The following is a 64,614-nucleotide window of genomic DNA, read 5'->3' on the forward strand; positions in this document are numbered from 1 at the left end:
GGTAAAAAGATTTTGGTCCGAACCTCGAGTTTTGACCAAGCGGGCCCGGGGTCAATTTTTTGACTTTTTGGAGGAAAAATTGGAAGAATTTAATTTAGGCTATATAATTGATTCCTTTAGCAATATTTGATATTATTAGTCATTTTTGAATAGATACGAGTGGTTTGGATGTGAATTCCAAAGGAAAAGCCGTGATTGAGGATTTAGTGACCTTTGGAGCGAGGTAAGTGTTGTGTCTAACCCTAACTTGAGGGAATTAGGAACCTTCGATTATTTGCTAAGTAAAATTCATGTGAGCGAAGTATATGTGAGGTGACGAGTACCTATGTGCCACCAATTTACTTGTTTTTTCATGTTTCTCTGTTTTCTGATATTATCTCATTCCTATGCCAAATTGCTACGTGTAATACTAGTGTTGTTCAAATTATTGTTCTTATCATTTTTACGGAATTTTCTGGTGATAATTGAGTTTTTTTTTATTTCAAGTTAAGATTGATATTATGGAACCAAATGTTGAAGTAAGGTTTATACTTATTATTCTATCTCCATGTTGTTATTTATGAATTGCATTATGGTAAGGGAGAGTGTTAATGCACGAAGGGTGATGCCGTGCCATATTGTGAGTGTTAAGGCACGAAGGGTGATGTCGTGCCATATTGTGAGTGTTAATGCACGAAGGGTGATGTTGTGCCATGATATGAGAGTAAAAGCACGAAGGGTGATGCCGTGTCGTTTCTATTAATTTTATGGTGAGATTGAGAGTAAAAGCACGAAGGGTGATGTCGTGCATTTTTCTTTACTGTATTCACTATTCCTATTGATTCATGGTATATTGACTGCTCCGGTGATCATTCTGTTGTAGTTTTTTTATCTTGTATTCCCCTCAGTATGTCTCCCCTCCCAACATTTCCGGTTTAGTTCTTCATTCCTGTTATTTGCGTATACATTGTTAAATTGTAAAGGTTGATTGTAGGTGCCTTGCCTTAGCCTCGTCACTACTTTGTCGAGGTTAGGCTCGACACTTACCAGTACATGGGGTCGGTTGTACTGATGCTGCACTATGCACTTTCTGTGCAGATTTTGATACCGGCTCAGGTTGATTGAGATTTGCTATTGGTCTGATGTCCGAAGACTCAAGGTAGATCTGTCGACATTCACAGACCTTGAAGTCCCCGTCTATCTTTTTATGTCCTACTGTTTTCTTTTATTCAGACAATTGTATTTCTTTCAGACTATTACTTATAGTAAATTCTAGAATACTCGTGAATTGTGACTCCAAATCCGGGTGGTAGTAGTTAATACAGATTTATGATATTCCGCACTTGTTATATTTCATTGTAGTTAATTAATGTTAATTACGAAATGGAAATAAGAAATTGATAAATGATTCTCTAACGTTGGCTTGTCTGGCAAGTGAAATGTTAGGCGCCATCACGGTCCCGTCGGTGAAAAATTTCGGGTCGTGACACAATTACATCCAATTAAATCAAGTTCTTCAATTAAATATCTTTCGCATATAATTCTTACGAATAAAACTCTTTTTCAAATATAATTTCCTCAAATAAACATCTTTCGAATATAAAATTATTTCACTAAATCTCTTCAAATATAATTCTTTTTGAATAAAAATCCTTCCAAATAAATATTTTGAATATAATTCTTTTCAATTAAAAAGTTACCATGTGATATCTCATTTAATAATCATAAAAATACGGGTCTCAACCCATTTTCATATTTTTCGTAAACACGGGTCTCAGCCCATTTGCATATTTTCACGGCACTTCGGGCCCATAAATAAATCATCATATTTCCCTGGCATCTCGTATCCACTTTTCATATCACAGCTACACGGACAGTTCACATGCCAAATTATTATCATCATTGTATATAAGATCCGCAGGATCAATTTATTTTCAATAAAATAAGGTAAAAATCTTTAAATCAAGTAAGAAATCAACAAAAAGATAAGTTTATTTTAGAAATCGTTTGAGTGAAGAAAATGACATTTTTATTAAAATAAAGCATCAGATAAACTACTTATTTGGATATAAAATTTATATAATTAAAACATACTAAAATTTTTCTTTCACTTAAAACAACTCAATCATCAAAACAAGTACAACCCAAAAATACAAATCCTCAAAGTCTCGTATGAAAAAGTCAAGGTCAACACAATACATCAAGAAATACAAAACACTTAATATTAAGTGAAATAATACATCACGGAGAACACAAGAATTTACAAATTACGAAAAAACAAAATAACCAAAGGCAAGTACAGCCATAGAGAAATATCAACAAAAGGGCACTCCCGAGGTACCGCCTCGTAGTCCCAAATCATAAATAAATTCACAATCTTTCATTTCCTTATATCACCGCGGGAGCCTTCAAATTAAATTTTTAAAGAAATTATTTTTTTCCCGAAATAGCATCCCGCGTTTTAGCCACCCTTATCACACCGCATGATTTCTAGTAGTTCCCCTACTAGCCACGCATTTCAAGCCACCCTTATCTCACCGCATGCGTTTCAACACCCTGACCTTATATCACCGCATGACTTCTAGTAGTTTTCCTACTAGCCACGCGTTTCAAGCCACACTTATCTCACCGCATGCGTATCAATATCACAATATTTCACAAATCGCACCTCAAGTGCCCAAATATCACATCATAATAATTTCGGATAATAATTCATCGACTTAAAAATTTATTCCAAAAAGTCAACAAAAGTCAACGCAGGGCCCGCCCCTCGGAACCCGACATAATTTTCATGAAATACGAACACCCATTTCGATACAAGTTCAACCATACCAATTTTATCGAATTTCAATAACAACCCGACCTCCAAATCTTAAATTTTTGTTTTTGGAAGATTTTACAAAAATCTTGATTTTCCTCCATTAAAATCCGAATTAAATGATGGATTCAAGCCATAATCATGGAAATTAATCAAAACTCGATAAGAATCACTTAAGCCAAATACCCACGCAAGAAACTCTCCAAAAATTGCCTTCTACAGAGCTCTCAATTTGATTTTTGTGTTATAAACTCAAATCCCCATTTTTGGGACTTTTAATTCTGCCCAGGCATTTTTCTTCTTCGCGAATGCGGCCCCCTCTCGCGTTCGCGTAGCACAAATCAGTCTGCTGCCTCAAGTCTTCTTCGCGAACTCGAGGCTTCACTTGCGAACGCGATGCCTATCTGGCCCTTAGCTTCGCGAACGTGTAACACATTCGCGAACGCGAAGACCAAATGCGCGGGGTCCCAGCTGCCTCTTCTTCCTCTTCACGAACGCGAGCTCCAACACGCGAACGCGATGTCCATCTTTCTACACCTTCGCGAACGCGGAACCTACATCAGGAACATGAAGGCCAAATTCCAACATCACTCTAACTTCCTCTACGCGAACGCGAGAGGACCTACGCGAACGCGTAGAAGGAAACCAGCACTAGCAAAATCTGATGCTTCAGCTATAACACCAAGCCCGATTCTAGTCCGTTAACAATCCGGAATACACCTGAGGCCCCCGGGACCTCAACAAAATACACCAACAAGTCCTAAAATATCATACGAACTTAGTCGAATCCTCAAATCACATCAAACAACATCAAAACGACGAATCGCGCCTCAAATCAAAATTTATGAACTTTGAACTTTCAAATTCTATAGCTTGTGCCGAAACACATTAAATCAATCCGGAATGACTTCGAATTTTTCACACAAGTCATAATTGACATAACGGAGGCATTCAAATTTTCAGAATCGGATTTCGAACCCGATAGCAAAAAGTCAACCCCCCGGTCAAACTTCCCAAAAATTCATCTTTCGCCATTTCAGGCCAAATTCCTTTACATCATCAAAATTCTATTCCGAAGTCGTTTGCTCAAAATTCTATTCTCCGGTCAACTCTTTCCATTTAAGCTTCTAAATAAGGATTGTTCTTTTAATTTAATTCTGAATCTTCAGTAAATCAAACTCGACCACACCCACAGGTCATAATACATATTGCAAAACTACTCGAGATCTTAAGTCACTGAACGAGGCGTTAATTCTTAAAACGACAAGTCGGGTTGTTACATTCTCCACCTCTTAAATAAACGTTCGTCCTCGAACGTGCTAAGAATTATTCTGAGGTTACCAAATCGATGATTTTACTTTTAAACATATACTCACGGTTGATCCTCCGTTACCGCATTTGAGATAAGCCCGACAACACCATCTCATTTGAGATTATTTCTTTTATCCATATTGTATGCTTTAAGATCAATTTCTTACACTCCAATATTTTTAAAAGGCTTGATTTTTCACAACAACGCACGGTATTAGTCTCAACTGGCTATAGCAACTCGTGCCACGCACACATCAATTTTCTTGATAGTGTTGAAGTACTTCAAAAAATTTCTGGGGTGTTACATTCTTCCCCACTTAGGATCATTCACCCTCAAATACATAACATAATTTATCTCTTCTTTCACACATATCAATCTCCCAAATTTTTCTAACTCCCAAATATTTCAGAAATTTCGGCTGAGTCTTCCCTGTAATTGGGCCTAAACACCTGCCAGAGTAATACTAAAATAACTCCTAACAACACATCCACAATCCAACAAAATACCACAATGTATATATCAATAACACTAATCTCAGCATTACAAGCACTACATTATCACAATGATATCAGGACATGAAGCACATCATATGTATGTGTTACGACCCGGCTGGTCGTTTTGAGAATTTGAGCTCCGATCCCCTAATATCTGCTTTCCCCATATTTGTTTCTGCTTTTGAGATTTTGCCGGAGTGTTTGGTTATGGAATTCGGAGAGTTTTGGGACACTTAGTCCCTAATTGTGAGTTTAAGCCTTAGAGTTTGGACCGTAGTCGGAGCTGTGTGAAGATGGATCCGGAGTGAAATTTCGTTGACTTCGTTAGCTCCGTTGAGTGATTTTGGGGTTAGGAGCACATTTAGAATGTGTTTTGGGGGTCTGTAGTAGATTTAGGTTTGAATTGGCGAAAGTCAGTTTTTCGGCGATTTCGGCCGATAGTGGAAATTTTGATATCGAGCTCGGAATGGAATTCCGAAAGTGGTTGTAGGTTTGTAATGTTATTTTTGACTTGTGTGTAAAATTTGAGGTCATTCGGACTAGATTTGATGTGGTTCGGCGTCAGTTGTAGAATTTGGAAAACTTTAAATTCTTAGGCTTGAATCCGTACTTAAGTCATGATTTTGGTGTTGTTTGATGTGGTTTGAAGACTCGACTAAGTTCGTATGGTGTTTTAGGATTAGTTGTCATGTTTGTTTGAGGTCCCGAGGGGCCTCGGGTATGTTTCGGATGTTTAACGGGTGAAAGCTTGGACTTAGAGGAATTTCTGATTTTTTTGCTGGTTCTGGTGTTTTTGCATCTGCGGTGGGAAGTCCGCAGGTGCGGCCACGCAGAAGCGAGGATTGAAGCGCAGATGCGAGAAGTCGAGAGTTCTCCTGGCATCGCAGGTGCGAGGAAGTTCCGCATCTGTGATGCCCGCAAATGCACAAGGCTGTTCGCAAATGCGCAGAAGCGTAAGGGATGTCCGCAGGCACGAGTGCACAGATGCGGCCCTTTAGTCGCAGGTGCAAAGGCAGAGAGAGAAAGTGAGTTGTGCAGATGCGCACGTTTTCCGTACAAGCGCACCCGCAGGTGCGAGCCTAGGTTCCGCAGGTGCGGAAATACCTGGGCAGTGATTAAAACCGAAGGGCTTTGCGATTTTTATCATTTTTGGCTTTGCAATCTCGGGTTAGGGCAATTTTTGAGAGCATTTTCGAGGCATTTATTGAGATTCGGGCCATTTGGAGTCGGACACTCATGGCAAGAATGTGATATCAGGTTGATTTGAGCGGTTCGAGGTAAGTGGCTTGCCTAACCTTGTGTTGGGGACTTTTCCCTTAAGGCGTTTGATATTAATTGATGTGTGGGCGCCATGTACGTGAGATGACGAGTACGTACACGGGCTATTATTGCAAAAATCCTATTTTTCCTTTCTAAATCACAAATTGTTTTACCTTATTAAATTGCACTAATACGTTTAATTGTGAAACTTAGACTAGAGAAACATGCTTACGTGTTTTAACTGCCTAATTGACATTCTGTGCGTCATGTTTAGTTAAGTCCTTATTTTTTTATATGTGTCTAGTATAAACTGTATAACTCGATGTCATACCTGCCATTTTATCTTGCGTTGCATATTTAAATTGGGACTACGGACGTATTCCGGGAGATCCTCTTGTACTGCATATTTACTTTGGGACTACGGACGTATTCCGGGAGATCCCCTTGTACTGCATATTTACTTTGGGACTACAGACGTATTCCAGGAGATCCCCATGTACTGCATATTTACTTTAGGACTACGGATGTATTCTAGGAGATCCCCCAGCACTGCATATTTACTTTGAGACTACGGACGTATTCCGGGCGATCCCCCCTCTGTACTGCATATTCATTTGAAACTACGGGACGGTATCCCAAGAGATTCCCCACTGTGTTTACCTTGTTCTGAGCCGAGGGCTCCCTTAACTGTTAAATTATTTTGAGAATTTCTTTAACTGTGTTACCGTAAAGTTTACTTATATCTTTTACTGTTTAATTTATTATATTTACTCTGGTAGGGCCTTGACCTGACCTCGTCACTACTCGACCGAGGTTAGGCTTGGCACTTACTAGGTACCATTGTGGTGTACTCATGCCCTTTCCTGTACATGTTTTCGTGTGCAGATTCAGGTACGAGCTATCAGCCTTGGGGTTAGTGCGTGCTGCTGATTCTAGGAGACTTCAAGGTACTTCTGCTTGCGTCCACAGATCTTCGGAGTCCCCTTCTACTCCCTCGCCTAGAGACTTTCTTTATTATCTTCAGACTTTGTATAGAGCTACATAGATTATAGCAGCTTGTGACTTAGTGATATTCCAGGTCTTGGGAAATTATTTTGTATATGGCGAGTGGTACTACTCTTGGCTATTTAAAAATATGTTGTTTATCTTTAAAATGTTGTGTTTTCTTTATATTTTCCGCAATATTAGGCTTACCTAGTCCTAAAGACTAGGTGCCATCACGACACCTTACGGAGGGTTAATTTAGGTCGTGACAAGTTGGTATCAGAGTACTAGGTTCGTAGGAGTCGCGAGTCACAAGCCGGTTTATTAGAGTCCCGCGGTTTGGTGCGAAAACGTCCGTACTTATCTTCGGGAGGCTATGTAACTGTTAAGAACAATCACATTTCTTTGATTTCCTAGTCGTGCGAGTTATTGACACCAAATATTCTAAGATTCTACTCTATTCTTTCTCACAGATGGTGAGGACCCGCAATGGGAGGACCGACGATCAGGCACCCAAGCCCCATGCCAGAGCCTCCAGAGGCCGGGGTCGGGGTAGAGGACGATCACGCGGCGCAGCCCGAGCGCCTGCGAGAGCTGCGTCAGAGGAGCCCCCTGCAGCTCCAGCTGGAGGGCCAGCACCAGAGATCCCTATTACTACTCCAGCCTTCCAGGAGACTTTAGCTCAGTTCTTGAGCATGTTCAGCACTCTGGCTCAGGCTGGACTATTTCCGATATCTCCTGCTACATCTTAGGCCGGGGGAGGGGCACAGACTCCTGCAACCCGCACTCTTGAGCAGAGGGTCCAGGTTGATCAGGGCCCAAAGTATATTCTTATGCCCCCAGTGGCTCCGGTTCAGCATTAGAGTAGGGTAGCTGCTTTTGAGGCAGAGCAACTCAGACTTGAGAGGTACAAGAAGTACCACCCACCAACTTTCAGTGGACTAGCTTCAGATGATGATTTGGGTTTTCTTGAGGAGTGTCATCGTATTCTCCGCACTATGGGCATTGTGGAGACGAGTGGGGTTTCTTTCACTCCTTTCCAGCTGAGGGGAGAAACATATCAGTGGTGGCATGCCTATGAGCTGATTAGTCCGGATGAGGCAGCCTCACTCACTTGGACTTAGTTTTCAGAGATGTTCTTGCGTGAGTATGTTCCTCAGAGTCTCAGGGATACTTGGCGCGCAGAGTTTGAGCAGTTGCGTCAGGGTTTGATGACTGTGTCGGAGTATGCAGTCCGTTTCAGTGAGTTAGCTCGCCATGCACCGGCTCTAGTTGCTACAGTTAGAGAGAGGGTTCGTCGCTTCATTGAGGGACTCCACCCCAGTATTCGGACCAGTATGGCCAGGGAGTTGGAGATAGACATCACTTATTAGCAGGCAGTGAGCATTGCCAGGAGAGTGGATGGCATGTTTGCCCGGGACAGAGAGGAGAGAGAGGCCAAGAGGTATCGAGAGACTGGTCATTATTCAGGAGCTCGTGCACCAGCAGCACGCTATGGTAGGGGTTTTGTGAGTCGCCTTGTTCATTCAGCTCTTTCAGCAGCCAGCGGTGTTCCAGCTCCTCCTAGACCTCAGGAGCCCTATTATGCACCGCCAGTATCCAGTATGCCTCCTACTCGAGGTGCTATTACCGGCCAGTACAACAGGCCAGGCCCGAGTTAGTCCCAGTCGTCGCGTCCTCCGAGAGGTTGTTTTAAGTGTGGTGATACGCGTCACCTGGTTAGAGATTGCCCTAGATCCAGGAGGGGTGCACCTCCACAGACTTATCAGCCTCCACGTGCTCCGCCGGGTCCTCCGTCCATTCTTCCAGCACCAGCTGCTACCCCACCTCCTTAGACAGCTCGAGGTGGAGGTCGGGGAGGTTGAGGTCGCCCTAGAGGGGTAGGCCAGGCCAGATACTATGCTCTTCTAGCCCATTCAAAGGCCGTTGCTTCAGATTCAGTTATCACAGGTATCGTCCCTGTGTGTCATAGGGAAGTATCAGTGTTATTTGACCCAGGCTCTACGTATTCATATGTGTCTTCTTATTTTGCTCCACATTTGGCGATATCTTGGGATTCTTTGAGTTTCCATGTTTATGTATATAATCCCGTGAGAGATTCTCTCGTTGTGGACCGCGTATATCGGTTGTGTTTGATTGCTCTTAGTGGTTTTGAGACCAGAGTCGATTTGTTATTACTGAGTATGGTAGATTTTGATGTTATCTTGGGCATGGACTGGTTGTCGCCTCATTATGCTATTCTTGATTTTCACGCTAAGACTGTGACGTTGGCTATGCCAGGCTTGCCGAGATTAGAGTGGAGAGGTACCATAGAGTATACTCCCCGCAAGGCCATTTCATTTCTTAAGGCTCAGCGAATGGTTGACAAGGGGTGTGATGCGTATTTGGCCTATGTGAGAGATGTCAGTAATGTTACCTCTACAGTCGAGCAGCCCGACAGAGATATTAATTTTGGCATTGATTTGTGTCGGGCACTTAGCCCATCTCTATTCCTCCATATCGTATGGCTCTTCCTGAATTAAAGGAGTTGAAGGAGTTGCTTGATAAGCGCTTCATTTGGCCCAGTGTGCACCTTGGGGTGCTCCGATCTTATTTGTGAGGAAGAAGGATGGTTCTATGCATATGTGTATTGATTAACGGTAGTTGAACAAAGTTACAGTGAAGAACATGTATCCATTGCCTCGTATTGATGATTTATTTGATCAATTACAGGTTTCCAGGGTGTTTTCCAAGATTGACTTGCGTTCTGGCTATCATCAGTTAAAGATTCGGGAGCCGGATATCCCGAAGACTGCTTTCAGGACCAGATATGCTCACTATGAGTTTCTTGTCATGTCATTTAGGCTGACCAATGCCCCAGCAGCCTTTATGTATTTGATGCACAGTGTGTTCCGGCCTTATCTTGATTCCTTTGTCATTGTGTTTATTGACGACATCCTGGTATATTCCCGATCTCGGGAAGATCATGAGCAGCACCTGAGGACCGTGCTTCAGACTTTGAGGGAGAAGAAAATGTATGCAAAATTTCTTAAGTGTGAATTCTGGCTTGATTCAGTGGCATTCTTTGGCCACATAGTGTCTTGTGATGGGATCAAGGTAGATCCGAAGAAGGTGGAGGCAGTGCAGAGTTGGCCTAGACTGTCCTCCGCTACGGAGATCCGGAGTTTTCTTGGTTTGACGGGGTATTAGCGTCGCTTTGTAGAGGGATTTTCATCCATTGCAGCACCTATGACCAGGCTGATCCAGAAGGGTGCTCCGTTCAGGTGGACCGAGGAGTGTGAGGAGAGCTTTCAGAAGCTCAACACAGCTTTGACTACAACCCCAGTATTAGTATTGCCTACAGGTTCGGGGTCCTACACTATCTATTGTGATGCCTCGAGGATTGGCCTTGGAGCGATATTGATGCAGGACGGTAGGGTGATTGCCTACGCGTCTAGACAGTTGAAGGTGCATGAGAAGAATTATCCGGTTCATGATCTCGAGTTAGCAGCTATTGTTCACGCCCTGAAGATCTGGCGTCATTATTTGTACGGTGTTCCCTGTGAGATTTACACTGACCACCGAAGTTTGCAGTACTTGTCCAGGCAGAAGGACCTTAATTTACGTCAGCGGAGTTGGTTGGAATAACTTAAAGACTATGATATCACTATATTGTACCACCCGGGGAAGGCCAATGTAGTGGCCGACGCCTTGAGTCACCGGGCAGAGAGTTTGGGGAGTTTGGCATATCTTCTGGCAGCTGAGAGGCCCTTAGCCTTGGATGTTCAGGCCTTAGCCAGCCAGTTGGTGAGATTGGATATTTCAGAACCTAGCCGGGTATTAGCTTGTGTGGTTGCTCAGTCTTCTCTTTATGACTGTATCAGAGAGCGCCAGTATGATGATCCTCATCTTCTATTTCTTTAGGACAGGTTTCGGCGAGGTGATTTCAGAGATGTGACTATTGGTGATGACGATGTGATGAGGATGCAGGGCCAGATCTGTGTGCCCAATATAGATGGGCTTCGGGAGTTGATTCTTGAGGAGGCCCATAGCTCGCGGTACTCCATTCACCCCGGTGCCGCGAAGATGTACCAGGATTTGAGACAGCACTATTGTTGGAGGAGGATGAAGAAGGATATAGTTGGGTTTGTGGCCAAGTTTCTCAACTGTCAGCAGGTCAAATATGAGCACCAGAGGCCTGGTGGATTACTTCAGAGGTTAGAGATCCTAGAATGGAAGTGAGAGCAGATCACCATGGACTTTGTAGTTAGACTTCCATGGACTTTGAGAAGGTTCGATGCTATTTGGGTCGTGACAAAATGAAAAAGTCAAGGTCAACACAAATCATCAAGAAATACAAAACACTTAATATTAAGTGAAATAATACATCACGGAGAACACAAGAATTTATAAATTACGGAAAAACAAAATAGCCAAAGGCAAGTACAACCATAGAGAAATATCAACAAAAGGGCACTCCCAAGGTACCGCCTCGTAGTCCCAAATCATAAATAAATTCACAATCTTTCATTTCCTTATATCACCGCGGGAGCCTTCACATTAAGTTTTTAAAGAAATTATTTTTTTCCCGAAATAGCATCCCGCGTTTTAGCCACCCTTATCACACCGCATGACTTTTAGTAGTTCCCCTACTAGCCACATGTTTCAAGCTACCCTTATCTCACCGCATGCATTTCAACACCCTGGCCTTATATCACCGCATGACTTCTAGTAGTTCCCCTACTAGCCACGCATTTCAAGCCACCCTTATCTCACCTCATGCGTATCAATATCACAATATTTCACAAATCGCACCTCAAGTGCCCAAATATCACAGCATAATACAACTTGCACCTCAAGTGCCCAAATATTACAACATATCATAAATTGCACATGAAGTGCTCAAATATTACAACATATTACATATTGCACATCAAGTGCTCAAATATTACAACATATCACAAATTACACATCAAGTGCTCAAATATTACAACATATTATTTTTCCACAATAAGGAGCCACGACTCGATCATAATGTGCACAACATCTTAACAAAATGTTTGGGAGTGAACAACTCAACCGAATAATATTTCACAATTTGGCACTTTGCCTCAATATGATTCACGGCCTTTATAATTCAATACCAAATTTTCAACAATATGAACTAAAAAGTAATTCATCTTATTAACTAAATTTTCCATTTAAATTATCTGTAGGTAAAATCAATAATGAAAGTGTTTTCCATAGAAATGGCAACTCAAACAAACACAAAGTTCTCATAAAAGTCAAGTGGCAATCACACCAAATTATCATATAAAAACAACCTCGGCAAATAAGGAATGAGACATTACAAATAAGGGATTTAATAAGTTACAACAATTTTCTAACTTAATACTTAAGGGCGTCTACGAATTTCAACCGATATAATTTGCACATATAAACCAAGTACGTACTCGTCACCTCGCGAACATGGTTTTCAATTACACAATATGGCACATAAGACTCGATGCCTAAGGGGTAATTCTCCCACTCGAGGTTAGGCAAGACACTTACCTTTTTGAAGTTATGTCGAAATTCCAAAATCGCTTTCTTGCTTGAATTGACCTCCGGACAGCTCAAAACTATCCAAATTAATTGCATAACTTCATTAAAATTCATCGAAAATAATTCCGGATAATAATACGTCGAATTAAAAATTTATTCCAAAAAAGTCAATAAACGTCAATGCGGGGTTCGCCCCTCGGAACTCGATATAATTTTCATAAATTCCGAACACCCATTCCGATACGAGTTCAATCATACCAATTTTATCGAATTCCAATAACAACTCGACCTCCAAATCTTAAATTTTTGTTTTTGGAAGATTTTACAAATATCTTGATTTTTCTCCATTAAAATCCGAATTAAATGATGGATTCAAGGCATAATCTTGGAAATTAATCAAAACTGGATAAGAATCACTTATTCCAAACACCCACGCAAGAATCTCTCCAAATATCGCCTTCTACCGAGCTCCCAATTTGATTTTTGTGTTATGAACTCAAACCCCCTTTTTGGGACTTTTAATTGTGCCCAGGCATTTTTCTTCTTCGCGAACGCGGCCCCCCTCTCGGGTTCGCGTAGCACAAATCAGTCTGCTGCCTCAAGTCTTCTTCATGAATGCAAGGCTTCACTCGCGTACACGAAGCCTATCTGGCCCTTAACTTCGTGAACGCGTAACACATTTGCGAATGCGAAGACCAAATGCGTGGGGTCCCAGCTGCCTCTTCTTCCTCTTCGCGAACGCGAGCTCCAACACGCGAATACGATGCCCATCTTTCTACACCTTCGTGAACGCGGAACCTACATTGCGAACGCGAAGGCCAAATTCCAACATCACTCAAACTTCCTCTCCGCGAATGCGTGAGGACCTACGTGAACGCGTAGAAGGAAACCAGCACTAGCAAAATCTGATGCTTCAGCTATAACACCAAGTCCGATTCTAGTCCGTTAACAATCCGGAATACACCCGAGGCCCCCGGGACCTCAACAAAATACATCAACAAGTCCTAAAACATCATACAAACTTAGTTGAATCCTCAAATCACATCAAAACGACGAATCGCGCTTCAAATCAAAATTTATGAATTTTGAACTTTCAAATTCTATATCTTGGGCCGAAACACATCAAATCAATCCATCGCCATTTCAGGCCAAATTCCTTTACAGACCTCCAAATAAATTTCCGGACATGATCCTAAGACCAAAATTACCATACGAAACTATTGAATCATCAAAATTTTATTCCGGAGTCGTTTACTCAAAAGTCAACTCTCCGGTCAATTCTTTCCATTTAAGCTTCTAAATAAGGATTGTTCTTTTAATTTAATTCCGAAAATTTAGTAAATCAAACTCGACCATACCTGCGGGTCATAATACATATTGTGAAGCTACTCGAGACCTTAAGTCACCGAATGAGGCATTAATTCTTAAAATGACAAGTCAGATCTTTACAATAATGCATAATATATATTTTTAAAATTTAATTTCAAAACATTAATTATTACCTAACCTAACTAACTTTGTCCTAAACTGCCAAGTGGCTTACTGTTAGGTTGCCACTTAGCTTAATGTGGAGGCTTTTTCCCTCCTTTTAATAATTTAGATAACTTTTAATATATTATCTTCATATCGAGCTTGACTACCACTTGACTTCACTTTCAAGCTTGTTTAATTCTTTAATTGTCTAAATTTATCAATAATATATTGAGTTATGTGTCACACCTCCTTTTTCCCGAGGGGATAGGGAGTTTTTCCAATTAAAGTGACATTGTTCAAAATGGAATTATTTATTTAATTAGAGCCGCCACTTGGAATAATTATTATGGTGTCATAAGTCGCCGGTTTATTTTAAATCCCAAATCGAGAAAATTGACTCTATTTATGATCTGCGAATACAGAAGACCGGGTAAGGAATTCTGTTAACCCGGGAGAAGGTGTGAGGCACTTCCAAATTCCGTGATTTTAGCACAGTCGCTTTTAATCATACCTGGCTTAGTTAATTATTTAATTTCGTATTTTTAGAACCTATGTGCATTTTAACTTATAACGCTTTTAATTATGGCGTTATGAATTTATCTTTGAAATGGATCGCATGTGTGTAAATCTACTTTATTTAGTGTGCTAAAATCATGTCACGCGTACGTGTACATAATTAATCGCACTTTATTGATTATTAAGATTATTTTTGCCAAAGTCGTGTAACGACTCGGCCGTTCGTTTTGAGTATTACAATCATGTTTCCATACGTACTACTCAATTTATGCTTTACGGTTGTTATGTGACTCGCTGGGGTGTTTGGTTCGGGTCCGGTGAGGTTTTGAAATGAATTGTAACACTTAGTTTCAAGGTTTAAAGCTTAAGTTAAAATAGTGACCGGATGTTGACTTATGTGAAAACGACCCCGGAATGGAGTTTTGATAATTCCAATAGCTCCGTATGGTAATTTTTGGACTTAGGAGCATCTCCGAAAAATTATTTGGAAGTCCGTAGTGGAATTTGGCTTGAAATGTCGAAAATTGAATTTTTTGAAAGTTTGACCAGGGAGTTGACTTTTTTATATCGGGGGTCGGAATCTAATTCTGAAAATATGTATAGGTCCGTTATGTCATTTATGACTTGTGTGCAAAATTTGAGGCTAATCGGACGTGATTTGATAGGTTTTGGCATTGAGTGTAGAAGATGGAATTTCTTAGTTTTATTATGCTTGAATTGGGGTATGATTCGTGGTTCTAGCATTGTTTGATGTAATTTGAAGTTTCGACTAAGTCCGTATGATGATTTAGTACTTGTTGGTATGATTTGACAGGTCCCGAGGGGCTTGGGTGTATTTTTGGATCATTGGTTGAGAGACTAGTAAAGTTAAGAAATTTAGGAGTTTGACCATGGTCAATATCGGGTCAAGACGACCTCTTTTCAGTGTTTTGAGTGCGCGAGCAGGTCTGTAGCATGTTTTATGATTGAAATTCATATATGATTTGTGTTCGGGAGGTTCCGGATGAGTTTAGTTGAGTCTTGCGGATCGGTACGGAGACGTCTGTACTTATCTTCGAGAGGCTACAGAGCTAGTAGGAAAATCTCCACTCCTTTCATTCCTTATCGTATGGCATTTATTTACCTTGAAACATATATCTTATGTTCTTTTGCATCCACTCGTGTATGAAATTGCGCACTCGGTATCAACTATGCGCCAACGGTTCGTGATACTACAAAGGGGTTATAAGGGAGCCAGGGTTGCTCAACCATTGTTACCACGTGTCGTCCAGATCGAGGATGCGGAAGTATTGAGAGATCATTCAGTTGTGCACATGGGGGTGTAACAGGTTCTAATACCTGGTTGATAAGTACGATCTTAAGAAGGTTTAATTACTTGCCCAATCGTCATAATCGTGGTAGGGTCACGAGGTGGATGTAGATCTGAAGATAGTTGGTGGTATTAGAGACTATGTGGTTCGTATGGGATTTCTATTTAGCGAAGGGTACATACTAGCAGCCAAGACACAGGAGGAAGCGAGTTTAACTATCACGAGGATGACATGCGCCAAATAAATAGCTTGAGGTGTATTATGACAGGTGTCGTACGAGCGATGAAGGTTGGTATTGTGGATCATCGGAATGTGTCCTATGGCTTCGCGCCAAGTGAAGGGAGTCCACTATCAACTATCAGATTGCGGGGTCATGTGTTATACCAGTTTTGGCCTGAGATGTATTTATGTGGTATTGAAAGGTTCTCCGAAACTTGTATATGATTAAGAGCTCAGATTTGTATGGGATGATGCCAGGACTTGCAGTATTCCCGTGTCCTTAATAATTCTACATTTTAGTATCAACGGGGTCATGAAAATAATTTCAGAATATTCGAAGTGCTCCAGTAAGTTTTTTTAATGCACCACCGGCATAAGGTTTCTATAATGGTTATTCCAGTTATCTGGCATAGACTCAGTATGAGCAGTCGAACCTACAGAGGGTTTGTTATTAGTGTGGTGATACTAGGCACATCATGAGAGATTGTCCCAGACTTGGGAGAGGCAGATTTCATCAGAATACTCAGGCTACAAGCTCTATTCCAGTTACTAGACCGCATGCACAGTCAGTTAGGGGTAGAGGACATGCGGGTAGAGGGCGCCCTAGAGGGAGAGGCCCAACCCATTGACATAATTGATATGGTATGGTTGGGGCTTCTATACCAGATGATGTCGTTACAGTTACGATCCTGATTTGTTATACAGGAATATTTTCCTTAGTTTGATTCGGTTCTGAGTATCGAGGCGAGTCCTCCTATTATACTCCACTTATAGGTGAGCTTCGTAATTCCGAAATCTATTTATGTGTTTATCCCTGTTGGGAGATTTGATGGTGTTAGCTCATGTCTATCATGTTTATTTTGTACACCATTGAGGACTATAAGTCCAAAAGTGACTTTATAATACTCTCTACAATGGGTTTTGATGTGATTTCGGAATAATTGGTTTTATTTTTATGAATTATATGCCCTATTGGAATGGGGGTTCATTATGTGTTGAGAAAATTGTTTACGACATTTATTGAAAAGAAGAAAGAAATGAAATTAAAAATTTCAGTTGGAACAATGTGCAAAATACTTGTGATTTGGAGTTGAGGATGAGATCCTCGCATTTTTATATGATGTGAAATAATCTCCACTGAGATGATATTTTCGGACTCCTGTTAAATTTGCGGTGACGTAGAATCACCCGCGAGTATGTGTGAAATAATGCACTAAGTAATTTAATGTCATCAGAATAATTCTTGGCACGTTCGAGGACGAACATATGTTTAAGAGGGGGAGAATGTAACGACCTGACCGTTCGTTTTGAGTATTACAATCATATTTCCACACTTACTGCTCGATTTATGATTTACAGTTGTTATGTGACCCACCGGGGTGATTGGTTCGGGTCCGGTAAGGTTTTGGAATGAATTGAAATACTTAGTTTTAAGGTTTAAAACTTAAGTTAAAATAGTGACCGGACATCGACTTATGTGTAAACGAACCCGAAATAGAATTTTGATGATTCCAATAGCTCTGTATGATGATTCTGGACTTAGGAGCGTGTCCGGAAAATTATTTGAAAGTTCGTAGTGGAATTTGGCTTGAAATGGCAAAATTAAATTTTTGAGAATTTTGACCGGGGAGTTGACTTTTTGATATCGGGGTCGGAATTTAGTTTTGAAAATTTGTTTAGGTCCATTATGTCATTTATGACTTGTGTGCAAAATTTGAGGTCAATCGAACGTGATTTGATAGGTTTCGGCATTGAATGTATAAGTTGGAATTTCTTAGTTTCATTAAGCTTAAATTGGGGTATGATTCGTGATTCTAGCATTGTTTGATGTAATTTGAAGTTTAGACTAAGTTCGTATAATGATTTAGGACTTGTTGGTATGATTTAACGGGTCCCGAGGAGGCTTGGGTGTATTTTTGGATCATTGGTTGAGAGACTAGTAAAGTTAAGAAATTTGGGAGTTTGGACATAGTCAATATCGGGTAAAGACGATCTCTTTTCAGTGTTTTGAGTGCACGAACAGGTCCATAGAATGTTTTATGATTGAAATTCATATATGGTTTGTGTCCAGGAGGTTCCAGATGAGTTTTAGGGTGGTTTCAGATCATTTCGGAGAAGTTTGAGTTTGCTGGTTTCTGGTGAGGTACTGTTCATTCGCAATTGCGAACCATTTATCGCAATTGCGAAAACATTGTTCATTAGCAATTGCGAACCATTTATCGCAATTGCGAACAATTTGTCGCAAATTGCAAATACTGTCCGTGGGAGGTACTGTTCATTCGTAAATGCGAAGTTTTTGTCCGCAAATGCGAACCTGGGCAGAAACTTAAGGATTGAAAATCTGTTATTTCTTCATTTTCAATTGGGATTTTTGGAGCTCGATTTTTGGGAGATTTTGAGGATTTCTTCACGACTTCGACTGGGGTAAGTGTTCTATATCCTAAAGTGATTATATTTCATGAATCTATGGTTATATTCATCGTTTAATTCGGATTTAAATGGAAGAAATCAAGATTTTTGAAAAATCTTCCAAAAACAAAAATTTAAGATTTGGAGGACGATTTGTTGTTGGAATTTGATAAAATTGGTATATTTGAACTCATATCGGAATGGGTGATCGAATTTCGTAAACATTATGTCGGGTTCTGAGAGGCGAGCCCCGCGTTGACTTTTGTTGACTTTTTAGAATAAATTTTTAAGCCGGCGTTTTATTATCCAGAATTATTTTCGATAAATTTTAATGAAGTTATACAATTAATTTGGATAGATTTGAGCGGTCCGGAGGTCAATTCAAGCAAGAAGGCGATTTTGGAATATCAGCATAATTTCAAAAAAAGTAAGTATCTTGCCTAACCTTGAGTGGGGGAATTACCCCTTAGGCATTGAGTCTTATGTGGAAATTGTATAATTGAAACCATGTACGCGAGGTGACGAGTACGTACTTGGTTTATACGTGCAAATTATATTGGTTGAAATTCGTAGACGCCTTTATGTATTAAATTGGAAAATTATTGGAAAGTAGTAAATCCTTATTTGTTGAATTTTTTTTTATATGATAATTTGGTGTGATTGCCACTTTGATTTTTATGTGAATTCCGTGTTTTTGTTAAGTTGATATTTTCTGGAGATAATTTCATTATGGATTATTCATTTGCAAATAATTTATTATGTAAGTTTAAAAGGAGGCATTAATCTATTTGCCAAAAATTTGGATTAAAGAAGGCGTTGTTCCTTTATGAATTACTTTCCAGTTCATGTTGTTGCAATTGGTATTGAGTTATAAAGGTCGTAAATGATATTTGAGGCAAAGTGTTAAAATGTGAAATATTATTTTGTTGAGTTGTTCGCTCCCGGACATATTTGTTAGGATTTTCTTGCAAATTATGGTCGAACCATGGGCTCCTTATTGTGGAAGATGATATATTGTTGATTTCTGTGGCAAGTTAAAATATTTGAGCACTTGAGGTGCAATTTGCGATATGTTTTGATATTTGAGCACTCGATGTGTAATTTGTGATATGTTGTAATATTTGAGCACTTGAGGTGCAATTTATGAGATGTTGTGATATTAGCACATGATATTGTTGGGAGGATTGTTCGGGTGTTTGCACGAGGTTTCTGCCGTGCTATTGTTACTATTGATATATTCACATGTGGCGTGACAAGGCGGTCTATATATGTGGGTTTGCGCATGTGGCGAGACAAGGTGGGAATATTATTATGCACATACGGCGTGACAAGGCGGGCTATATATGTGGGTTTGCGCATGTGGGGAGACAAGGTGGGAATATTATTATGCGCGTGCGGCGATACAAGGTGGGCATTTACTTTATTATTGTGCACGTGGCGAGACAAGGTGGGCTATGTCGGGGATTGATTTGTAATGACTTGTGATGGCCTGGGGCATTGTTGTTGTTGAAATTTATTTATGATTTGGGACTACGATGCGGTACCTCGGGAGTGCCCTTTGTTGATATTTTTCTATGGTTGCACTTGCCTTTGTGTAACGACCCGGCCGGTCATTTTGAGTATTACAGTCTCGTTCTCCCATTTACTGCTTAATTTATGCCTTATAGTTGATTTATGACTTATCAGGTTAGTTGGTTTGGGTCCGGAACAATTTCGGAATAAATTGAGACACTTAGTCTCATAATGGAAAGCTTAAGTTGAAAAAGTTATCCGGATGTTAACTTATGAGTAAACGACCTCAGAATTTAATTTTGATGATTCTTATAGCTCCGTATGGTGATTTTGGACTTAGGAGCGTGTCCGAAAAATTATTTGAAGGTCCGTAGTGGAATTAAGCTTGAAATTATTTGAAATCATAGTTGTTCCCCTCAATTAAATAGCAAAAGATGGAGTTTACAAAATACGTAATAATATCTTTAAAAATTTTCAATAAAGTGCAACCCATAATCATCCTAAAACCCGACGTCATAAGTGCATGAGCATTTACTAAGAATGTAAAATAAAATACAACAGTTGTCCGGAATACAAATTAAACAGGAAAAATGTAAGTACTCTGAAGGAGACTCTATTGACTGCGGAGCGTCGTATAGAATGCCGTTCACCTAAGTTCCTGCCATAATCACACCTCTGCGCCCACAAGGAGACTAAACATATGTGTACCTGCACAAAAATGTGCAGCAAGTATAGTATGATTACGTAAATCAACACGTGCCCAGTAAGTATCCCGCCTAACCTCGAAGAAGTAGTGACGAGGGGTCGACTCGGACACTTACTATGGGCTATAATTAATATACCAATGATATGATTAAGCATGGATCACGTAGAATGGCTATAAGCCCGATATCATGAAATAAGTAAACAATTCTTTTGTTAACAAGAAATTTTCCAAATTCATTTTCATCATTTTAACAGTTTATATCTCAGGCCAATGAGGCAATTTCAATTATTATAACTTCCGAAGCAATTAATACAATCATGCGCAAGTCATGCCGAGGTCGTACATCCCGATCCAACAATAAAAATAAACTGTGCACTGCCGAGGGTCGAACGACGTGAACCATAGATGCATCTATTACCCCGCTTGCGAATCATTCATGCGACGCGGTCCCCGCTCGCGAATCATACATGTGACGCGGTCAAATATAAATTTATGGAAATACCCCGCTCGCGAATCATACCTGCGACGCGGCCAAATATAAGTTTAACATTTAAATCATATTTCTTTCTTTATTCTTTTCAAAATAAGGGAAATTCAACTTGAAGCTTTTTAAGGAAAATTACCCCGCTTGCGAATCATACATGCGATGCGGTTACACATAGATTTCTTAAGCTATTATAATATTCCTCAATTCTTTTCGAAATTTCGAAGTTCAAATGAAACCTTTTAAATCTTAAATTTCTTCAAATTTCCATTCTTTCAAGACAATTATCACTCAACCTCAATCTTGCTTCTTCTCAAGGCAAACAGTAACATAAATCGACAGCAATGTCAACAAGGTATGATGTAAACCTAGACTACTCGGACATAGGCATAGCTAGTAGCTACGTACGGACTCTCGTCACCTCGTGCGTACGTAGCCCCCCACAATTAGAAGCATATATTAATTTATTTCACCTATGGGGTTAATTCCCTCTTATAAGGTTAGAAATGAGACTTACCTCGCTCCGAAATTCTATAACCGACTCCAAAGCCTTTCCAACCACTCAAACTGATGCCCAACGCTCCAAACCTAGTCAATAATTATGATAACCCATTAATATATACTCGAATACTCATTATAATCCTATTTACAACAATTCCCAACTCCGCTTGAAAAGTCGATAAAATCACCCTCGGGCCCACGTGCTCGGATTTCGAAAATTTTCGAAGATAATCATTACCCATAACCTTATGAACTTAAACATATAATTTCTATCCAAATTCCATAACCATTTTCGTGGTTAAAAAATCTCATTTTTATAAAAATCTAGGTTTTTCATCTAAACCCTTGATTTTCAAGATTTACCTATTATAATCTATCCATGATCTATGAATTTAACTCAAAGTGTAAAGAACTAACTTACCATCAAGTTGCTAATTGAAATCTCTTCTCAAAATTCTCCACAATCACCCAAAACATGAAGAAAATGGGCTAAGCATACATAACTCCGGACTTAAATGAAGGTTCTGCCTTCTGCGATTTTCGCACATGCGGAGTTACACTCGCACCTGCGGTTCCGCACTTGGGGAAAATTCCTCACAGGTGCACATTTCCCCCTTTTGGCCTTGCACCGCACCTGCGGACAATGGCTCGTTTCTGCGCAAACACAGGTGCGCCTGTCCCTTCGCTCCTGCGCATCCATCCGCTTTTGCGCGCCAATCCTTCGCACCTGCGTGTTCGCAGGTGCGCTAAAATACCTCGCATCTGCGATTGTTGGACAGCTCCTCCCCTTCGCACCTGCGACTGGTGGCTCGCACCTGCGGCTGCCCATGCGCAGGTGCGATCATACCAGAAGCTGGAAGCTTCAGCTCTTCCTCCAATTTCCAAAATTGGTCCGAGCCTTATTCGGTTAACACTCGGGGCCCCTGTGGCCCTGCTCGAACATACCCATAAGTTTGAAATCATAAAATGGACTCGCTCGAACTCCCGGAATGTGTAAAACAATATCAAAACTAAGAATCATATCCCAAACCCAATTGATTCAACTTAGAAATTCAAATTCTTCAAACTTACTCCGAACGCGCCAAAATATACTTATACTACTCGGAGTGATACCAAATTTTGTGTGCAAGTCTTAAATCACTATACGGACCTACTCCAACTTTCAAAATTGGAATCCGACCCCGATATAAAAAAAAAGTCCACTCCCGGTCAAACTTCTCAAAAACCTTCAAATTTCTAACTTTAGCCAAATGACTTCAAAATGACCTACGGACCTCCAAACCACTTCCGGACACGCTACCAACACCGAAATCACTATACGGAGCTATTCCCAGACTCGGAATTCCAAACGGACATCGATAACATCAAAATGCACTTCAACCCAAATTTATGAAATTCTTCCAAAATGCTAACTTCCACAATAGGTGCCGAAATGCTCCCGGGGAATCCAAAACTTGATCTGAATATACCCCCAAGTCCGAAATCATCATACGAACCTGATGGAACCTTCAAATCTCGATTCCAAGGCCGTTTACTATAAAATCCAATCTTAGTCAATTCTTCCAACTAAAAACTTTCGAAATGAGAATTTTCTTTCCAAATCAACTCCGAACTTCCCGAAATTAAATTCCGACCACGCGTACAAGTCATTATACTTGAAGTGAAACTATTCAAGGCCTCAAACCACCGGAAGATGCCCTGGAGCTCAAAACGACCGGTCGGGTTGTTATAGGAAATTTGACCGAATGGTTGACTTTTTGATACCGGGGTCGGAATATAATTTTGGAAATTAGAATAGGTTCGTAATATGAAATGTGACTTGTGTGCAAAATTTGAGGTCAATCGGACGTGATTTGATAGGTTTTGGCATCGGTTGAGGAAGTTGCAGTTTCAAAGTTTATTCGGCTTGAATCCGTGTGTAATTCGTGTTTTTGATGTTATTTCAGATGGTTTGAGGATTCGACTAAGTTCGTATTGGGATATAAGACTTGTTGGTATATTTGGTCGAGGTACCGGGGGCCTCGGGTTGATTTCGGGGGGTTAACAGACCAAAGTTCGAAGTTGAAGAATTTATGAAGATTTGCTGGTTCTGGTGTGATTGCACCTACAGAAAAGGGCTCGCAGGTATGATGGTCACAGAAGCGACAGTACACACGTAGAAGCGATGGTCTTCACAGATGCAGTGCCTGTTGCGCAAAAGCGCGACCTCAGGTGCGGTCCTAGGTATCGCATAAGCGATCATGGCTGGCCAAGTTGTTCTCGCAGAAGCGAGGGTCGCAGGTGCGACCTCTTGACCGCATCTGCGAAAGTGCTGGACAGAACCCTTTAAGTTCAGGGTTTCGCTATTTTTCACCATTTTTGGATTTTCGAGCTCGACTTGGGCGATTTTGGAGAGAAATATTTCCACACAACTTTGGGGCAAGTGTTCTTGACTCCTTTGAGATTATATTTCATGAATTAATCTTCATTTTTTGTGTAAGATTATCGAATCTTCAAGAGAAATCGAAGGAAATTTCTATAATTTCATAAAACAAAATTTTGAGTTTTGAACATCGATTTGGAGTCGGAATTGAGTGAAATTAGTATGGTTGAACTTGTAATTGGATGAGTTGTTGGATTTTGTGAGTTTTGTCGGATTCCGAGATGTGGGCCTCACGGACAATTTTTGAGCTAAATTTCGAATTTTTATGGAAAACTTGCATCTTCTTATGGAATTAATTCCAATAGATTTTATTGACTGAATCGAATTATTTGTGACTAGATTCGAGGCGTTTGGAGGCCAATTCACGAGGCAAAGGCTTAGCGGAATAAGAATTTCACGGTTTGAGGTAAGTAACAGTTATAAATCTGGTCCTGAAGGTATGAAACCCCGGATTTTTGTATCATGTGATTATTTTGGAGGTGACGCACATGCTAGGTGACGGGCGTGTGGGCGTGCACCGAGGCGATTGTGACTTGGTCCGTCCCATGAAACTATAAAGTTGAATAACTTGTTGTTAGTTATATGCTCTCTATGTATTGAAGAAATTTGACTGTAAATCATGTTAGGAATCATGCTTAGGCTATGTGATAGTACTATTGGGACCCGTAGAGGTCGCGTACTTGTTGAATTATTTGTTAATTGCTATCTTGTACTCAGTCATGATTTTACTTGCGTATCATACCTTAGTCTTTCTTGATTTTGTTGATAGACTATGTTATTTTTGTTTGGGATGATCTTTGTGATTTCTGAGAGCCGAGAAACTAGGGAGGTTGAGGACTGAGTAAGACCGAAGGCCTGTCGATGAGGTAAGGATACTATGGCATGCGAGTTGTCCGTGCGAATTATAGCGCTTGGGCTGTAGAAGCCCCTCCGGAGTCTGTACACCCCCAGTGCGCGCGGGTACCCATTGAGTGTGAGTGCTGAGGGCTGGGAGCCCAGTGAGTGATTGTTGTCCTGAGAGGTTGTACTTGCTTTTAATTTGTTATTGCGCTTAGTTTCTATCTGCCATTGTTGTGAAATTTTCTGAAAGATTTTATATCCGGAATACATGAACTTGAACTGTATAGAATTGATTTGACTTAAAATGCTGGATTTGAAAGCATGCCTATTCTTTGCTGGAATTACTGAAAATGAACTATAATTAAGTAGCTCGTCACTATCTTCAGTTCCTTATTTATTATTGTTGCTTGCTGAGTTGGTTGTACTCATACTACATCCTGCACTTCGTGTGCAGATCCAGGTATTCCCGGACATAGCGGGTGTTGATTCTCTCGCACAGTTGATTTTTTGGAGATTCAGAGGTAACTGTCGTGTTTCGCAGACCTTGTCTCTCATTCCCTCTCTTCTTATTTATAGTATTTGGTCTTAGACTATTATGGACCGTATTATCCAGACTTGTATTCATATTAGATGCTCATGTACTCAGTGACACCGAGTTTTGGGAGTGTTTATATATGTATTTATGAATTTTCTTTCGTTGAATTTAATCATTTTATTTTTAAACATAAAAGATATGGGATTTTATTGAGATTGTCGGCTTGCCTAGTAATGAGATAGGCGCCATCACGACAGGTGAGATTTTGGGTCGTGACAAGTTGGTATCAGAGCCCTAGGTAACATAGGTCTCACGAATCATGAGCAGGTTTAGTAGAGTCTTGCGGATCAGTACGGAGACGTCTGCACTTATCTTTGAGAGGCTGCCGAACCCTTAGGAAAATTTCACTTTATTGTGTTCTATCATGCAGGATTGATTCAGCTTGAAACATAACTCTTTGAATTCGTATGCGCATGTGAGCGCTCGGTATCAGTTGTGCATCGCTGATTTGGGATTCTATGAACGAGGTTCAAGATGTGTATTCTGTGTTTTGGTGATGGGCCAGTCTGGAGGACTTGAGGCCAGGTTTAGACCGCAGCTTAGGCTCGGTAGCTTCAGTTGTAACCTGTACATTTGGACTCATATGTCCGATAATGTCCCTGCGAGTGGAATTTATGGCTCGATGAGCGGTGGAATGACTTTGTGATGAGTATGATGTAACTGCAGGATGTGTTGAGACGATTTGAATGTTCTTTTATTCCAGCTCAGTATCTGTATTGTTTTTTATGATTTCAAGACTGTGCACGGGTTGTTACGATGGCTATGCGTTATTATCGCACAATATTGGTGTAATGGTAAGGTGCTCGTTATGTGTTGAGGCGGCGAATGGATCGAAGAGAGGATTTCTTAGTACATGATTAAGGGCTTTACCAATTAATTCCAGTGGAGGAAAGGCAATCAGACTATAAATATCCAAGTTTGGTTGTTAAAGTAACAAGACTTGGTATTTGCGAGCATGGTCGAATTTTCATTGTGATGTTGTGTCGCCATCCTTGTTGAAACGCATTATGGTCCGCCGGTGTTACGATCTTCTTAGATTTCGCCTTCGGGGTAGGGTGTTATGAAATGGTGCATGAGTGGAGGTTGCCAGAGATAGCTGTGTGCAGCGGTTCAGAATTGAATGGGTATTTCTAATGTTGATGGCTTGAGAAAGATGATCTTCGAAGAGGCTTAGGGTCGGTAACATTTTATTAGTTTATGTGCTACAGAGATGCATTTTGATTTGATGCAATAGTTGGGTAGCAACTTATGAGGGAAGACATGACGGGAAGTGTTTCGCGGTGGTTGAAGTACTAGCAGGTCAAGTTGGAGAAGTAGAGGTTGAGAAGTTTCTTAAAATAGATGGTTTAACAGAAGTAAGAGTGGCAGATTAGCATATGGATTCTGTGGTAGGGTAGTCGCACGCCTTGAGAAAGTGTAGAACGGTTTGGAATGTGATTTGGCCTACAGACTTTATTTGGAGTGATGGTTACTGTACGAAGAAAGATTGAATATGGCAGAAAGGAGTTTGTTTGAAATAAAGAGGGATGTGAAGATCTGATTATCGTTTCAGGCGCAATATGACTTGAGTTCGGAAGGTATTGTTGAACTCTCAGTTGATGTCAAAAGGGAAAGTGAAGACTTATACAAATGGTGGGCGAGCATAAGCTCAGGAGAATTTACTGATTACGTGGTCGTTGCACCCAGTGCAGTGTCTTTGGAAGATGTCGGTAAGGAATTCCACGGGTGGGTTATCTCTTGTGAGTAGTTAGCGGTGACATGATGTTGATGAAGCTTCTGCGAGGAATATTACTTGCTACCCGGTAAGAGGTCGAGTGTGTGACTGTGGCTGGTGATTCATAATGTTCATGAAAAGCTTAACAAAAGACTTCGAGAAGTCTGGCGGGTTAACGGTGCGAGATCATGGTAATTGAGAAGGAGAAATCCTTGCGGGTTCTAAGTTTATATAGTTGCAGCTTAAAGCTAAGTGGGGGAGCCTGCTATTGACAATTTGATTTCAGGGTTATGTTAAATTTTAGTTTTGGTCGGAGTCATACTTGTGGATCAGTTATGACTTACAGAAATGGAGATTGAGGATGACTTGAGTAAGGAAATTCCTGAATATGGGTTATATGGCACTTTATAGAAATACGGAAACCATGGAATGATAATATTGTTATTTTGAAGAATGCAGTGCGCACGAAGTATGAATTTGATTGGTGGTGTTAAGACATGGTTACTTCTTTGGGGGTTGTTGTGCTAATGGGACTTGTGCCTTTCGACCCCTGTTTGGGAGGAGCAAATTAGATTTGAGCATAGTGGATGACTCTCGAGAGAGTTCTAATGGATTTAAAATGTATATGTGGCAATTGAAAATGTTTCAAATTTGTATATCACTAGAATTGGTTACTTACATTGGATGGTATCGGGACGTACGGTAATTCTGTATGACTATGGATTTTACATTTCAGTGTAAGAAGGGTAAGAAGAACAATTTTAAATTCACATAAGCTATTTTCAGAGTAGACGTTTTGGTTGTGTTACTTATGGAGGTGCTTAAGAAGACTATAGGAACTTATGGGCATTAGGGCAAAGCGATTTTATGTTAGGACGTCTGGTAGTGAGCTTTGGGTAAGGATCGTGGAGTTATGATAAGGAGAAGTATCAAATTGAAGATAATTCAGAAGAAACTCAAGTAAACAGGACCACTGGGTAGTAGGCTAGACCAGTATGGTAATGGCATGTTCGCCTCTTTTGGGGTAATTATGATGTGGTGAGACTCTACAGATGTTTTGGTGGCAATGTTCTTGGGTTTGGTAACCTACGTAGCTTGGCCGAGTTCGAGGAATTCAGTTTTGATAGATTGGTTATGTGCAAACAGATTTCAAAGTGTTCTTGATTGTTTCTATCATGGTTTGAACCAGATATTTTCTACCGGTGTGGGGAACATGTTGTGTATTGTGATTTCCTCCTGGAAAGAAGCAAGAGAGAGGTTTCTAACTAATAGGGTATGTAATTTGCTGGTGACTCAGAGTTGATAATGGGGTTCTTGTGCTTGTCACGTGATGACATAATAGTTGTGGTGTGTTTTGCGGGATTAGGATTTACATGTACAAGGTGAAAGTTCATTCTTGAAAGGAAGATCACGAATTTTGGACAGAATGGTCAATTTCAGATAATTAGATGAATGTTATAACTGGTCGATAATCCCTAAGAAGGGTGCACATTTCAAAAGGCGTATTGTGTTTTGACTTACGGGTGTTCATTGGTATTGCAGTACTCACTTGGTTGAAAGACTGCTGATATTCAAATTGTTGCTAAGAGGCACGGAAGAATTCTAAAAGTATTCCTTATGGGAAGATCGTGAATGGAAGGTGTGTTAGTCATTCTAGTGCTGGAGTTGGGATCAGTTACGGTGATTCATATGTTTGATGAATTTGGAGACTGGGAGTTCTCAGAAGTATATTGTTTCGGGTTGTGGCCTGTTTAAGGTGAGTATTTTATTTTAACTCAGTGGAGTCACTAGTTGCGTTAATTATTTGTGATAGCTATGCGCTATGAGTGCGCATATATGTGAGGTTTGAGCCCATGTGCAGGCATTAGAGCAAGTATTCATTCTCGGAAGAATTCTTAGGCTATACTTGAGATTACAAAGAAGATGATTCCCTGAATAAACGTGGTAGTTACTATTTTCGCGTTAACTTGCCGATTTGAAGTGTGATAGCATACTTTGCACATGCTTAAACTATGGCGTGCTATTTATACTAGTCCAGGAGCATGAGAATCTTATTTCATTAACATATACAAGTGTACTTGTTTAATTGCTCATGTATGATATGCTGGGACTGGAGGCCTATGACCATGCCGGGCGATTCATATTATTGGCACGTGAGTTGTCCGTGCCATGTGTGGGAATTTTATTTCTATAATAATTCATCTGATTTATTAATTTACTTCTTCTACAATTATGCATATGCGCCTACAGTTATCCTCTTTACGAAATTTGAAGAGTTGGTTTTAACATTGCGGTTGTAATGGTGCTTGTTGAACTTGCAATACGGTTCTCTTCCTTGAGACATATCCCATATTTGGGTACACAGATTGTGCAGTTGTGGCTTGAGTTATATTGATGTGGCATGTCTATGGTATAGTTGCGTTTAATAATATAAGATCATTGGACCTAGAATGGGTACTATCAGGTTTGATTACAGTATATTCGAGAGGATAATATTGAAAGTCGGTTTAAAAAGTGATTATGGTTCTGGTTGGGGCGAGAAAGCTCCATGACCTGTTGCTCTGATAAGGGGTCATGAGATTTCTGCATGTTTCTTTTATTATCAATAGTGTACGAAGGTTTGGCTTGATATGAGGTTTTATACTAGTACTTGGTTGGTTTTGAGTAGTTACTGTGATAAAATATTGTGTTACGAGTATGCGAGTTGTGTAGTATGTTATGCGATTATATCTGGGATTATGGTTATGACTGGATACAACTTGTTTAGACTCATACAGTATGTAAATGTAAGATTCGTGTCTTGAAAAGAAATCCTGAAGGTTGGGAATTGAATTCCAAGGTTTTTGGGCTAAGGCTAAATTAAGGATTTCCAGTTGTATTGTGTTGTCAGGCCTATATGGAATAGGGTGACGTGGGATCACCCCCCGGGGTACGCGAGTGGTAAGATGGAATAGTGATTTGATGGCTTGGAACAACTCTTGGCACGTTCGAGGACGAACGTATGTTTAAGTGGGAGAGAATGTAATGACCCGGCCAGTCGTTTTGAGTATTACAGCCCCGTTCCCCCATTTACTGCTCAATGACTTACAGTTGATTTATTATCGGGTTAGTTAGTTCGGGTCCGGAAAGATTTCGGAATGAATTGAGACACTTAGTCTCTTAATGAAAAGCTCAAGTTGGAAAAGTTAACCGGATATTGACTTATGAGTAAACGACCTCAGAATTTAATTCTGATAATTTCTATAGCTCCGTATGGTGATTTTGGACTTGGGAGCGTGTACGAAAAATTATTTGGAGGTCCGTAGTGGAATTAGGCTTGAAATGACGAAAGTTGAATTTTGGAAAGTTTGACCGAAGGGTTGATTTTTTAATATCGGGGTCGGAATCCGATTTTGGAAATTGAAATAGGTCCATATTTTGAAATATGACTTGTGTGCAAAATTTGAGGCCAATCGAACGTGATTTAATAGGTTTCGGCATCAGTTGTGGAAGTTGAAGTTTCAAAGTTCATTAGGCTTGAATCCGTATTTTTGATGTTGTTTGAGATGGTTTGAGGATTCGACTAAGTTTGTATTGGGATATAAGACTTCTTGGTATGTTTGGTCGAGGTCCCGGGGACCTCGGGTTGATTTCGGGAGGTTAACGAACCAAAATTCGAAGTTGAAGAATTTCTGAAGATTTGCTGGTTCTGGTGTGATCGCACATGCGGAAAAGGGCTCGCAGAAGCGACAGTACACACATAGAAGCGATGGTCTTCACAGATGCAGTGCCTGTTGCGCAAAAGCGCGACCGCAGGTGCGGTCCTAGGCATCGCATAAGCGATCATGGCTGGCCAAGTTGTTCTCGCAGAAGCGAGATTTTTCCGCAGAAGCGAGGGTCGCAGGTGCAACCTCTTGACCGCATCTGCGAAAGTGCTGGACAAAACCCTTTAAGTTCGGGGTTTCGCTATTTTTCACCATTTTTGGATTTTGGAGCTTGGCTTAGGCGATTTTGGAGAAGAACTTTTCCACACAACTTTGGGGTAAGTGTTCTTGACTCCCTTGGGATTATATTTCATGAATTAATCTTCATTTTTGGTGTAAGATTATCGAATCTTCAAGAGAAATTGAAGGAAATTTCTATAATTTCATAAAACGAATTTTCGAGTTTTGAACATCGATTTGGAGTCGGAATTGAGTGAAATTAGTATGGTTGAACTTGTAATTGGATGTGTTGTCGGATTTTGTGAGTTTTATCGGATTCCGAGACGTGAGCCCCACAGGCAATTTTTGAGCTAATTTTCGGATTTTTATGAAAAACTTGTATTTTCTTATGGAATTAATTCCAATAAATTTTATTGACTGAATCAAATTATTTGTGACTAGATTCGAGGCGTTTGGAGGCCAATTCAAGGTAGAGCTGCTTGGTCGTCGCAGTCCCTTGGAGTCTTTCCATTTTATTGTACTGTCACCTCTTATTCGAACAGTATTGTATATTCGATCTTTGAGATCATTGCATGTATTTAGTTAGAGTTTGTGACTCAGTATTACCAGTCTTGGGAAGGTGTTATAATTATTTTCGCTGTTGGTTTCGACACGTGTATTAAATTATATGTTTAAAAAAAAGGCTTGAATAGTAATTGTAATCGGCTTACCTAGTCTTAGAGACTAAGTGCCATCACGACACCTGTGGTGGGATTTTGGGTCGTGACAAGTCGTGCGAACGCGTACTTCGATTTATTTTGGAATCCTAATTATGTCACGTGAACGTATACACAATCACAATGATTGATTAGTTAACACAAGCTTAAAGCATACTAGCGTATTCAAAGTATTTCATTATATGTGTATATATATATATATATATATATATATATATATATATATATATATATATTTTTTTTTTAATTATTATTTTTACTAAATACAACGAATCTTGAATTAGATCCTAACTCATCTCGCTCTCTCATAATTTTTTTTTATCACTCTTTTTATTTCTTGCAACGGTTTTGAATTAATTCGTAACCCGGATCTCTTCCTCACTTATCATTATTTTATTTTTTTACTAATAGGCATTAATTAAAAAAAAGTGTCTAAGCCTAATTAATATATTCTCCGGGAGCCCTATTTCAACATATGTAAAGATATCCCAATCTTAACACAAATATTTAAATATGGCATTGGTAAATATTAAAGAAGACAAAAACTAGGATATAACCATTTTTGCATTATACTAATTGAAGCTTTGATATAGAACTAAATTTACACCAATGTGTAGTTCGTCTAAGTGTATCGTCATTCCAACTATAAAGTATTTATCAGACTCAAAATTAATTTCCTCAGATGCTCCAAACATATTAATATTATTATATTTTTATTTAGAGAAACAAGAAATAAATATTGACTAACTATAACATTGTGATTTTAAAGTCTTTAAAAATAAAATATGACTAAGAGAAAAATAATTAGCAGGGAAGATAAATTCAAAATGACGAATCTTTCCTATTGATATGCTTCAATTTAAACCAAACCTACTTTACAATAAATTATTATTTTTTAATCTAGAAACTTTAAAGAAGTACTTATGCAAACATTCGTCACTGGAACTTAATAAAATAAAGCAAAAAGAATTAGCCATCATATTATTTATGTAAATAACTTGTAAAATTTACAACTACACAAAAATTATGCTCCCTATTCATGTTGCTTGTCCAGAATATATTTCACCCTGAAAAAATACTTTCCTTTTCTTTCAATTTTCGTTCCCCTTTCTTGATTTGTGAAATGTCTCTTATAGAGATGTGTGTGCTGTCCGATTTTTTTCCCGAAGTGGGATGTGGGAGAGAATTTTATGAGGGGAGAGTGGGGGCATGGAGTGGGGGACAAGGAGTGGGAAAGTAAAGTGGGAAATTGGAGCAGGGGACATGAGTGTGGAATAAGTGGAGAGTGAGTGGGAAAGTGGAGTGGGGATATGCGTGGGAAAAATGGGAGCGGGAAAGATGGAGTGAGAAGTGAGGTATTAGTGAGATAAGTGAAAAACATTCAAGCATAGTCAAAACTTAGGTGCTCATATTAAGTATTATTTACTTATTTTCTTTTAATTCTTAAATTTAGTATTTTATCTATAATCTATAACTATAGTTAATACTAATTTTTAATTTTATTTAAATAAATGGAGTATTATTTTTCAGTTATATTTAAAAAAGTTTAATTTCTTATCCTCGAAAAATTGGTATAAGAGCGAGGCTTACTCGCTTAGGACAAGTTAGGTTATTGATGTCTTTAAGCTCCTTTTTAGAAATATGTTAGATTCTCCTATAAAATATTTAGTTATTGAATATAAAGTGTTGCTAACACATTTTGCTTAGATTGTTTTTTTTTGGTAAGAGGGGAAACCCGCAGCCGCTACAACCTTTTTTTTGCTTAGATTGTTGTTTGAATAATTCTTTCTTGTTAAGTTACCTGAATAACTGGTGTCATATTTATTATTTCTTTTATCAGTAAGATACCTCCTCCAAAATATATGTTCTTTTACTATTTTGTATAAAATGTATCAATATTTTTAATATTTGTTTTCTACATTATATGAAATAAGCAATTAGACTTTTATTCTATTTTATTTTTAATATAAAGTTTTATTTTTTCATTTTTTACTGTGTTGCTAATAATTATTTTTTTATTTTGTATAAATTGATAATGACATGCAAGACCAATATAATTAGGGGAAGAAAAATAATGTATTTTATTTTTTAAATTAATTTAAATATCTTACTGCACATGACTTGTATAAATCCCCACGTTATGAGACAAGTAACTACACAATGCATATCAGATAAATATTTAACTCAACAAATACTTTTTCTCTTTTATTATATTGCAAAATAACAAAATATCTTAGAATATCACTTTCCATTCTATATTAAGAATCTCTATATAATTTATATATCTCATAATTATAACAACAAATGCCACATGAGAAAAAGGTCGAATAACATATTTAATTCTTCTATTCTTTTTCTTTTTTCTCTTTAATTCGTTTTCTTTTTATATTGCTTTTTTCTCTTATTTTCCATTTACCCTATTTTAAAAAAATCCAAAGTCTCAATAATAATTAACTTCCGCCTTCATATGATTGTTCGCTTTTTCAATTTTAACTCCAGATGACTTTCTTTTCAACTTACAAAGTTCATTTCCTCATCTCTTCTTCAAACTCAGTAAAACCTCACCAAGTTCAAACTCTCTGTCTCGTCTTTGAATTTCTGCAGTAAATCCCAAAGCCCAATTTTGCAGCACGATCGAAATTGGGAGGAATGGCAGCGAAGCAAATGGAAGAAATACAGAAGAAATTGGGAACATTGAATTACCCAAGAGCCAATGCCCCTTCTCAGTCCCTTCTCTTTGCCGGCATGGAACGCTACGCCCTCCTTGAATGGCTCTTCTTCAAGTATATTTTTTTTCTCCGTTAAATACAAATATTACGTATAAATGCGCGACCTTTATTCTCTTTAATCGTCATTTACAGGTTATTAGGGGACAAGTCACCATTTTCTCAACAAAATCTACAAGGGGATGCCGTGGATCGCGATGAAGAGACTTCTCGCATTCAGTGTATTACATTTTCTCTAATACCCTTGTTAAACCCTTTTAATTTGATGTTGGAAGTTAGTGTACTTGGATCCATTTAAGAAAACGAAGCTTATAGCAACTGGAGTCCTATTTGTTTTCTAATTGGATCATAGGGCCTAAAGTAGAAAGACTAAGATCAGAATTCCAGTTTTGGTGCATTTATTTGGCAATGCGGTGTATCTTGCTTGATTGTTCTTATTGAAGTTTTGATCTTAGTATGGCACTTTCTTTTAAGAATTTCTGGGAATCCATGCAGACTTAGCAAAAGATACGGCACGATGGAAGAAAAGATCTGTATAGGTGGCACATTTTAGTTGATAATATGTTTTAAATGTTAGCACTTTTACTGTAGATCCTAAAATATACACAAATTCTAATACCACTTTTATTTATGTTCGCATAATATTGGCATGAGATGAGTTTAATGGAGTTACGCAGTAGTGAGGATTCATATAGCCGACCCAATTTGTTTGGGCTTGAGGTGTCGTTGTTGTTGTAGTAAAGAGGTTTCTTTTTTTTCCCCTGCGAAAGTCCTAATCGAATATTTCAATTGGAATAATCAAAAAGTTCTTGAAAATGTTCATTTTAGGGTAGGTCCTGCGTAGTTGGAGGAACATGTTGCTTCTTATGTCTCCTTTGATCAGGTACATTTGTCGTTTTGGCAGATTTAGCAGAGATTGCAAAGTTTCTAGGCATTACTACTACTGTTGATCCAGAAGCCATCCAAGTGCGTTCTATTGCCTCTTTCTTTTCTTCCTTTTAGATGCATAGTATACTTCATTGTATGTAATGTGCCATTGGTAGATGTATTTGGATTCTTGGCATCTTGTAAATGAAATGCTGAATCATATTTAGTCATTTTTCTCGTTAAGATTTGCTCATTTCAACCTTTTGCAGTTTTACATTTGGTTTTCAGTCAGGTTGACAAGTTTGCCACTGATCCCTACTGATCGTAGGCCTATACTAGGATGTTGGAAGAATTTGCAATTTGAATCTTTTAGGCTTGTGGACTGTGAAGTATTGACATGAAATTCACATAATTTATGATTAAAGGCTAAACTAATTGGATCGACTCAAACAAAGAGATAAAATATGACATCGATCCTTTTGTTGAAAGTGTTTTACTTTATTTACTTGCTTAAGGCTAAGTTCTGCCCCTTTGACTCTTCATCTCAGTTTTTGCTGTTAATTTTTAGGGTTGTAAAAGGACTTTATATTTTTTATAGAAAAAAGAATATTCAACAAAATTAATGGTAAAATATGTAAAAGAAACTTGCAGTTTTCTCATTAGATGTGGGAGACAACTTGTGATGGCAATATCCTTCGGATTGCTCATCATGTCTGGTTAGGATGTTTCTGATACCCGGAATCCCCTTTTGACTGGGCCAATAAATCTCATTTAACAGCCTATACATGGACGAACACAATGAAAACTTAAAATTTATTTGGATCCTCCTTATAAAATGAAAATTTGGACTTCTCCCCATCTAGCTCAGTCTTGGTGGGCGGAGTTACTTGGCACTCAGATTGGTGGAGGTAGCTGGAGGTAGCAGGTACTCATGGAATAGTTGAGGGCATGCAAGCCGGCATGGGCACCACCAGTATAAAACAAAGAAACAAAGAAAGAAAGATCTGAATTTCTCAATCACGATAGCACATTATTATCTAGTAGTGTAGGGATCAACCTTTCTATATGTTGATGATAACTTAAATTTGGGTGGTAAATTCTGTGATCTCAGGTCAATATTTAGATATGGCACTTTATATGCTCTCAAAGGTTCAAAGCTAGGGTTCATCTGTCCTTAATTAGTTCATGGAGACTTGATAGAAATAGAATTACTATTAATTCTGAATCATTTTAAGCTATAGTTTGCAGTTACCTCAGGAAGTGCAGGGGTTATTGTATTTCCTTTGGCTCTTATGACACCCACACTTATAAGCTTTTGTCCACTTTAATGTCATAATATGTCACGACCCAAAATCCCACCACAGGCGTCGTGATGACACCTAGTCTTAGGGACTAGGTAAGCCTAACATTAATTGAAACAACATTATTTAAGTAACATCTAACAATTTGAAATAGAAATATCTTAAACTTTACGATTCCCAAAACCCGGTAGTACAAGTCATAAGCTCTACAGAGTGTTTGCTAGAAAGCTTCTAAATATAACTGTCCAGAAATAACAATAAACAGTGCAAAATAAAAATTTGAAGGTGACTCCGAAACCTGCGAACGCAGCAGCAGGTTTACCTTAAGTCTCCAGAACAACGACCCACACAGCTACTAACGAACAATACTTGGATCTGCACAAAAATGTGCAGAAGTGTAGAATGAGCACACCACAGTGGTGCCCAATAAGTATCAAGACTAACCATAGTGGAGTAGTGACGAGGTACAGTCGAGACACTCACTAGTCAAATAACCTGTGTCATACTAAAATAATCGAGAACAAATAGCAGTGATATAAACAGTAAGGCAGCAAGAACACCACAATTATTACTCCGGCAAATAAGAAAGAACACAAGTACAACCAATTAAACAAGTCTTTCACATAAGAACCCTTCAAATAAAATACCCTTCAAATATATATTTCTTCAAATAAGTATCTTTCGAATATAAAACTCTTTCAAATAAATATCTTTAAAAATATAATTCTTCAATTTAAAAGTCACCCTGTGACACCTCATTTCATAATCATCAAATACGGGTCTCAACCCACCTTTATATTTCCACGGCACCTCGTGCCCATATTTCTATCACAACTGCACGGACTACTCACGTGCCAATAATATCAATATATGTAAGATCCACATGATCAATTTATTCCCAATAAGGTAAGTTTAAAATTTTTAAATCAAGTAGGAAATCAACAAAAGAATGAATTTATTTTAGAAATCATTTGGGCGGAGAAAATAACATTTCAATAAAAACGAAACACCTGATAGTTGCTGATTTGGATGTGAAACTTATAAGAATTAAGGTGTACAACAATTCCTTTTATTCAAAACAACTTAACCTTAAAAATTAGTAAAAACTAGAAACACAAATCCTCAGAGTCTCGTACAAGAGCCAAAGCCAACACATTACAACAAGGAATACAAACACACAATAAAATCAAATAATACATCACGGAAGAACACAAGAATTTACATATCACGGAAAAAAAAAAATAACCAAAGGCAAGTGCATCCATAGAAAAATATCAACAAAGGGCACTCCCGAGGTACCGCCTCGTAGTCCCAAAAGTAAATATGCAAGACAGGGGATCTCCCGAGGTACCGCCTCATAGTCCCAAAGTAAATATGCAAGAACAGGGGGATCTCCCGGAATACCGTTCCGTAGTCCCAAAGTAAATATGCAAGACAAGGGGATCTCCCGGAATACCGTTCCGTAGTCCCAAAGTAAGTATACAAGGCAGGGGGATCTCCCGGAATACCGTTCCGTAGTCCCAAGGTAAATATGCAGGGCAGGGGATCTCCCGAAATACCGTTCCGTAGTCCCAAAGTAAATATGCAAGGCAGGGGGATCTCCCGGAATACCGTTACGTAGTCCCCAAGTAAATATAACTTCAACAACTGCACATCAAGTGCTCACATATCATAAATGGCTCATCAAGTGCTCAAATATTTCAACTTGCTACGGAAACCAACAATACATCATTTTCCACAACAAGGAGCCCATGGCTCGACCATAATGTGCACAAAAATCTTAACAAAAATATCCGGGAGTGAACAACTCAACAAAATAATATTTCACATAAATTCAAGGTGGCAATCACACCAAATCATCATATAAAAACAATTTCAACAAACAGGGATCTAGGCATGACAAATAGAGGATTTAATAAGTGCCAATAATTTCCAACTTAATATATAAGGGCGTCTAAGGATTTTAATCAACGGAATTTGCACATATAAACCAAGTACGTACTCGTCACCTCGCGTACATGGTTTTCAATTTACACAATTTGCACATAATACTCAATGCTTAAGGGGTATTTCCCCCACTCGAGGTTAAGCAAGACACTTACCTCAAACTGCGCTCAATCAGTCAAGTAGTATGCCCTTTCCTCGATTTTCCGACTCTGATCGGCTCGAATCTAGTCATAATTAATTAGATTCAATCAATACAAATTGTAGGAATAAATTCCATATGAAAATACAAATTTTCTACAAAAATACGAAATTTAACCCAAAAATCGCCCGTGAGGCCCACGTCTCGGAACCAGACAAAAGTTACAAAATATAAACGCCCATTCCGATACGAGTTCAACCATACAAATTTTCTCCAATTCTGATAACACTAGACCTCCAAATCTTAAATTGAACCAAGAGGGTTTTCATAATTTTTTTCCAACTTAATTCACCGATTAAATGTTAAAAATAACCATGGATTCGGGTAATTTAACCAATATTGAGTTAAGAACACTTACCCCGTTGTTTCCTCTGAAAATCTCCCAAAAATCGCCTCATCCCGAGCTCCAATCCGTCAAAAATAGAAGTCCCATTTTCAGAACTTAAACTCACTGCCCAGGCTTTCCTTCTTCGCGTTCGCGTGACCAGTGTCGCGTTCGCGACGGCCTGACCATGCACAGCATCGCGTTCGCGTTCAAGCTCTCGTGTTCGCGGTAGCCAACTGCCCTCCTTCTTCGAAGTCCAAGCTTCGCGTTCGCGAAGGGTTAATGGCTCAGGGTCCCGGCTCCCCTTCCTTCTTCGCGTTCGCGACCACTGCGTCGCATTCGCGTGAGCTTGACCAGACCTTGCCTCGCGTTTGCGTCCACTGCTTCGCGTTCGCGAAGGTCAAATCCAGCACCCCCAAAATTTCTTCTTCGCGAACGCGGGACTTCCTTCGCGTTCGCGAAGAAGGAAACCAGACACCAGAATCAGCAGTTCCAAAACAGCTCCAAATGATTCGAAACCACCCGGAAACACACCCGAGGCCCCCGGGGCCTCAACCAATCATACCAACCAGTCCCATAACACATTACGAACTTGCTCGAGGCCTTAAATCGCATCGAACAATATCAAAACGATGAATCGCACTTCAAATCAAAAATTCATGAACTTTGAACTTTCAAATTCTATATCTTGTGCCGAAACATGTCAAATCAATTCGGAAAGACTTCAAATTTTGCACACAATTCATAAATGACATAACGGACCTATTCCAATTTCCAGAATCGGATTCCGTCCCCGATATAAAAAAGTCAACCCCCCAGTCAAACTTCCCAAAAATTCATCTTTCGCCATTTCAAGCCTAATTCCACTACAGACCTCCAAATAATTTTTCGGACGCGCTCCTAAGTCCATAATCACCATACGGAGCTATTGACAACATCAAAATTCCATTCCGGAGTCGTTTGCTCAAAAGTCAACTCTCCGGTCAACTCTTTCCATTTAAGCTTCTAAATAAGGATTGTTCTTTTAATTTAATTCTGAATCTTCAGTAAATCAAACTCGACCACACCCGCGGGTTATAATACATATTGCGAAGCTACTCGAGACCTTAAGTCACTGAACGGGGCGTAAATTCTTAAAACGACAATTCGGGTTGTCACATAATAGAACCTTTAGGCATCTACTGGCATGATAGATGTTATTTGTAATTGTTATGCGTCATATTTCTTTCAGCACTTGAGAGAGATAAAGAAAGTGCGGAACTTGTGAATTTCTTGGTGGACACTTAGACTTGTGTCAATGTTTGAACTATTAATATTATGATCCTTCTACAATTAGAAGGTTGATATACATGTCTCAGTGGTGTTAAGTTTGTGTTAAGTTACAACATGTGTTGGTAAATTGAATTAGAGAAGTTGAAGACTAGGCGATCACCAAAATGTTTATCTTAATTTGCACAAACCTGTGGAAAAGGACAATCTCTTAGTCGATATGAAAAAATAACAAATGTCCTTAACAGTGCAAACAACGACTAGTTTCGTAATGGAAAAAAAAGAGAGAGAGATCTTGTTGTTTGCACTTGTTGTTGCTGGCTCCTTCAGCAAGTTGTGCTTATACTTTGTTAAACTTCCTATTCTTATTAAAGTTTAGAGGTATTCCTTTTTAGCCATTTGTCATCAGGATATCTACATTGCGTTTCAGTAAACTTTCAATCTCATTTTTGTCGACATAGCATATTCGTGATATTTTAGAAGATAGTGATCTCTGTGGAAAGACTTGGGTTTCCCTGGGTTGAGTAATGACCAACACCTCACCCTCAAGTGAACTGAAAGCTTCTCCGATGGTGTATAGCTATAGGTCAGAGTGCGACCTTGGAGCTTAAAAGGCTTCTTTCTTTTGTCTTAATTGGTTTTGGCACATAACAAATTTTCTCCCTTTGAGCTTCAACATATGCAAACATGGAGCCAGTTGAAGAAATATCCACTTGATGAAAAATCCACTACAGAATCACACAAAGATCCATGACACATGCCTCTAATATAAGTAGCAATATTAGTAAGAGGAATGGAAATAAATACGCCGATCTGGATTCATGCTTGAAAAATATAAATATGCTTCTATATGAAGCATGATGGAAGAACTTGTCATGATAGCTATCATTTAAAATTCCCTTTTAGGTCTTACATCGTATTCTTGCCTTTTAACTTTGCTTCAGTTAGTTAGTTGGTGAGGGAATGGAAATCTTTATGGTGTCACCAGTGGTTGGTAGGCCACCCCAAGTGGAGAGGATATGAGCATTATCTGCCCCAGGAAAAGCATATACTTCTTGATGTTATCTATTCAGTATAAGGACATGCGTTGGGAGGTGAAAAGTCAACTTTGCAAGTGGGCTTGTAGGTTTTTATGGGGTTTGGTTGATGGGATATTCCAATGTTTAAAACATAAGGATTACTTCTTTTGATGCTCCAGAAAATGTATTCTGTAGCATCTTTGTACTGTTAGGCTTGGAATGTTCTAATGCTTCCAATAGTTTTGAGGTTTTTTGATGATTTCTAAGATAAAAAATGCTATGCTGATTCTGTGGCAGGGACGGGGTAGTTACGAAGATCGTATGGAAATGCTACGCCTTATTGTGGATCTTGTGGAGGCAAGCATTTATGCCGATAACCCTGAATGGAGGTTAACTGTTTGACTGCACCTTAATGTTTGTGGAGATTTTATCCTAAAGATGCATTGAGCACACATTTCATCTCAAGTTTTGGTTATTAATTTATATTTGAAATACCTTTATTGCTTTTTTCTCCTCATAGTGTTGATGAGCAGGTAGCAAAGGATATTCAATTGATCGACGCCATAGCTGAAAAGCAGGGTCAAATTTTCTCAGAAGAATGCAAACTGTTTCCTGCCGATGTTCAGATCCAGTCTATCTATCCTTTGTAAGGAAGACTTCTTTTTCTCATTCAAATTGTACGATCAATTTGTTTACTTACTGAATATGTTATGTTCTTCCAAAGGGAACTGATAAAGTCATCATATTGGGCTTCGGAAAAGGGGAAAAAGAGGAAAAGTTACCCATATGAAAAATTGTATTCAACTGAAGAACCTAAAGTGAGAACCATTTGAATTGCTGCTGCTTCTGCACCTGCAATTTAGTGGGGGCCATACTTGAGGTCTTGGCTTCAAGTTCCATGACCAACTGTCCCTGAAAGTTCAAAAAGGTCTTGACCAACAAAAGATTCCTCAAAGGGCACACGACAGTGTAAACCAAGTGAAAGAGTGTTTGTTTGCTGCTTGGTTTCTAAGGTTTCTAGTGTAATCTTTTTTTTTAATTCCAATTCTGGAAAGTTTTACCAGCTAATCGGAAAAAAAGGTAAACTATGGCCTCTGGTGTAGATGCAATCCATTTCTTTTTCCTTATCAAAAAGATCCATTCACTGTATCTATGGTTGGATACAGTATAATAGCAAAATTGATTTGGAACTTGGAAAAAGGTTTAGTAAAAGCCTTCAGAATTTACTCAAGGGCACGAGTTTTAAGTTGTGGGCCTGCTGCTGATTAGCTGGTGAAAGTTATCATTCCAGGCCTCAGTTGTTTGGATCCTTCAGGAAGACTTAGCATACTTGCAATTCCTGTGTGGAACACTAATCTTCTTCTATTGCAAAACTATCCTAGCCGAAAGTAGCAGTGCGATATTGATTCAGAGGTCTATATGGATGAAGCCTGAACCACCCTAGCCAAAATTAGTTGTGGGATATCAATTCCGAGGTCCATATGGACTTCTATCTCTTACCGCAGGCTCCTTCATTCCTACATGGGATCTTGGTTATTCCTGGAGTTCTGTAGAGGCTAGACAGTGAAGACTAGAGGCAAGCTGAAAAAGTTGAAGAAGAAGAAAAAAAGGAGGTTGTGGGGGTGGGCTGTTGAATTGGTGGGGCAGATTGGTTCAATAGGTTGGTGCACTTGGCTGATTAAGGTGCTATTTAAGGATCTGTATAATCAATTCCTGGGTGGAGCAAATGGTCAATTGGTAAAAGGAAGAACGACTGGAAAGTATTAGAGAACTTGAAAGAAAAAGAATAAAGAAACAGAAAGAATACTGAAAACAAGGATTGATTTGTAATCTTTCCTTTTGTTTGAAACTGCTTATGTTTATATAAATATTATTCTGGGTTCTATTCTTCAATATTAACTGTAATGGTCATGTCCACTTTTGACTTGTTAGCCAGCAGTTAGTGATGAGATATCATCCTTTTTGAAAACAAGGTTACATATCCTGCTTGCTTGAAGAAACATGGTATATGATTTGCTATATTTCCTAGATATGGTAACTTTCTATTGATTTAATAGAAGTTCACTTGCAGGCCAGACATATCTGATTTGGAGAAGCAACTTTCAGATCAATCAAATAGGCTTCTGAGTCTTCAGGAAATGGTTGATGATTTAGCATCAAAGGTTTATCCTCTTAGCACTCACTGCTTTCTTTCCCTTGTATTTAGTTTCAGCTAGTATCTATATTAGCTTCTAATTGGTTATATTTTGTGTTCAACTGGACGTAATGGTTAATTCTTCTCTTATAGCATCCGTACAACCCAGATGAGGAATATGTAGAGGTTGAAGCGAAACTACGGGGACATTTGGAATCTTTTTTAGACACCGCAAGAACCTTCAACACAATCTACACAAAGGTTATATTTTCTCCATATTCATCTATTATGACTCCTGTGGTTATCTTCATTGATTGCATTCTATAGGGAGGCTGGTATTTTGTGATGGAACCCCAAACCAAATCCTCCCTTCCCTACCCTTTGGCTCACTGTCTTTATATGTCCCTTCTAACTTTTTGTGTTGTATATTCTCTTCATGACCTATTGGAGATGTTATAACTGTAGGAAATTCGTCCGTGGACCCACATGATGGAAGTACCACAACTGCATGGTTTTGGGCCAGCTGCCAATAGACTATTGGAAGCATATAAAATGCTCTGGAAGGTACTTTATATGAAATATATGTTTGTTCAGGATAGGTATTTAGTGTTTTATGGACAAAAAGCCTATTTTATTAAATTTTGAAAGGTTTGAGCCAGTTCGAAGGTGACAAAAGAGGTTCTACATATGTTACATGCTTTGCTGATAACGCCTCGAATTCAGATAAGAGTATAGATGACATTGGTTCTCTTTTAGTTGTCCATCCTTCTATTAGGAAGAGATTGTTTGGCATTATTGAGTGTGGTGGTTCAGTCTTGTTTATTGCCTTATGATTTGCTAATGCCATTTTCAAGAGGATATACATTGAGACATTGCTTTGTCTTGACATCTTTGACAGTTCCTAGGGAACTTGAAGAATCTTCGGGATTCACATGCAGCTGTAGCTGTTGGTTCATCGGAAACAGTGGCTGGCGAGCCATCTTCAGTGACGAGAATAATCTCCGAATGTGAAACTGCTCTTACACTCTTGAATCGCGATCTTGCAATTCTTTCAGCTTCTATTGCGCGTGAGCAAGGTGAGGATACATCTTTGTAATTTTTCATGTGACCTAGAGACTAAAGTTGGAGCAAAATTGAGAATACACTGTTTTGTTGTTCGTGTAAAATCACCCTACACTGGTTGTTAGATCATTGGTCATTTGCATTAAAGAGGAGTTTTCAATTAGATTGTGCGTAAGTACCAAAATTGATTTTTGTATCAAAACTAATCAAGGAGTTTTCAATTTGTGCATAAGTACCAAAGGTCTATGATTTTTGTATCAAAACTAATCAAGGAGTTTTCAATTTGTGCATAAGTACCAAAGGTCTATGATTTTTGTATCTAAACTGATCAATTAGCAAGGGAACTGTATTCTGTTTTTGTATCCTCTCTTGCAACCAAAGCAAAATAGTAAGAAAAAATCACATTGCTTTGGTTTGTACAACACAACCAAAATAAAAAAAAAAAAAAAGGGAAAAGATCAGAAACCTGGCATTATCTAAACTTGGCTGGAGTTGGTATATTCAGTATGGCGATATAGATTGATGAGATGACTCTTTTCTTGGTGATATCCGGTTCTATTGATTTAGACGGGTAATTTAAGTTTTTTTTTGGTGTTCTGCTAAATTTTGTTATTATTCTATATACTTAAAAATAAAAAAATAAAATTGAAGTACAGTACCAAAAGTTAACTATACCAAACTGACATTGAAGTCAAATTAAAAAGAACTGGACAATTCCAAAAATAGTTGAATTTTTGTTATATACAATAGATTAGTTAGAAATTAGTATGAGTTTGAAAAATAGCTGATTCTACCCAGGAATTGGCATCATCAGACGTCAAACAAAGCTTGGCATATCAGACAAGAAAAATATTAAATAGTAGAAATCGAAATAGAATTTCAGATTACATCATTATATTTCCGGATAAATATAATCTCCTTAATCTAATTTAAAGAAAAACTTTAATCTCTTCATTTTGAATATATGTTCCACCAATATAAATCACATCACACAGTCAATTGCTAACAAAGCAAATGCCTGAAATGACTAAAACCATGGCAAATTGTGTAACACATTATTCATTTTTTATCATCTCTGCTATTCTAGCTTCAATATTTTCATTCACAAAAGCTATGAACAATGGTTTTAGCCTTGATCTCATTCATAGAGATTCACCAAATTCCCCCTTTTATGATCCTTCCTTAAGTTACACAAAGCATATGAGCAATTCATTTCATCGCTCTTTCAATCGTTCTAAAGATTTTGGTTCAAGATCCTCGATCATTGTTGCTTCTAACAATGGAGAGTATCTCATGAAATTCTCCTTAGGTACACCCCCTGTACATACCTTAGGAGTTGCTGATACTGGTAGTGATCTTACTTGGACACAGTGTTTGCCTTGTAAAAATTGTTTCAAGCAACAACCTCGTCTCTTCAACCCTAAAAAATCCTCGACCTATAAATCCTTACCTTGTGATTCCAAAATGTGTCATGCACCATTTTCAACTTCTTGCAACAGAAAAAAAAGGACTTGTGATTATCAAGTCATGTATGGAGATCAATCTTATAGTGTTGGTGATTTAGCAACTGAGACTATACGATTTGGTTCGTCAAAAAATACACAAGTCTCCTTAAAAAACACCGTTATTGGGTGTGGACACAATAATGCAGGTACGTTCAGTGGTGACAAAGAGTCAGGCATTGTAGGATTAGGAGGTGGGAATTTTTCACTAATTTCCCAAATGGGATCCTCAATTGGAGGTAAATTCTCGTATTGTTTAGCTCCGTTGTCTCAACACAATCATGTTTCCAAAAGCAGAATACATTTTGGTACTAATGCTATTGTTTTGGGTAATAAAGTTGTGACAACACCTTTAGCTAAAAAATCTCCAGCAACCTTCTATTTTCTCACACTAGAAGGTGTAAGTGTGGGTAAAAAAAGATTGGATTTTCGAAAAGTGTCCTTTTCTTTTGGAGAGGGAAATATTATTTTGGACTCAGGGACTGTGTTAACATTGTTTTCGCCCGAAATATACGTTAAATTAGAAGCAATGATGAAGGAGAAAATTAAACTGCCAACAGTAACAGATCCAACAAGAACACTGAGTTTGTGCTACAAATCTTTGTCAGTTGAAAAAATTCCAATCATAACTATGCATTTTAAAGGTGCAGATGTGAAGTTGGGTCCATTAAATACATTTGTTGAGACAAGTGAAAGCTCTATGTGCTTTGCTTTTGCTGCATCATATGGTGTTTCAATTTATGGGAATATTGCACAAATGAATTTCTTGGTTGGTTATGACTTAAAGAGGAGAAGTATATCTTTCAAAGCTGCTGATTGCACTAAACCGTTGCATAATTGAGAGTTTATAGAAAGCAATTGATGCAAAATCTTATGGTTTTTGTATTAACTTATTATCTTTAAGAATTTTGAAAGTGCAAACAATTGAACTTCAATAGTAGAAAAATGTTTTGGTCCCAACATGCTAGATTATGATTATTGACATACTCAAGCTATTGCAATTCTTTTTTGTTTCCTTAAATTGATTTCTTGTCTTTTTTTTTTTGGCATAAATTTAGTAGCTCAATGATTTTAAAAGTGAAAAGCGCAAGAAAAAAACTGACTATACTCAGAGGGCTTGAAGCAAAAAGCAAGCAACGAAACGCATTTATTCACAGATTTATGTAATTTGAAGTAATGCTTTATACGACTTAATAAGTACCATAGATGGGGTTTTTTTTCCAGTTATAAAGACTCCCCATTTATTACTCTGCGGACAAAAATATTGAATTTTAAAAATCATGCAGTAAATGAAATACAAAGGAGTCAACTTGAATTAGAAGATATTAGTGTTGGCTCTCTAAACAACGAAAGAAAACTTTATCGATGTTGGACTCAACCACAATCAATAATTCACAAACATTGCCTATACGTCTTTCTTCGTATTATAAATTATACCAGTTAAAATTCAGAAATACATATTTTTCCACCCAATTTTGTCTCAAAATGTTTTTACACACTTAAATTTTACGGGCTAATCGAAACAGTTTAAATATCTTTGTTTATGGATTCGCTTGATCAGTTACAACAATCAAACTAAAGCCATTTGGATCCGATTGATCAATTACCGGAACAAAATTGAAGCCATCTGAATTTAATTGATCAGTTTCAGGAATCAACTCCATCTGGATTTAATGGGTTTAGGAACTACTATAATATACTATGAAGTAAATAAGAAGTACATTGAAAAAGGCTAATCTGAGAATTGCATTTAACAAACATGCATGCCTGTTAGTATATATTCTTCTATTCAAGCCAAGAATTTGTGACGCAATGCAATATAAGGTGAAACAAATTATTTCCAGAATATAGAATCAATCGTAAAAAAAAAAAAACCTATTCTCTTTAACCTCGTAGAAGAAGAGGAGGTGAAGAAATTACGTATATTATGTTGAGGTTTTTGTTTTTAAGATGAAATATTCTTAAAATGAGGGTGAATGGGAAATGGAGGGAAAATGAAATTTTGAGTAAAATTTTAAGTTTCCTCCTCTTGACAATGAGACATTGTCCCATATTGGAAGAAGAAGACATTTTTGGTGGGTATATATATAATTGCTCTTCTTGTAGCTCTTAAAGAGTTAAGAAGAAAGCAAGCCTCGCGCCGTCGTCGTCGCTCGGCTTCGGCTTGATTAATTTTTTGGACCAAATTTATTTGTTAATAGTAAATATTAACGTAAGATTATCCGCATTTGTAACGGATATTTTCCAATCCGTGTATTGACCATTTGGCAGCCGCCTAATGCTCTTCCCAATATTTTGCTGCTATATATATGTGCAGCAGATGTTGAAGAAAGACACTCAACACACAACACACAATTCGCTCAACAAATTGGCTATACATTTGCACTCCTTCCTCTCAGCATTTCCATACGATTTTCTGAGTTTATACTCATTCGTTCTGCATTGTTTTTAACTTCAAACAAAGCAACTGTAAGTGTGATTTGCTACCGAACTTTGTGTTCGCTGAAACACTGGGGTTTGAAGTACCGCTACACCAGTGTGTTATTCGTTTTATCCTGGGAGGAAATAATCCATTACCTTGGGTACTAGGAGGGGATTAAATTTCTTAAGGAAACACTGTGAATTCAGTGGGCTCGAATTTATTATTGTTTCATTACGTTAACTTATATTTTGCAGAATTATTATTTATAAATACAGCAATATTGACGGGAATAACAATCTTAAGGAATTTAATATTTATTTCTGTATTTGTGTTATTCTTATTATTCTGCAAACTAAAACCTTTGTGGTTTGTGTACTCCCGTTTTGGAGAGTTAAGCCTTCGTGGCGTTTTGTTGGATATTAAAATCTATGTGATTTTTACTCCAGTTTGAAAACGTGTATTAAACGTTTATTTGTGTCATTCTTTTACAGAAAAAATGATGACTGAAAGCGAAAACCAAGCTGTGCCGATGGTAACTGCCAACGCATCGACAAGCCGAACACCGGCGTTGGCACCGGCAGAAAAACCCGGAAAATTTTTCGGGATTGATTTCAAGCGCTGGCAGCAGAAGATGTTCTTCTACTTAACTACGTTATATCTACAGAAGTTCATCAAAGAAGATGTTCCTGATCTGCCAGATAAAACTCCATATAATGAACGTTTTCTCGTGATTGAAGCGTGGAAGCATTCTGATTTTTTATGCAAGAATTATATTCTTAGCGGACTGGATGATAATCTGTATAATGTATACAGTAGCGTGGAGACGTCAAAAGAATTGTGGAATGCGCTTGAAAAGAAATATAAAACTGAAGATGCCGGGATGAAGAAATTCGTTGCCGCAAAATTTTTGGACTACAAAATGGTAGATAGCAAGTCTGTTATTACCCAAGTCCAGGAATTGCAAGCGATTATTCATGATCTACTTGCTGAAGGTCTTGTCATCAACGAAGCATTCCAAGTAGCAGCAATGATTGAGAAGTTGCCTCAATTGTGGAAGGACTTCAAAAATTATTTGAAACACAAACGAAAGGAAATGTCCCTTGAAGATCTCATTGTTCGGTTGAGAATCGAAGAGGACAATAAAGCTGCTGAAAGGAGAGGCCGTGGAAATTCAACAATAATGGGAGCAAATATTGTTGAAGCTAACAAAAAGAGGAAGAAGGCTTCTGGTCCGAAATACAACCCAAGCAAGAAGCGGTTCAGTGGAAACTGCTACAACTGTGGAAAAATTGGACACAAGTCTACGGAGTGTCGTGCTCCGAAGAAAGACAAGAAAAGAGGTCAAGCAAACATGGTAGTAAACCATGATGATGTTGATAACTTGTGTGCCATGCTTTCTGAATGTAACTTGGTGGGAAATCCTAAACTGTGGTGGTTTGATTCAGGAGCCACTCGCCATGTTTGTGCAGTTAGAGAGGCTTTTGCTACCTATGCTCTTGCTGAACCCGGAGAGACAGTTTATATGGGAAATGCTTCAACAGCAAAAGTTGAAGGATATGGAAAGATATTTCTGAAAATGACTTCTGGCAAGGTCATGACTTTGAACAATGTCCTTCATGTTCCCGAAATGAGAAAGAATTTAGTCTCTACTGGACTTCTTGTTAAGCACGGTTTTAAGTGCATTTTTGTGTCAAACAAGGTTGTAATTAGTAAGAATAAAATATTTGTAGGAAAAAGTTACCTCACCGAGGGCCTTTTCAATCTAAATGTAATGGTTGTGGAAAATAATAATAATATTTCAGCTTCTTCTTACTTACTTGAGTCAAATGATTTATGGCATGTACGTTTGGGTCATGTCAATTATAAAACCTTTCGAAAAATGATTAACTTGGAAGTACTGCCCAAGTTTGAATGCGAAAAATCAAAATGTCAAATATGTGTGGAATCTAAGTATGTTAAACATCCTTATAAGTCAGTTGAAAGGAATTCAAATCCTTTAGACTTAATTCACACAGATATTTGTGACATGAAGTCAATACCATCTCGCGGTGGAAAGAAGTATTTCATAACTTTTATTGACGATGGTACTCGATATTGCTATGTTTACTTACTGAATAGTAAAGATGAAGCAATAGACGCATTCAGGCAATACAAAAATGAAGTTGAAACGCAACTTAACAAGAAAGTAAAAATGATAAGAAGTGATAGGGGTGGTGAATATGAATCTCCTTTTGAAGAAATATGTTTAGAATATGAAATTATTCATCAAACAACAGCCCCTTACACGCCCCAATCTAATGGGATTGCGGAAAGAAAGAATCGCACATTAAAGGAAATGATGAATGCGTTGTTGATAAGTTCTGGTTTGCCACAGAACTTGTGGGGGAAGCCATTCTTACGGCTAATCAAATATTAAATCGAGTGCCCCATAGCAAAACACAATCCATTCCATATGAAAAATGGAAAGGAAGGAAGCCCAACTTGAATTACTTTAAAGTGTGGGGGTGTTTGGCAAAAGTGCAAGTTCCTAAACCCAAAAGGGTAAAGATAGGACCGAAAACCGTTGATTGTGTTTTCATAGGATATGCGACAAATAGTAAAGCATATCGATTTCTGGTTCATAAATCAGAAAATCCCGACATTCATAATAATACGGTTATAGAATCAGATAATGCTAAGTTTTTTGAAAATATATATCCGTATAAAAAGGAATGTGAGTCGTTTGGTGAAGGATCTAAACGACCTCGGGAAGAAACAAAAGAAAGTACATGTAATCAGGAGAATCCAAGACGTAGTAAATGTCAAAGAACGTCTACTTCATTTGGACCAGATTTTGTGACTTTCTTATTGGAGAATGAGCCTCAAACATTTAAAGAAGCTATGACTTTTTCGGAATCATTATTTTGGAAAGAGGCAGTCAATAGTGAAATAGAATCCATATTGAACAACCATACATGGGAATTGGTTGATCTTCCTCCTGGAAATAAATCTTTGGGTTCTAAATAGATTTTTAAGAGAAAAATCAAAGATGATGGCACTATTGATAAATTCAAGGCAAGGCTCGTAGTCAAAGGGTATAGACAATGAGAAGGTCTAGACTACTTTGATACATACTCTCCAGTTACAAGAATTACGTCCATACGGATGTTAGTAGCATTAGCTGCAGTGTATGGTCTTGAAATTCATCAAATGGATATTAAGACTGCCTTCTTAAATGGAGAGTTGGAGGAAGAAATTTACATGGAACAACCTGAAGGGTTTGTGGTTCCAGATAAAGAAAAGATGGTATGTAGACTTGTTAAGTCTCTTTACGGACTAAAATAAGCACCCAAACAATGACATGCAAAATTTGACCAAACAATGTTGTCAAATGGTTTTAAAATAAATGAATGTGATAAATGTGTGTACATTAAAAATGTTCCAAATCACATAGTCATTGTTTGCCTATATGTGGATGATATGCTGATAATGAGTAATGACATTGCCAACATAAATGCTACTAAGCGTATGCTCAATAGCAAGTTTGATATGAAAGACTTGGGAGTTGCTGATTTAATTCTGGGAATTAAGATCCATAAGACTCCTCAAGGTCTGGCATTGTCACAATCTCATTATATTAAGACAGTACTTGAAAAATTCAAGCACTTGGGCTTTAAAGTTGCAAAGACTCCAATTGACATGAATCTTGCATTAGCAAAGAACAAAGGCCAAAGCATATCACAATTGGATTATGCTCGTGTATTGGGATGCTTAATGTATATCATGAATTGTACACGACCAGATATAGCTTGTGCTATAAGTAAACTGAGTCGATATACGAGCAATCCAGGCCAATCTCATTGGATGGCAATGAAACGAGTTTTGGGATATTTAGAACATACCCAGAACTTTGAATTGCACTACAGTAATTTCCCTGCGGTGATTGAGGGATACTGTGATGCAAATTGGATCACCGGTTCAACTGATTCTAAGTCCACGAGTGGATATGTATTCACTATTGGTGGAGGAGCGGTATCTTGGAAGTCGTCCAAACAAACATGTATTGCCCGCTCTACAATGGAGGCTGAATTCATAGCCTTAGATAAAGCCGGTGAAGAAGCTGAATGGCTCCGGAATTTCTTGGAAGACATTCCATTTTGGCCCAAACCGTTGGCACCAATATGCATACATTGTGATAGTCAAGCGGCAATTGGAAGGGCTGGGAGCGTTATGTATAACGGTAAATCTCGTCATATACGACGAAGACATAAAACCGTTAGGCAATTACTCTCTAGAGGAATTATCACGATTGACTATGTAAAGTCAAGTGATAATGTGTCGGATCCACTTACAAAAGGCCTAACTAGAGAGGTAGTTGAGAAATCATCAAGGGGAATGGGGCTATGGCCGAGAACAAGTCATTGTGGCGGTAACTCTACCTAGAAGACTGGAGATCCCAAGATCTAGGTTCAAGGAGATCAAACAAAGTCATTAATGACGGTTCAACATTGTCAAATAAAATTTTAGTCCGTTCTCATGATGAGACAATGTTCAGTACCAAGGATAAAGCATTAAGGCTTTTTAATGATTTCTAAATTTGATACGGGGTATATCAAATAGTGTATCTACAGGATGACACATTTAGGAATCACCTATGTAAGTGTGAAGTGTTAGCCGCTTCAAGGAGAACTTTGTAAGGCCAGTTCTCTACGCACTTATGAAACCAGGCGGTGTTCATGGCTGAAACGAACACAACAATGAGAACCAAAGACGGTTAAGGGTTGATTGTGTGACTTATGGTTGTCTAGGTATACACCAAAGATCGATGGTTCAAAGATATCAAATCTACCGATTGACCGAGTATATCCGACATAAGTTTACTACGGAAAGTTCAAAGGGAAACCTACTTATCCAGATGCGATTAATCCTTACTTGTAAATCACACAGTTTTTCCATGCATACTTCCGTGATATAGCCATTCCTCATTCATGTGGGGGATTGTTGATGTTTTTGTTTTTAAGATGAAATATTCTTAAAATGAGGGTGAATGGAAAATGGAGGGAAAATAAAATTTTGAGTAAAATTTTAAGTTTCCCCCTCTTGATAATGAGACATTGTCCCATATTGGAAGAGTAAGATATTTTTGGTGGGTATATATATAATTGCTCTTCTTGTAGCTCTTAAAGAGTTAAGAAGAAAGCAAGCCTCGCGCCGTCGTCGTCGTCGCTCGCTCGGCTACGGCTACGGCTACGGCTTCGGCTTCGGCTTCGGCTTCGGCTTCGGCTTCGGCTTCGGCTTCGGCTTCGGCTTCGGCTTTGGATTTGGATTTGGATTTGGATTTAGATTTGGATTTGGATTTGGATTTGGTCAAATGATCGATTGATTGATTAATTTTTTGGACCAAATTTATTTGTTAAATAGTAAATATTAACGTAAGATTATCCGCATTTGTAACGGATATTTTCCAATCCGTGTATTGACCATTTGGCAGCCGCCTAATGCTCTTCCCACCATGAAGTGCTTGCTCCACAAACATGAAGTGCTTGCTCCACAAACATGTAATGCTTGCTCCACCATGGAGGGTGGACGTTTGGTCTTCTTCAACATTTTGCTGCTATATATATGTGCAGCAGATGTTGAAGAAAGACACTCAACACACAACACACAATTCGCTCAACAAATTGGCTATACATTTGCACTCCTTCCTCTCAACATTTTCATATGATTTTCTGAGTTTATACTCATTCGTTCTGCATTGTTTTTAACTTCAAACAAAGCAACTGTAAGTGTGATTTGCTACCGAACTTTGTGTTCGCTGAAACACTGGGGTTTGAAGTACCGCTACACCAGTGTGTTATTCGTTCTATCCTGGGAGGAAATAATCCATTACCTTGGGTACTAGGAGGGGATTAAATTCCTTAAGGAAACACTGTGAATTCAGTGGGCTCGAATTATTTACTGTTTTATTACGTAAATTTATATTTTGCAGAATTAGAATTATTATTTACAAATACAGCTATATTGACGGGAAACAACAATCTTTATACGAGCAATCCAGGCCAATCTCATTGGATGGCAATGAAACGAGTTTTGGGATATTTAGAACATACCCAGAACTTTGAATTGCACTACAGTAATTTCCCTGCGGTGATTGAGGGATACTGTGATGCAAATACGTAACACTCCTTAGTTGTCATGATAAGTTTATATACGTCCTCTAAGAAAATATTAATGAGTAATTTTATTAATTTATCCTTATTAATTTTTTAATCTTTGACCACATTAAATTTATTTTCAAGAAATAAGTTAACTGTATTTATGTGTCTCTAAATTTTAGAATATTTAATGCTAAAGTAAAATATTTAATTCTTTTTTGATTGTCTAAAATGATAAGTATCTAGGAGTAAATGGCGACGGAAGAAGTACATTTAACATAATCAGGACTTCGCTATTTAAAGAACTTTAAGAATACTTGAAAACATGTAATAAACCAATCAACATCCCCATTGGAGATACTCAAATCTGAAACCTAAGGGATCAAAGGCTACAATGCCATTGTTTATTGAGTACTTAATAGAGTGACCTACTTACGAATATTGCAATAAATTGGTAATGCAAAATTGTTATTTAGCAGTTTAGTGAATCATTCCCTAATATATTAAAGAACCCTATGAAGCTTGAATAAAGCGTAAATATATGTTTCGAGATAGTAATGAATTGCATGATAAATATTTTAGACGCAGGCTCATTTTTGTTACTCGTTTTCTAGCCAATACACAAATCTTGACATCTTAGTAAGACCCAAGAGTGGAGGAGGAATTCAGTCTGGAATGCAAATGGGGTAGCATTATATTATATGAATATAATTATCTAGATGGGTGAATGAAACAAGCTAGCCAGAGAAAAATAATGAGGAGATGAGAAGGGACAGATAATTTAATTTTTGTTCTCTTATTTTGCAACCAAAAAGAAAAAACTTATAATCTACGTAGTAGAGAGTCTCTTCCTCTCTCTCTATTAATCTATAGGATCATCACTATAGTCATATGAATTTGATTCATCGATTATTGGAGTTTGATCAATGCCAATTGGGTATTGATTCGATTGATCAATCTGAGTAGAATCTTGATTTCCGTCAAAAAGTGGCTCACCCTGGCATAATATATCCGGTGAAGGCGGCGGCGGCGGAGGAGGAATTTGAATGGTATCTGTTTCAGGGAAACCAAAAATGCCCCCAGGGAATCCGAATGGACCGAATCCTAAGAAACCCCCAAATAATTTTCTACTATAACTCCCTTCACCTTTGATTCCGCAAACGAGAGCAACCACAAGAGCAACAACCATTATTAATCTTGCACTCATATTTTCACTGCAAATGTTTCAAAAAAAAAAAAAAACGTTAATGGGTTTAGGAGCTACAATAAACTATGAATTAAATAAATAGTACATTGAAAAAGGCTAAACAATTCTGAAATTACAACACGCGTGCATTTTATATATTCATCTTTCAAGTACATCAACCAAAAATACAAATTATTTCCAGAATATACAAGGAAGAAAAAGTACTAAAATAAATAATGGAAGGAATCAACCTTGGTGTCCATCGGAGGGCTTTATAATTTGTTCTGAAATAAAGAAGGAGAATCAAAATTTAATAACATTGACATTTATATTAGCTATATTAATTAGCATTTAATGGTTAAATTTATAATGAAAAACTGATGTCAGGCAAGGAAATCCACATTTAGACATGAAACGTAAAGCATTTGATCAAATCTGGACCTGCAGGTCGCAGCCATAGTGCTAAATTTAAAATCTCTTAATATACATGATCGGGACACTGACTTCTATGTGAGATTTTAGAGTTCTATTTATAATGAATTTTTATCATTTTATCCGTGCAATATCTTGGGATTAGTAATGTATGAATTGTTTCTTTCGGATATTTAGTCTAAAATATTGAAAATTTGTATACAATATATAATTTGAAATATGTGTGCAAAATGAGAATTTGTTTACAATAATGAGGTTTGTTTTGTCGTAGTGTTTTTAATCCACGTATTACTAATACTTTGTTATTCTACATTTGATCCCCGTATAACTTAAACATAAACTATTATTTATGAAAGAAATAATATTATTTTTCAACCAAATACTGCACTAAATAATGTTAAGTATCTCCTCCTTAGATGAAACGAAACGACGACCTCTTAGCAGATCGTTTGGCAGGTGTGGAAGAGAGTATCATAAATCATTAATATATATATATGTAAGTCCCTGAGAACTATTTTTTCCTTTTTTGTTTCATAAATAAGATTTATTTACTCGGTAGGATAGTCCATAATATAGAGTAAAAAGAGAAAAAAACTATAATATTAAAAAAGTATTAAACAAAGATAAATGTTAATAATTTAAAGGATAAAATAGGTATTTGACCACTTAAAGTTTGAAAAATCTAGTTGAGTGACCTCTTTTTTTTTTTTTTAGTAGATGAGGATTTGACATCGACCCATTGCCTTGTAGATTAATAACCAAACGATAAAGATATAAAGGATGGGGACATTAGAGTACTATAAAAATAGTTAAATGACCTTGTTATAAGCAAAAAAAAAAAGCATAGCTTTACCGGATTATTTCAAATAATTAGGTGGTCATTTGAGTAATTGGTGCATTCATTATTTTGAAAGATTATCAAATTTCATAAATTTAATCACAGATTTATGCAATTTGCTATTTGGTGCTTTTTCAATATGAACTAATCCATACAATAATTGAAATCCAGTAGAGTCAAACGTAAAATTCGAACTTACTAGTGTTATAGATCTCTTAACCACGAAGGAAAACTATATTAATGTTCCACTCAAATCACAGGCGCATTGTATCTACATTTTTCTTCACATTTCATAAATTGAACCTGTTAAATTTCTGAAACTCCATTATAAAAAAATTATGAAACTCCATTATTTCATTTTATTCTTTCTTGTAGAATCAATATCAATTTTCTCCCATTTCGCACAATCTGAAAATGGTAATTTTAGCATTGAACTCATTCACCCCGATTCACCAAAATCACCATTCTATAACCCTGCCTTAAATCAAAGGCAACTAATGATAAACGCTTTACAGCGTTCCATCAATCGGGCAAATCTCTTCACGTCAAATTCTCAACTATCAACTTCTATAATTCCTGATATAAAAGGATTATATCTGACCAAAATTTCAATTGGCACGAAACCAAGTGTCAAACTAGCTGTTGTTGACACAGGTAGTGATATTATATGGATACAATGCCAACCTTGTATCCATTGCTTCCAGCAAAAAACTCCGATTTTTAATCCAAAAAGTTCTTCCACATACAAATCAATTTCTTGCAACTCCACTCGATGCAAGAATCTTCCTGGAAGTTCTTGCGATCTCGCGAAAAATACTTGCTTATATTCTGCCAGGTATAACGATCAGTCGTTCAGTTTTGGTGATTTAGCGACTGAGACATTCACATTTGACGATTCAACAAATATTACTCGTAAAAGGAGATTGTCCCTCTCGAATATAACTTTTGGTTGTGGAAGGAGAAATAATCTCACTATAGGGGATGTTGAACTATCTGGAATTATTGGTCTTGGAGCTTCACCATTTTCACTTGTGTCCCAAATTAAATCTACATTTGGCCGTAGATTTTCATATTGTTTAGTCCCATTCTATCAATTGAATGTGTCCAGCAGATTAAATTTTGGAGAAAAAGCTTTGCTTTCAGGTAAGCAAGTGGTTTCAACACCATTATTCTTAAAACCTCCAAAAGTTTATTATTTCTTGAAATTATTAGGAATTTCCATAGGCAATAAAACCATTGGATTTCATAACTCATCAAAAATTGGTCACGAGGGGAACATTGCCATAGATTCAGGAACTACAATTACTTTCTTACCAACGCAATTATACTTAGAGATGGAAACAATAGTGAAGAATGAAATAAAATTGAAGCCTCTAAGAAGCAATGAAACACAAATTTTGAAGTTGTGTTATCCAGGCTTGGGAGTTTCAGATGTTCCTTTTATAAGATTTCAATTTCAAAGTGCAGGTGTGAAATTGAACGCGATAAATAGTTTTGTTAATATTGGAGATGGCATTGTTTGTCTTGCTTTCGCCCCAACAGAATTTTTGCCTATATTTGGCAATGTAGCACAAACAAACTTCTTGGTTGGGTACGATCTTGACAAGATGATTGTTTCTTTCGAACCCACAAATTGCGCCTAATTATGACAAGGTTGTTTGTATCATGTGGATGTTCGATATCCAACGTATATTATTTGAGCTTCAAATATTGATTTGTTATTTTATTTCTTCTTCTTTATTTGTTTTGTTGAGCATCATTTTGTGGTTCTTCTTTTGATGTTCTGACTTGATATATGTTAAAAGATTATTACAAGTGTTGTGATTTGAGTTACCAGGAAATTAAAGTTCTTACTCGTTTTAGAAAAACGTGTTTAGTATCGTGGTGGCTGTAAAGTTTTAGGAGAATTCCACGTGTGTTATTACAGTAAGAATTGACCATCAAATACTGTTATTACTACAGTAATTAACAGGAAGAGAAACACAAAAAGAGAGAGAGAAATAAAATATTTCGGTGCTACAGCTGATTTTTTGACTCCGGTAACAGAACTTTGGGAAAAAAGCTTCGCGCTAGAACTTTAAAATTCACTTGCCAAGATTTTCTTGATGCTAGAATTTTAAAGCACGCAGTAGTTATGGTGATTGTAAGAATTTTACTGTAAATCTTGACGGATCACCATAAATTTTGGTGCTTCAAAATTTTGGCGATAGTTAGAATTCCTAGTGTTCCAAAATTCTGGCGAGTGCTTCGAAACAGTGCCTTAATTTCTGACACGAGACTATTTTTCTAAAACTGGTCAAAATATAATCAATGGATAAAAAAGGTCCACCAAGGTAATTTTTAATCTTCTGCATACGTTACTTACAATCATTTCTTAGTCAAATTCATGTTTTGAAAGCTTTTAATCTACTTACAATCATTACAAAAAAGGTCCTTCCCTCTTCTCATCCGTCTTCCATCTTTTGCTATTCAATTTTTGCTTCTGCTGTTTTTGGGATGAGATGGTATTTTTGTCCGATTAATATTCATTAAACCTAACCGAGGCTATTTTTAAGACTTTTTTGACTTGGGGCAAAAAATCAATAGTGACATGAAAGTGTCCTATTTCTGTTATTCACCCCTCACCTATTGTGATTTGTGACATATTCTCCGGGTTAATTTCACCGAAGGTCATCCAACTTATTATTTATTTCACAAAAGTCACTTATATATTTTTCATCACTTAAAAGTCACTCAACTTTACCTTTGTAACTTAAAAGTCATTCTAGTTCAAAACTTATAAAATATTCAATAAAAAATATGACATGGCATTACATTTAATTAAAAAATCTAACAATAATGCCAAATAAACTTAAATAGACCATATCTAAGTTAGACCAATTTCTTCCTCAGTCCGATTTCAGTCGGTTTTTTGAATATTAGTTTTAATTTATTTTATATGAAAAACCGACCAATAATGCCATATTAGTTTTTTTGGCGCAAAAATGTGGGAAACTATTTTAGAATCCCGCGAAATTTATTTTTTAAGAAACCGACCGAAATCGATCGGTTTTTCATATAAAATAAATTAAAACTAATATTTAAAAAATCGACTGAAATCGGGATGAGAAAAAAATGGGTCTAACTTAGATATGGTCTATTTGAGCTTATGTGGCATTATTGTTAGATTTTTTAATTAAATGTAATGCCATGTCATATTTTTTATTGGATTTTTTTTTATAATTTTTGAACTAGAATGACTTTAAGTTACAAAGTTAAAGTTGAGTGACTTTTAAGTGACGAAAAATAGATAAGTGACTTTTGTGAATTAAATTATAAGTTTGATAACTATGAGTGAAATTAACCCCATATTCTCTATGCGATTGCGGTTTGCACCAGAATAATTCAGGCACCGTCGCTCTTTAAGTCCAAAACTAATTCAAACATTATCCAAACCCTTTGAGACTCGACCCAAACCATTATTCCAACGTCATAAATAGTGATATCAACTTATGAGCATGCTCAAAATATAAATTGGAATGCAAATACACAAAATGAAAGGCGGACTCTACTTTTTTACTTGCTTTTATTTCATCTCATTATAATCATATATATAAATATCATCATATATAGCATATTTGATTGCCTTTAGTTCTTATCTATTACATGCTAGCTTGTTGAGTGATCGTACATATATCACCTTCTCACTAGGAATAGTAAGATAAGATCTATCCCCTTTATTTATACTTTTATTTTGAGGTGATTTATAATTAATAATAAAAGTTGTTATAGGTATCATGTCTTGGTGGTATTAATAAAGAAGATTACTGAACTATAATGTTTTGGATTTAATCCTCTAGACATGTACATTTCGATGGTACATTGGTTCGATAGAGTTCTAAAAAATGCACTTTGGCTACACAATATAATTTTAATTGTGAATGTAACCTATTCGATATAACTGCAAGCTGATATATAAGATTTTTAGAAATGCAATGTTCATTGCTGAGAGGTGGATATACTGTCATCTTAGGTTTTTAACAACATTGTAACATAAATTATTAGCTATGACTATGAGTATGACATACTGTTATGGTCTGTAACTATAATCATCCCACAACTAATTAATTTTCAGTAGACTACCAATATTTGTTATAGCATACTATCAGGCAATAAATAAGTATATGTTGTTAATTAGCTATAAATGGAATTGGCTGTGATAGGCCTATTTCTAGCAATGGAACCTAGCTATTTGCTAGCCCTTAGTATATTGTATTTAAGAATCTTAAATGAACATTGATGAACCTAAAGCTTTCCCAATATTCCTCTATGATTTTAAAATTTTGTGGTCTGCTCGTGACTGGTTTTCCTCTCACAGGAAAACAGTAAAAAGGAAAAGAAAGGATATGTGATTATTTGCAAGTGAAGGAGTGATAGAATGTGTAACAGATTTGGTTTAATGGAAGGATGGGGTGGCATAGAATTAATTTACAAGGAACGAAATTGTAAAAGACCGATATAATTTTAATTTGAAATCATTTATTAATTACATCTATATGGATGTGTGTCTCTGATAAAAAGAGAGATCTCACTGTTGTCGATTTTAAAGTTCTATTTATAATGAATTCGTCTAGTTTTATTTTCAGATTAATAATGCCCTTGGACTTTAGTCAAGCTAGGGCATCGAAAAGTTTAGGCACGTGACTTCTTAATGTTCGTGTGTGCGCGCACGCGTGTGTATCAAAAGGTTAATATAATGTGACTAGTCACTTAGATCAAAATTACTTTGTAGAGGATAAATCTAATTTTCCAGAAGACATAATCAAGGATGAATTCTTCATTGGTCATAATGTTGTAAATCAAAGGGGCTTAAATCTCTTTCTATGGATTTGATTAATCAGTTACAGAAATCAAACGAAATCCATTGTATAGATGCGAATTTGATTGATCATGTATGGGAATCAAACTAATGTCAAAATGGATATTGATTCGATTGATCAGTGTATACGGTAGAAACCGAGCACATATGTTGCATGATAAATCGGGGATGAAACATAATGGATTGGAAATCGACCCTGGATTCCATCGAACCTAGGCACGAGGTTAGAGCATGCGTCTTCAAGATTGTCGAGTTCGTGCCCCCGAAACTGTCCCCGACTCCGAATTAGCTCGAGAAAACATTATAGAACCAAAATAATGGAATGCCTAAATATCCGTTACCGGTCGGATATCACGACGGGGATCTCGGCATGTATCAATGAAATCGATTAATTAGCAAATCATGAGATTTTTTACTTTATATAGAATTGTACATAGGGTAGGACTCCTCTACTATATAGGAGGGGGGAGGGGGTCTGATTATTTGTAAAGGACATTGTAACACGCATCTCAAAGCAATAAACTGTCATTTTCTAGTTATTATTATCTCATTACTCTGTTCCGGCACCGATTGCAACATTTTTGACTCGAGGGTGATCAACCTTCAAGGCCAAGATTGTTCAACTTGTGTGGTTTGCATTTACTTTTCTTATCATTAATTTCAATTGTAATCTGATTTCTCAATTTGTATCAAGTTAGATCATGTATCCTTAAAATCGCGTATAAATTCAATTGTTATCCAATTTTGAGGGTAAATAGTTTGGCGCCCACCGTAGGGCTAAGGATAATAGTGGTTAATTGATACAAATCTCCATAACACACACTGCTTTACACTTGCTCTTTGGAGTGTCTTTGACTCCAGGCTAAAATGCAAAAATGTCAAACTCTCAATTAGCACCTCTGCATGTTGACAACGAGTCTGGTCACTAAGGTGACAATAACCACATAGCGCCTGGTAACGAGATACCACTTGCTGATCCCGCTGGAATTCCAATCGCAGATCCTATTGATGCTAATTCGCATGTGGCTATCGATGCAAACTTACCTACCCACCCCCAAAATAACGTTCGTGGTGTAGCCCGATTGGCAACTCAAAACACGCAAAACGTTGAAGGAGACGGGATCAGTCTACGAGTGATCTTCGAAATGTTGCAGGCTCAACAATCGGTGATAGTTTAGCTATAGAACCAAAGCCATTTACCGAGCAGGGTTGAGCCCGACCCTTCCCGGGAAGTCATTCGCAGGGATGAATCGGTTGTCAGAAAGGTCGAACGAACCCAAATCGGGGGCTAGCCCTGAGATCATAAAGATGCTCGAGGAGCTGACAAAACGGATAGAATCGGGGGAGAAGAAGATTGAGGCTAACGACAAAAAGGTGAAAACCTACAATTTTAGGGTAGACCAAATCCCAGGATCACCTTCGATATTGAAAGGCCTGGATTCCAAGAAGTTCGTGCAAAAACCTTTCCTACCGAAAGCGGCTCCGAAGACGATCCCTAAGAAATTCCGTATGCCCGAAATACCCAAGTATAATGGAACGACCGACCAAACGAGCATGTAACCTCTTATACATGTGCTATCAAAGGGAACGACTTGGAAGACGACGAGATCGAGTCTGTTCTGTTGAAAATATTTGGGGAGACCTTATCAAAGGGAGCTATGATATGGTATCACAACTTACCTCCTAATTCTATTGATTCATTTGCTATGCTTGCAGATTCTTTCGTAAAAGCACACGCAGGTGCCATCAAGGTCGAGACTAGGAAATCAAACCTTTTCAAAGTCAAACAGAAGGATAACGAGATGCTCAAGGAGTTTGTGTCCCGGTTTCAAATGGAACGAATAGATCTTTTACCGTTCGCTGATGATTGGGTCGTTTAAGCTTTCACTCAGGGACTTAATATTTGAAGCTCAGTGGCTTCACAGCAGCTGAAGCAGAACATAATAGAATACCAGGCTGTTATATGGGCCGACGTGCATAACAGGTATCAGTGAAAATCAGAGTCAAAAATGATCAACTCGGGGCCCCTTCGGGGTCTGTCTATCCAGTCAGAACCTTCGACAGAGTCAAGAGAGAGATCGATCGTGAACCGAGGCCAAATAGGGATCGGTATCAGCCATATAACGGGGATCAGAGAAGCAGCGGGTCCGAGCGAAACTGCATGATAAACGAAAGGAGAAATGACCGAGGTCAAAGTAGCCGGGGACTAATGACCAAAAATGGCTTCGACAGGTCCATCGGGGTTTAAAGACGCACAAAGGCTATCAGAATACAACTTTAATGTCGATGTTGCCGCCATTGTATCAGCTATCGGGCACATCAAAGATACCAAATGGCCTCGACCTCTACAGTACAATCCAACCCAAATGGATCCTAACCAGATGTGCAAATATCATGGCACTTACGATTACATAACGGAAGATTGTCGACATCTGAGAGGAAGTAACTCGTCTATTCAACAATGGGCACCTTCGAGAATTATTGAGCGACCAAGCCAAATCATTTCAGGAACAGGGATTCTAACAAACAGGTAGAACAAGAAGAACCTCAACACGCCATCAACATGATCATTAGCGGGGTTGATATCCTATAGGGACCTATGTTGAAATGCACCAAAGTATCCATCACTAGGGAGAAACGAACTCAAGATTACATACCGGAAGGAACTTTATCTTTCAACGAC

General features: G+C 37.8%; 3 protein-coding genes across 3 annotated transcripts; all 3 read left to right on the forward strand.

Annotated features, from left to right (window-relative positions):
* Window positions 1–34,213: 34,213 nt before the first annotated feature.
* LOC104120367 (AUGMIN subunit 7) lies at window positions 34,214–44,722 on the forward strand. Its single transcript, XM_009632119.4, has 9 exons — window positions 34,214–34,493; window positions 34,572–34,657; window positions 35,341–35,402; window positions 41,661–41,752; window positions 41,884–42,009; window positions 43,435–43,525; window positions 43,651–43,758; window positions 43,963–44,061; window positions 44,396–44,722. The coding sequence occupies exons 1-9, from the start codon at window positions 34,360–34,362 to the stop codon at window positions 44,591–44,593; spliced, it is 996 nt and encodes a 331-aa protein (XP_009630414.1). The 5' UTR covers window positions 34,214–34,359; the 3' UTR covers window positions 44,594–44,722.
* Window positions 44,723–45,594: 872 nt separating this feature from the next.
* Window positions 45,595–46,902, forward strand: LOC104120368 (aspartic proteinase CDR1-like). Its single transcript, XM_009632120.4, has one exon. The coding sequence runs from the start codon at window positions 45,595–45,597 to the stop codon at window positions 46,900–46,902; it is 1,308 nt and encodes a 435-aa protein (XP_009630415.2).
* A 10,668-nt stretch (window positions 46,903–57,570) lies between these two features.
* Window positions 57,571–58,716, forward strand: LOC104086644 (aspartic proteinase CDR1-like). The gene is made up of 2 exons (XM_070181818.1): window positions 57,571–58,216; window positions 58,541–58,716. The coding sequence occupies exons 1-2, from the start codon at window positions 57,571–57,573 to the stop codon at window positions 58,714–58,716; spliced, it is 822 nt and encodes a 273-aa protein (XP_070037919.1).
* The last annotated feature ends 5,898 nt before the right edge of the window (window positions 58,717–64,614 follow it).

The sequence above is a fragment of the Nicotiana tomentosiformis genome, chromosome 1 (genome assembly GCF_000390325.3).
Source record: "Nicotiana tomentosiformis chromosome 1, ASM39032v3, whole genome shotgun sequence".
NCBI lineage: Eukaryota > Viridiplantae > Streptophyta > Magnoliopsida > Solanales > Solanaceae > Nicotiana > Nicotiana tomentosiformis.

Excerpts from the sequence above, each read along its gene's own strand:
- LOC104120367 (XM_009632119.4), top strand. The coding sequence starts at position 34,360 with ATGGCAGCGAAGCAAATGGAAGAAATACAGAAGAAATTGGGAACATTG. Across the intron at positions 34,494-34,571 it reads CTTGAATGGCTCTTCTTCAA|GTTATTAGGGGACAAGTCAC; the intron begins GTATATTTTTTT and ends CGTCATTTACAG. Across the intron at positions 41,753-41,883 it reads GCCGATAACCCTGAATGGAG|TGTTGATGAGCAGGTAGCAA; the intron begins GTTAACTGTTTG and ends TTCTCCTCATAG.
- LOC104120368 (XM_009632120.4), top strand. The coding sequence starts at position 45,595 with ATGGCAAATTGTGTAACACATTATTCATTTTTTATCATCTCTGCTATT.
- LOC104086644 (XM_070181818.1), top strand. The coding sequence starts at position 57,571 with ATGATAAACGCTTTACAGCGTTCCATCAATCGGGCAAATCTCTTCACG. Across the intron at positions 58,217-58,540 it reads AGAAAAAGCTTTGCTTTCAG|GTGTGAAATTGAACGCGATA; the intron begins GTAAGCAAGTGG and ends TTCAAAGTGCAG.